Below are 72089 nucleotides of genomic sequence, written 5' to 3'. Positions count from 1 at the left end.
GGAACCCCTTGACACCTTAAATGTAAGGGGTTTCACATTCACATCTTAAAATGGCATTATTTAGGTAAAATGTAGGGCCTGTTTTAGAAATTAAAGGTAATTTAATATAAATTAATATAAAGTTTCATAGTGTATTTAATGCTGTGTTTTCTGCATGGGTTTAGTTAGCAGTGGACAAATCCAACTTTCTCATAGGGCATATCTACTTAATGTGTTAACCCCAAAGAAAATTCATGCATGCATGTATGACCTAGTCTCTATCAAGTTTTTGACTGAATTGCATTTCCATTGTTCTACCAATTCCTTCCGCTTTCCCACCACCACCACTGATTTTAGCATAATGGAAAGTCATCTTCCCTGATACCCTTAAGCACCCAAATAGCACAGCACATGTGTCCAGCACAGTTTCTGCAGTAGCCCCCCCCACCATACCACACAGACACACTCCAAGCTACCATGAGTGGCGCCAGCAGCACAGAACTGGACGGCGATGATGCGGAGTTGGCAGACATGGTGGCTGCCATCAACGTGTCCTCCAACCGCATTACACCGCCCAACGGCCACCGCGTGGCGCCAGGAAAGAAGCACCGACTCACCATGTCGGACAGGAAGCTCTCCCTCCAGGAGCGGAGCACCTACCAGGGCGGAGGGAGGATGGCACGCAGGCCCACCATCGAGTCCAAACGCGTGTCCATCTCAGATGGAGAGGTGCATGGGATACGGGGGGTGGAATGAGAGGGTAGAGAGATAATGCCTGACATTGTGCTCTAGAATGATTAAGTTGTCAGAGATATTTAACCTGACATTGTGGTTTTATATTGCTGTGGTGATTTTTAAAAACAATATATTTGTGTGTGTGTCTACAGGACTGTGTACAACTCAACCAGTACAAGTTGAAAGATGAGATTGGAAAGGTGGGTGGATTCATTTCTGTGCAAAACTACATTAGTCAGTGTTGTGACACCTGCAGTTCGGTTGTGTGACTGTGAGCTGAAATTGTTTCCCTTCTACAGGGTTCCTATGGTGTTGTTAAGCTGGCCTACAATCAAGATGATGAACAGTATTATGTAATGCAGACCTCCCTGTTAATCACCAGAAATGTTTAAACACACTCTTTCTGACCTTCATGTGCTGTTCAATCCCCCCAAAAATGTTAGAAACAGCATTGCAAGTGAGAGCAGATAATGCATAGCTTTTACACGCTTTTGGCTCTTTTGCATTTTCATAGGCAATGAAAGTGGTTTCCAAAAAGAAGTTGTTGAAGCAGTATGGATTTCCACGTGAGTTTACTTTCTGTCTCTTTCGAGTTTACATTCTGTGTTATTCCTAAAGAATTCTTTTAGGATTAATTCTAGTGGTATACTGAAAAGAAAATAATTTCTGACTTTCGTATTAGCCACATTGTGTATAAGCCGCAGGACAGTGTTTTATGCAAGTTAAAAAACAAAACCATATTAATACTATATTAATGGCCCCCATGTATTAACCTCACATGGAAATTTTGCAAAATCAATCTATAAACCACGGCTAAAGTTGGGAAATTACAGTAAACTATATTTGTATGAATACTGCTTGGTGCTTTTTGAATCCTTTACATAAAATTTTGGTTGTAAGTCACTTCGTTTCATTTGTCAGGACGTCCTCAACCACGAGGGCCGCATGAGAAGCAGTCAAAGGTTTTTGGTCCGCTCGACCGACTCTACCAGGAAATCGCCATCCTGAAGAAATTAGATCACCTGAACATCGTCAAATTAGTAGAGGTAAAGGCATTGCAAAAGAAAATAGTTAACTGAAAACAATGCAAAATGGATAGATATAATCAATACTTTATTTATCCCGAGGAAAATGTAGGCATCTAGTAGCTTATGAGACACACATAAAGACATACAGAACAAGAAACAGACAGAGTTACTGGAAAGACTGACACTTACATACACCACATACAGAATTAATGGCAATGGGCATTATGGTGGAATCATTTTTTTAATTATTTTAAATGAAGTCGAAAATGTACCTTACATGATGCATGTTCACTTATCCTACCCTATATTTATCTTATCACCACAACACTGTTTGAAACTATACCCATGTTTGTGCAGTCAGTACAATTAGTAGTTCTTCATTCAATACAGATTCTACTTACGGAGTACTTATTGGTCACATATAAAATGTCATATATGAGATGATTGTTGCCATGGTAATGTTTTGATTTATAATTTCAGGTGCTTGATGATCCGGCTGAAGACAATCTGCACATGGGTCAGTCCATTTTTTCCCCTCCGACATCTGTATCTACATCTCAGATATCTTTACGACCTTTACAATCTTCCCTTTACTTATTCTTTACTACATCTGACAAATATGTCACATCGAAATAATTCATGATAATGTCCAGCAGTGCAGCCATATGCAGGTGTATCCCGGTAGTCTTGACTTCTGATTTGAAAATAGATAGAACATTTGGGATGACAGTAGTGGTCTTCTGTGTTTCTCTTTTTGCAGCCTTTGAGTTAGTGAAGCGTGGGTAAGTGTCTTCTTTTTTTTTAATACATCATCATACATCATCAGAAATACACCCTTAACTTGCAACTTACATACTTAACTTGCACTTACAGTAACATGCACACTTAACACACACTTATACTTAACTTGCACTTAACATGCACACTTAACTGACACTTACATACTTACATGTAACTTGCATTTAACATACAGTACACACTTAACTTACACTTACATACATGCACTTAACATCAGTGTTGGGGAAGTTACTTTTAAAAAATAGTGTTTGCTCGTTACTCGTTACTTCTCAAAAAAGTAACCTGTTACTTTACTTAGTTACCCTCTATGGAAAGTAACTTTTTACGTTACTCGTTACTTTTCCATTACTTTTATGTTGCTTATGTTGAACCCAATATCTGTTCCTAAATGTGTAGGCCTACATAAAGGTCTACTATGGAGCCCATAACAGCTATTTCTTTTGTGCTCTTTATTATAAAAAATGCCACAAACAGAGCACTTGACAAGAAAACTATTGGGCTATTATAGTCTTCAACACCACCACTAAAGCCCTATGAAACAATATCAAATAACATAGCCTCGATACATCTTATGGGCATATAGGTAAACACAAAATACACAAGGGCTTATTTTATAGTCTGATATTCACATTCTGTCATGTACCGTGTGGAGCTTGTGACTATTGCACAAGCGCACAGCTGAGAAGGCAGTGACGCTGTGAAATCTGTCCCTGGGAAAAGTAATGTTGTGCCGAACTGGAAAAGGAACTACGTTTCATTACCAAATTTTCAGTAGTAGTGCGTTACACTACTTTTTATCCGAAAAAAGTAGTTACGTTAAGTTACACGTTATACACAACACTGCTTAACATACACACTTAACTTACACCTACCATGATGTTCCTCTCCTGTCTATTCCTCCTAGTACGTCCCTGAATTAACTTGAATTTGAACTGTCTTTCTATTTCTTATGCAAGGTAGTACTTATTATTACAGGGCCGTGGCCTACTGGTTAGCGCTTTGGACTTGTTACCGGAGGGTTGCCGGTTCGAACCCCGTCCAGTAGGCACGGCTGAAGTGCCCTTGAGCAAGGCACCTAACCCCTCACTACTCCCCGAGCACCGCTGTTGTTGCAGGCAGCTCACTGCGCTGGGATTAGTGTGTGCTGAGTGTGTTTCACTAATTCACGGATTGGGATAAATTATACTTATACAGTATTGTCTCCTATATACGCTGTACCTTGATTGTTCTCTATTATTTTTTAAGCTGCTTTGGACAAAAAGTAGGTGGTGTTTTGGGCCACCTCCGTCGACTTCAAGGCGCTGTCTGGAAGGCGCTAGGGTTATGCAATGGTTAGGGTTAAGGTTAGAATTAGGTGCCTTGAAGTCGATGTTGGCAGTGCTGCCTTGATATTGACGTGGGGGCCCAAAAGACCATCAAGTGTAATTTCTCTGAACTATTACATGTGTGGTTGTGTGGTTGGCCGCTAGCCCGGTGATGGAGGTTCCCACAGACACCCCTTTCACTGAGGAGCAGTGTCGTTACTACTTCAGAGACATTGTCCTCGGAATTGAATATTGTGAGTACACTTGCAGTCAGAAGAGATGGACTCTGAAATGTACAAATGCTGTGTTTGGCTGCCTCCATATTAAAATGAACTATATAAACCATGTTCTAAGATATGACAGGCTTATGTAGTAACAGGATATGTCTTTTAGAAGCAGTATTATTTATATGTTTGATTTGTTTTGGGAAAAAAATGTAAATTAGCAATATTGTACAAGTAAGTGGATGGTGGTGTTAGTAACAGGTATCACCACTGCTGTTATTTGGGCATAGGCACAGTTTTGAGTGCAGGTAATCACAGCCGTGGTGATATCTGTTACCAATGCCACAATCACGAATGCCATACAGTTCGACCACTAACTAATTGAAGACATCGAATAGTCTACTCTAAAGACATTGAATAGTCCACTTTGATGAATATTTAGTTAGTATTACTGTTTAAATCAACACCAGTTTGTGGTTAAGTAGATTTTTTATATACAATTTGTTGGAGGCATTTTTAGTCTTAATGTGCTCAATGTGCTCCTACATTCAGTGCACTACCAGAAGATCATCCACAGAGACATCAAGCCCTCAAACCTGCTCCTCGGGGATGACGGCCACGTCAAAATCGCCGACTTCGGCGTTAGCAACCAGTTTGAGGGGAACGATGCCCTCCTGTCCAGCACGGCAGGAACCCCGGCCTTTATGGCCCCAGAGACTCTCATTGACCATGAAGAGAGCTTCAGTGGCAAGGTATGTCCCCACTCTCTTGCCTTTGAGGCTTGAAGGTGTTTGTGCCAAAGCAATGTGCCCATGAGAGCACCGATACTTTAGTTAGTAATATTCAGTTTTACCTCATTTTCATTCTTTATGAGAGTTATCTATGGCACAGAACATGTAGGTAAACATGTTGGTTGTTGAGTTATGTAAATGCAATTCCAAGTGCAGTTGCCAAACACTATTTGTGTTATTTCATTACACTGACATTTTTATGTATGACAATCTTTGTTACATTTATATTTTTCAGGCTTTGGATGTGTGGGCAATGGGTGTGACGTTATACTGTTTCGCCTTTGGAAAGGTGTGTTCTACTCATATGAAATAAACTATATAAGCTTTTCCTTTAACAGAGATATTTCCTCATCACAAAATGTATCACCTCTTCAATTGTTTCTGTTGATATTTCATGACATAAAAATAGATTAGATATTGATCCGAGTTAATTTTTCATTCACCTCTGGCTGTCTGAATGTCTTTGGAGCTTGATCTCTAGAAACTTCTCCCTGTGTGTTTCCGTTCTGCGCCCTAGTGCCCTTTCATCGACGAGTACATCCTCACGCTGCACACCAAGATCAAGAGCAGCCCTGTGGAGTTTCCTGACACGTGAGTTAACGAATGGCACACATCGACCTCATTAGAGCTGGCAGGGTAGTGCTGCCCGGGCTTCCGCTGGTGATCAGCATGCCCTGACGCAGGACATGCTGGGCAAAGCAAGGCAGAACTTAATGCCTCATGTACTGGATGATTAGCATGGGTTTGTTGCCAGGTTGTGCTGTGAAGCAACATTTGGAGACTGGTTCTGGAATTGGTTTATTTCTCTGGAGAAAAGTGTCAGCTAAATGCATGAAGAATAAGACATTTTGTTATTTTGTGGAAGAGATATCCAATGCTACTTTATGCTACCGGACACCTCCAGGAGTTGGAAAGTATTTCTATTTTACATAACTGTCTTAATTACCACTCATGGCTTGCACCCTTCCCCCTGGACACTGTACCTGTGGATTGTTTTAAATTTAAAATTGTATAAAGATTGTATAAAAATTTCATACAAATAACAGACTAAAGTCAAGAAATTTCTGATTATCTGGCTCGGGGGAGAGCAAAGTTGCAAGGCTGGTTCTCCAAAGACAGGTATGTTACTGCTGGGATATTCTCCCAATTACAAGTTCATTTACCATCAAAATGACTTTGTTATAGTAAGGTAAAATAAGGTAAAAAACTTGCATAGGATGACTTTAGCTTGGTAAGAGTTGGGATGGGGTGTATTGGACGTCAGGGGTGTGTTAAGAGAATGTTTGTGAAACCTAATGAGGAATGTCATTAATTTATATAGAGTATATTGTATTGTTTAGTGAGTGATTCTGATTGATTCTCATTCTCTTGACATGTCCAGGGCTATCATCAGTGAAGGTTTGCAAGATCTTATCCTTTGCATGTTGGACAAAAATCCTGAAACAAGAATCACCATTCCAAGGGTCAAGGTGGTAATCAAATAGACAAATAGACTGTTGTAGACCAAGCCAACGATGGCCACCGCATGAGTTTCTGCTCCTGAATGTCCTGTGTGTGGCTGCAGGTGCACCCGTGGCTGACGCTCTGCGGCACGGAGCCCCTGCCTCTGGAGGAGGAGCACTGCACTGTGATAGAGGTCACTGAGGAGGAGGTGCAGAACTCCGTCAAGCTCATCCCCAGCCTCTCCACTGTGGTAAGCATCAGTGGCCGACAGCCATCTGTCTGCTCTGCTGTAGGCTTTGGCAGTTGTTGTTTTTGTTGACTATTCTTTCACGCAATTTATAAAAATGATAACGCCAGTCGATGTAAATGTCTGTGTTGATAGAATAGTGTTAGAAATGAAACTACCCTTGCATCGCATAGCAATAGTTATACTTTGTTCCCTGAAGTTGGTAGTAGGCATATAAGCAACGGCAGCGGTGGACTGATATTACCTAGGCTACTAGGCCTACTACGCATCCCGATTGAACCTGCGCTTCTCTGTTTACTTTGCGGCGCAATACTACTAACCGGAGCAAGTATAATTCCGCCACTGCTAAGAAACTAGTCCCTCAAAATGTAATGTGATCATTAAAATGCAAGGATAGAATAATGTTAGAAATAAAATTATCAACACAGACATTTACATCGATAGTCTGGCGTTATAATTTTTTTGCCTCGGGTGTACTGTGGAGTGGGTAAGACTGTTTTTAGTGGCAGGCTAACACATACTGATGACTTGCGCTAGCCTAGCACCTGCAAACTCTGCAACTAGAAGGACTGGATGAAACCTGTTTAAAACGGTCTCCACTGATAAATATCACACCTGCTAACTTGGAAATGAGGTCATATGTCCAAAATCCTGAACCACCCCTTTAAGGGCATCAAATGCAGTTTCGGGTTATAGGGCTCCACCTAGAGTCGTGGAATACAATCGCCAAAGAGTCATATCTACTGACCAGGTAATGTTCCCACAAGATGTCATTGGGATGCTGACAGGCTGGTTCTCCGCCTGCCATTGCTGCCAGCTATACTACTGTAGGTGAGCAATTCTCCCTGTTACAAGTTCATTTACCATTGAAATTACTCCGAAGCTGTTATATTAAGTTAAAAAAGGGAATATTTTACTTTAAGAGAAAACACTAGGCTCGCTCAGCAGAAGTGAGTTCCTGTTGATTTTGAGCCAGCGGTGTTTTCTCGTTGGCAGGATGGAGATCTTGATTCAAAGGTCTTCCGTAGAGACCTTTGACATTCACTAAAGAATGGAAGTAGCCCACGAAAAAATACTTAAGTGTCTTTTTGTCTCTCATTTAAAAAACTGACCCGCCCGCAAATGACCCAAATAGGCTTATCATTTAAAAAATTGTTTTCTGACTCCGTGGACACCTTCATTTAGATCAACCTGCGCACCACTGATTCCCATGTGAACTCGACTGAGCTGAAAGCAAACTCTTTATTGTTGCTTCAACTTCCATGGTCTGTATTGCTGCAATGTTTTCTGTGCGCAGATTCTGGTGAAGTCTATGCTGAGGAAGCGTTCCTTTAGCAACCCCTTCGACCCCTTTCCTGGCAGGAGACAAAGCCGATCTATGTCCGCTCCAGGACATCTGCTGTCGTAAGTGTTTAGGAATGCAACAGACATTATGTTATATGCGTTGGAAGACTTATCTGGTTGCATTTGTCAAATTAATTCATTCTTACATAGTTGTGGTTTGTATGTTTATGGTTATTGTTTTTATTCTGTTAAATTGAATTTAGTCTATTTTTTTTATTGTTTCTGTATTATTAGCATTATATTTTTTTATTTAGGCACATTTGAGCACAAAAGAACATAAATAGAATCAGAATGGTATTCCCTAAAAGGATTTAGCTTCTTCTATGTACGGTCACAGTTATTTTTGTGCGTTCTTTGTACAATCAAAGAACTCAAACTTTGTTAGGTGAAGTGCATCCGCAACACATTTGTATGTTTTTTTAATTCTCTCTTTGTTTGGTTATTTGTTTGTTTTCTGCAGGGAGATGTTCAAGGCAGGCATAAGGACTCCATTGGCAAGGCAAGTGAACCATTTGATGCGTGTGTGTGCTTACAATTAATATCCTCAGTTGAGCCTGAATGTATTTATCAGGGCCAATTTTATCAGTATCTACTGTATACTGGGGTGTGTTTCCCAAAAGCATAGTTGCTAACCTGCTAGCAACTTAGTTGGTTGGCTATGGGAAATTGCATTGCAACCAACAAAGCTGCTAACTTAGTTAGCAACTATACTTTTGGGAAACGCACCCCTGATCAGTATATTGCTCTTATCATGTTTGGTGTTATGATGTGTTATAATAGCCATTAAACAATATCACTCTCCAAAAGTGCCGCATAACAATGAACAGGAAATACTCTGCCAGATCTGAATCACAACTACAATCTTGTCTGCTGCTGGCAACAGGTACAGCAGCACAGGAAGCCGGGAGGGGGAGCTGGAGGATGTGACCGAGGATGATGCGTTCTTCTGATCATGACGACAGGCGAGACCGCTGTGGAAGCTCTTGATACAGACACCTCTTACTGATGTGGAAGTTCTTGATAGAGGGATGGTCATTTCAATTTGTTACGGTGGTCATAGCACAACAGAGCTTTTGGAAGGGGATAAAAACAACTGAGAAATGTTCATGAATACACAGCTGTACAAAACAGAGCCTTTTTTTGCCCCGCATCATTCTCTTGGTTCTGTTATAGATATACTTAAATGTTACTGTGAGCATTTCCCTCAGCCCTGTCACTTATGCTACTTAGCTACCTGAGCCAGGTACTTGAGAAATGAATGCGATATTTATGGACTATTATTTTTTGCACTCAGTCATCCCATTTCCACTGGTATTCGGACATGTAGTTGACTCCGTTCATCGGAATTAGTTTGTTACAGAGTAAGTCATTGGGGTGTAGTCCTGGATCTTGTGTTTCTGAGGGATAGACAAGTGATGTGATATGTTGCAGTCATGAAGAAATATCTGATCAAGACAGTTTGAGGTTACTAAGAAGTTTTGTTTTCTGAAGAATTTGGATGATGAACATTCCCTACACAATACATATTGTGATGTTACTATATGTTAATTACAGAGACAGACAGCAAGGTTTCCATAACAAAGAGGATAGGTTGTGTTAAACAACTGTTTTTTATGTGCCATAAAGAATGTAGCACTCACTTTTTGGAAGTGTGTGGTGTACTAGTTAGCCATTTTTACAATAATTATACATATTGTTTGAATTATTCAACCTTTATAATTGATTTCACTGCTGACTTTTGTCCGCATAGTACATTATACAGTAATGAATTGGGATGGACAGCATGTGACACCGGGGCTTATTTCTCTCTCTTTTGCAAATTGTTTATTATATTGTCTTTAAAACTAAATCTATTTCAACTTCAGTTATGACTTCCAACTATTATGGAAAGATTATTTTTCAGCATTCCGTTTTGCAATGATCCTCTCCTTTTGTCTTGCTTTACAGTGGTAACTGTTGTATAAATAATAGTTTTTCTACATTCATTGTTTTACCTGGAGCTAAATTATATTTAACAGTCAATTAAATCCACTGTTAAAAAATATATTTTTTGAATGTTTAAAACATGGATGGTGTTTCGAAAATCATTGACTGAATGTATTCCTTGTATAAAAAGAAATATTCCTTGCTGTTGAAGGATCTTTTGTCTTGAATGATAGCCGAGTCGTTCTGATGGTATAGCACCTTAACTTCTAGCACTTTCTGTTCATGTCTTTCTGAAGGAGAGGTTATTTCTCAATCAATAATGAGGCTGGCATTATACCCCAAATGTGTACGTTCTCCCATTTGTCCTCAGTAGGCTATCTTCAGTTTTCTGCTTTAAGCATACGTGGTTTAAATCTGTGTAATTGAAATACTCTTGCTTAGTTTAATCACATTTGATCTGTTTGGGGGTGAGGTTGTTGAGAAACAGTTTGATAAGATAAAGACTGCTGTACACTAAGCAGCAACATTTTCAGCTAGTCCAGGGTCCTATATGTGGAGCCAGGAACAATGGTAAACATGTAGTGCTGTGTAGGACAGAGAAGAACAGTGCAATTCACTTCTGCTTGTAATGAAGATGTGGTGGTATGTCTGCCAAACTGAGATAAACATGCATGCATCACTGTGGAATAAAAATAATTAAGGTGTGACAGTACTTTCACTGTTTTTGTTTTGCAACCATAAAGAGACTGATGAAGTTGTTAAGAACATCTCTTTTGAAAACCTAATACAGGACTTTGGCTCCCCCACATGGTTGTGAGGACTGACCTTTATTGCAAAATATTTTTTATTTATTTTTAAATGTACTTGTGTGTGTAGGTTAATGTATTTTTGTGATAAGAATTGTAAAGATTTAGCCCCCAAGCTCAGCCTTGAGATACCCCTCCTCCTCCCTCCACCTTTCCTTCTCTCTCCTTTCCTCCTCTTGACTTTCCTTATCCTCTCTCCTTTCCTTCTCCTCTCTTCTTTCATCCTCTCGCCTTTCCTTCTCTCGCCTTTCCTTCTCCTCTCTCCTTCCCTCCTCTCCTTTCCTTCTCTCTTTTCGCTTATCAGCTATATTTTTGGCCAAATGCGAATTCCTTCTCAAGGGGGGTTCATATTGTATGCGCAAGCGGCAGCGCTGTGCTATGACACCCATTATTGTCAATGGCTTGCACGCGCAGCAACCGGCAAAGCGTAGCGCAAGCAGCATTTTGCCACTCTTGCGCATGCTGTATTCAAAGTTGAACCATGTTGAACTTTGACCGCGGCGTGCTGTAAATCATAGGTCTTTTGCGCTAAGCCTGGCGGCAACCACAACATTAATCTTTGGGACATTACCTCAACTAAGAGCAACCTAGCAGCGAGCGCAGTGCATGCAATGCAATGTTGTGAAACCCCCGTCACTAATTTCCTTGCTACCAACTCTTCCTTCTCTATTTTACTTGTTTCCAACTTTTCTTATTTATTGCAAATATATTTGTTGTTATTTGTGTAACTCATGATTCCCTTATCTCCTCCTCTTTCCCTCTTCACCCATCTCTTCATTCATTCTCTTTTTGTCTGCTTTCTCTTAATTTTTTACATCAGCTATTTCTCCTGTTCTTCCTTATGTGGTCCGTGAGTTTCTTTTTTATTGGTTAAGTGGTCCTTGTTCTGAAAAAGTTTAAGAAACACTGCTCTAACTGGACGGGCAAGACTGACAAGTGGGCCTAATCTTACACGTCAAAAATATAGGCTACCTCTGGTTACACGGTCAATATTTGCGCCTGGTAAGTAGCCTACACGTTAAAATATTACATCTGTACAGATAAAAAAAATACATCTGCATTTATCAAGACGTTCATGATCTGCATCTTAAACACGTTCATGACTTGTGTGTTTTTACACCTGTATGCATTTCGTTATTAGGTGGTTTGAACACCGCCGTCTCGCTATCCGGAGAAATATTCTTTGGTCACCGCTATTTACCGATTTCTGGCTCCCATTGACTTCCATTCAACACATGTAAACAAAATGTCAATTATGACTTATGCCAGCAACCATTTCACTTTGATAATAAACTACATGTTGGTACAGCATATAGAGCAGGAATAACAGAATTTGGCTTAAGCAGCGAGGAGAAATGTTTTGCACTTTTATGCAAAGTGTCAGCCCCTAAGACTGTATGTACCCTTTTCCTAAATTTGTGGTCGTTTAATGTCGAATGTCAGAGTAATTACATTCCAAAACGTACCTTAATGATACTCCACAATTTATAAAGGAACGAAGTTTAAAAAGAAAAACACAATATATCAGATGGATTACATGAATAATTGACAAGGAAGTACAAGATTATTCGACGGTCGCTTCTTTTCTAATAAATATAATGGGCTACATTACATATTTCAGGCCACTAGACGGGCCTTTTTTTTTTAATGTAAAAGCAAGCAGTGAAATGGCGTCATCTGATGGCCGTGCAGCGCAATAGCGCCATGAAATATTTAATTTAAAGCAACACCACGTTTTTCAACCTTCATTATTATATTTCCAAGACCCTTATGGTACATCGACTTACAATAGGTTGAATAACACGTATGCCAAAACCTGATGGGGTCTGTATTCCTTTTACTGGCACTACAGAACTTCAGGGTGCGGGTAGTAACCCGAGCACAAAAAGAACTTAAAAATTCTAAAAAACTAGCCTAATCACTGCAGGCTGATAGTCATGTTTGTTTATTTATTTTTCTGGTGAACGTGTCTTGCCTCAGGCTATAATGCAAATCGATTTTTCAACTTTGTCAAGCCAATAGACAAACACACAGTGTATTACAGCAAGGGACTTCACCACCTTGGGACCACCCTGCCACCACTTGGGCTCACAGCTCCTGTCCAGCAGGAAAGAGGAAGAGAAAAGGGGGATTAATCCCTACTGCGTGGCTTACAGTACAGATACACTGGTGCTAAGTCTTCCTTATCAGAAAAGGACATATCCTAAATAGGGTGGCCGACAATCCCTTCCCGCAGAGGTGGGCACCCCGGGTGAAGAAATGTGTTCAGGCGCAACTGAGAATTTGGTTCAGATAATGGAGTTTAATGTTTTAGCAATTGTAAAAAACTGTATTGGCGCCTCAGCTGAAAGGAGGGTTACACTTTACTTGAAGGTAGCTACATAAGAGTGACATGACACTGTCATGAACGTGTCATAAAAATTATAAACAAGTCATAAACGTTTGACATAACGATTCTGTCACTAACTTCTGTCAAGTGTCATTCGGTCAAGTTAGGGTTAGTGTTAGGGTAATAAGTCATGTCATGTCACTCTTATGTAGAAACCTAAAGTAAGTGTTACCGAAAGAAGAGAGTTATTCCAACTACTCTAGTGTGTATAGATGAGGTTAAAGTGTGAGTCATATGCAAAATTCAGATAAAGCACACGGCCTGGTCCTTATTTCAAACTGTCTTTTGTTAACCACAGGAGAAGATCATTCAGGTGACTCCAGGTCGCCTTGTGTGATAAGGGACGGAGTATGACATTAACCTTCTTCACAGATCCACAATGCATGGTAGTAAGATTTTACCTGTATCATATAACATTCGTCAATGTTTGTTTAAAACTTGTCGTTGATTTTTTTTCCATTGGTATGATGGTAATTTAAAAATATGATTATTTTAATTAGTACATTCCACACAAAGTAGTTTTGTTATGGCTAAATGTAAAAAAAAAAAAAAAAAACTTTGATGTGTAACATGAGTAAGTTTTACTGAACACAACTAAGTTGATATACACTACCGTCACATTATACTACCGTCACATTATCAGTCAGGACATTTATCTGGAGGTGCCTCTGCTCTCTCGACCATACAGCGCTGTCTGTCCTCCCTTCGTACACAGAACCTCAGTCGTGGTGTGAGGCATCCGGCCCATGCATAACCAGCTCGGGAAGTGCCAGAAGGCTAATGCATTCCAGTACTGGTTGTCCACTAAATATTGCCTGTGTCTGTCCCTAGTGCTCTGGACACGGTGACCGTTGAGCCGGGCCTGGAGTTCGTGCATGTGTAGCAGGCCCAGTGGCACGGCTGCTGATGTGGCTGTGAGCAGACCCAGCAGCCTGAAGTTCTGCGGTTTGTGCGTCAGCTTGGTTATCATGTGTGTGCCACCTGGCGAGTGTACTAATGTTGTGGGCATGCACACATCTGCAGACTGCAATACAAGTGGTACCTATACACCTCCAGTTTGAGCCAAGTCTGGACACGTCGACCTGTTTGCGACACAGGACACCACTCATTGTGAGATGTGGCTCTCGATTCACAACGACAACCAACCGCTGGGGACAGATACATTTGCATACTTACACTCATGATCACAAACCCTCCTTCATGCTTTTTCCCCATCTGCACACATCCTGGCTATGTTTGACTGAGTGTGCATGGATGACCACTTTGTCATGGTTGTCCTTTAAAAAGGAGCTTTTGTAACTTTTTCCTTGAGATGGCTCTATTACAGTTTTTCCCAATTGCTTAAACACATTTTTCAAAACCTTCAACCCTTTTCTCAAAACTGTAAACACAAACCCCAAATCTCAAACTATACACAAAACCTCAGACAACCTCTGCAAAACTGAACAATAGCCTCAAAACAGGTATACCTGTGCTCAAAACACTGTCTTAAGATCATCTCACAAAGCAGTCAACATGAAAACACTACTGAGCAGTCATTAGACACTAAAAATTGAAAACACAGTGTTCAGGGCAGCTCATATAGCTCCAGGAGAAATGTTAATGGTTTATAATACAGTAAATGCATTTTGCATCTAAAAAAACAAAACAATGAAAAAAGATTTCATAACTCAGCGGATTCAACATTTACTGTAAATCCAAAGTATTGAGAATGGGGGTTCGTGTTAACAGTTTTGAGAAAATGGTGGAAGGTTTAAAAAAATGTGTTCTAGCAATTGTGAAAAACTATACTATAAAGACAGGAATTTCTTTACTGTTAATGAGATGTACATTGCAACCCACAGCCTACAATGTACTCTGAATGCCTCCCTGATTGTTTCTGTCCATTGTTGATGAACCTGCACTGTTCAGCAACCTGTTTACATTCTGAACTAGCTTATACAGTATTGGTTGTATCACATCATTTGAAACAAGTGTGATCAATTTTGAGTAGTTGTGTTTAATGTATGGCATCTGTGCTTTCTTTGTGTTTACCTTTTGCCACTTGTGGTTACCATCACAAGTGCATCATAATGCAAAATGTGTTTTATTGCATGAGAATAAACACATTGCATGTGTTTAGAGTTTTGCAAAAAGAGTCTATGAGATCTGCAATTTGTGCTTTATGAAAACTGTTTAAGGTTTTTTAAAGGTCAGAGAATGGAGTTTAGTGTTTTAGCAATTGTGAAAAACTGTTGTTATAGCACTATAATTATGAAATTAAAAAAATAATTGACTGTCTGCGTGCCTCATCATTAGAACACTGGTATGCGAGAAATGCACAGCCACATTTCAACTTAGGTCAGTACAATTTTTACAATTTGTCAAGCACTATTATAATTTAGGCATAATCATTCTATTGTGGCTCTGTGAGGCAAGTTAACTCAAGTTAGGGTTAACTTGGGCTAACACAAACCCAAGTTAGGGTTAGTGTTAGGGTAATAAGTCATGTCATGTCACTCTTATGTAGAAACCTAAAGTAAGTGTTACCGAAAGAAGAAAGTTATTCCAACTACTCTAGTGTGTATAGATGAGGTTAAAGTGTGAGTCATATGCAAAATTCAGATAAAGCACACGGCCTGGTCCTTATTTCAAACTGTCTTTTGTTAACCACAGGAGAAGATCATTCAGGGTGACTCCAGGTCGCCTTATTGTGATAAGGGGGAGGTATGACATTAACCTTCTTCACAGATCCACAATGCATGGTAGTAAGATTTTACCTGTATCATATAACATTCGTCAATGTTTGTTTAAAACTTGTCGTTGATTTTTTTCCATTGGTATGATGGTAATTTAAAAATATGATTATTTTAATTAGTACATTCCACACAAAGTAGTTTTGTTATGGCTAAATGTAAAAAAAAAAAAAAAAAAAAAACTTTGATGTGTAACATGAGTAAGTTTTACTGAACACAACTAAGTTGATATACACTACCGTCACATTATACTACCGTCACATTATCAGTCAGGACATTTATCTGGAGGTGCCTCTGCTCTCTTGACCATACAAGCTGTCTGTCCTCCCTTCATTACACAGAACCTCAGTGGTGGTGTGAGGCATCCGGCCCATGCATAACCAGCTCGGGGAAGTGCCAGAAGGCTAATGCATTCCAGTACTGGTTGTCCACTAAATATTGCCTGTGTCTGTCCCTAGTGCTCTGGACACGGTGACCGTTGAGCCGGGCCTGGAGTTCGTGCATGTGTAGCAGGCCCAGTGGCACGGCTGCTGATGTGGCTGTGAGCAGACCCAGCAGCCTGAAGTTCTGCGGTTTGTGCGTCAGCTTGGTTATCATGCGTGTGCCACCTGGCGAGTGTACTAATGTTGTGGGCATGCACACATCTGCAGACTGCAATACAAGTGGTACCTATACACCTCCAGTTTGAGCCAAGTCTGGACACGCGTCGACCTGTTTGCGACACAGGACACCACTCATTGTGAGATGTGGCTCTCGATTCTAACGACAACCAACCGCTGGGGACAGATACATTTGCATACTTACACTCATGATCACAAACCCTCCTTTATGCTTTTTCCCCATCTGCACACATCCTGGCTATGTTTGACTGAGTGTGCATGGATGACCACTTTGTCATGGTTGTCCTTTAAAAATGAGCTTTTGTAACTTTTTCCTTGAGATGGCTCTATTACAGTTTTTCCCAATTGCTTAAACACATTTTTCAAAACCTTCAACCCTTTTCTCAAAACTGTAAACACAAACCCCAAATCTCAAACTATACACAAAACCTCAGACAACCTCTGCAAAACTGAACAATAGCCTCAAAACAGTTATACCTGTGCTCAAAACACTGTCTTAAGATCATCTCACAAAGCAGTCAACATGAAAACACTACTGAGCAGTCATTAGACACTAAAAATTGAAAACACAGTGTTCAGGGCAGCTCATATAGCTCCAGGAGAAATGTTAATTGTTTATAATACAGTAAATGCATTTTGCATCTAAAAAAACAAAACAAGGAAAAAAGATTTCATAACTCAGCGGATTCAACATTTACTGTAAATCCAAAGTATTGAGAATGGGGGTTCGTGTTAACAGTTTTGAGAAAATGGTGGAAGGTTTAAAAAAATGTGTTCTAGCAATTGTGAAAAACTATACTATAAAGACGGGAATTTCTTTACTGTTAATGAGATGTACATTGCAACCCACAGCCTACAATGTACTCTGAATGCCTCCCTGATTGTTTCTGTCCATTGTTGATGAACCTGCACTGTTCAGCAACCTGTTTACATTCTGAACTAGCTTATACAGTATTGGTTGTATCACATCATTTGAAACAAGTGTGATCAATTTTGAGTAGTTGTGTTTAATCTATGGCATCTGTGCCTTCTTTGTGTTTACCTTTTGCCACTTGTGGTTACCATCACAAGTGCATCATAATGCAAAATGTGTTTTATTGCATGAGAATAAACACATTGCATGTGTTTAGAGTTTTGCAAAAAGAGTCTATGAGATCTGCAATTTGTGCTTTATGAAAACTGTTTAAGGTTTTTTTTTAAGGTTGATCGATTCAAGAAATGTGTTCAGGCAACTGAGAATTTGGTTCAGAGAATGGAGTTTAGTGTTTTATAGCAATTGTGAAAAACTATTGTTATAGCACTATAATTATGAAATTAAAAAAATAATTGACTGTCTGCGTGCCTCATCATTAGAACACTGGTATGCGAGAAATGCACAGCCACATTTCAACTTAGGTCAGTACAATTTTTACAATTTGTCAAGCACTATTATAATTTAGGCATAATCATTCTATTGTGGCTCTGTGAGGCAAGTTAACTTTAGGTGTTTTATCCTAACGTTCTTTGCAAATGAGTCCCATACCCTACCAGGTATGTGCCCTGTAGATATACATATATTATCTGTCCTTTGTTTCTCTTGTGCCAGACCAAGCCCTGGGCGTCTCAGAGTCCTGTCCATTGTGAGCTTTGCATAAGGGAACACAAATCAGGAGAAGGGAGGATACCGGTCTGTATAAATGTAGGAGAAGATCACAGCCATATTCACTTCACAGCATCCTGAAGAGATCAAGGATCGAGAGCACTTACACAAGGACTCACAACAACCACATCCAGCAGCTATCAGGAACCATGGTGAGCCTCCCTTCCTGTCGCCTTCTCTCTCTCTCTCTCTCTCTCTTTGCTCTTTTATTCTCTTGTTCTTTCTGTCTCTCCTCAGGGCCCAGTTCCCCAAAAGCATCTTAAGCCTAAGAGCGTCGTAAAGTCCCTCTTACGAACGTCTTAAGATTTGCCGACTGTTTCCCGAAACCGTCGTAGCTTAAGAGCGTCGTGAAAACACTCATAGATACGAGTGCTCCAGAGTTCTCGTTACCGGCTAAGAGCGTCTTAACAGTAAAGGTGTTTAAGTCGTGATTCACTCGGATCTTTCACCCGTGTCTTTAAATTAACCCATGAGTCGCGAGTCTCTAGTATCATTAACTTCGGATCAGTTGAGTCCTACTACAATTCAATCTAAAATGATAAACAGCCCACACACAAACCTCTTGCAACATTAGCTAGCCTCCTAGCCCTAGCCATCGTAGCTGCCAAAAATGTAACAATTTCGTCGGCAACCACAACTCCACAAATCAACTCAAGCGACTGAGTGAGCAGGCAGTCCGAACTGCACGCTCATGGAGCTGCTATCTACCGTTTTTTCCATCTAAATAACCCGGTCAGTCGAATCAGCTGGGCGGGGCCGGTTACGCTTGTTATGAGTGCGAATCAGCCAGCGAATCAGCCGCCGCTACGTTGTCATGAGTGGATCTTTAGAGCAGCGGTAACTCCTCGTCAAGGTGAAAACAAATCCACAACAAAAGCCATGCTTTCACTTCTGAAATAACATATATTCTGCACGCATAGCCTACTTTAAAATGCAATTGGGTCGCTAAGACAGTCCCCAAACATTGCAAGCTCTGTATGGAGTTGCTTGAGTAGGCTAGCCTACCTGGGTCATTTGGATCAGCCGGGCGGACCGGTTACGTTATGTTGTTATGAGTCGAAGTCAGTCGAATCAGCCGGCTACATGAGTGGATCTGTAGACCGGCGAGTAGCCTAGTTTCTACTAGTGTCAAGGTGATAATAATAATAGGCCTAATGAGAATAGTAGTAGTAGTAGTAGTAATAATAATAATAATAATAACAATAATAATAATTTATTCACTGCAGGGCATTTCTACGTTCCTGTTTCTATGTCTACATTGAAAGTCAATTGCTTAGGCTAGGTTAAGACAATAAATAAACAGTCTGGCTCAAACTGCTTTCTTTCCCATGAGTGGGTGGAGGTTTTGATGCTATTATATTAGGCTACTTTATATTATATTATATTATATTATATTATATTATATTATATTATATTATATGCTATTATATTAGGCTACCTAACAGTATAGCTATGATTAATAGTATTATTAGTTGCCTAGTATTAGCAGCCTATAATACTTATTAGAATAAATTCCTAGTAGCCTACTATTAGTAGTAGTGGTAATAAACATTGTAGCAGAGTAGCATTAGACCTAGGCAAACTTTTCTATTGTTAACAAAACAACAACAAATAATTAATTATTATAATATAGGCTACCCTCTCTGTCAATAAGATCAACGTTTCTGAACATGAGCACCAAAAAGATGAACAATGTGTGGATGCACTTTGACCAGGAGAGCAAAACTCTAAAGGCTAAATGCAAGTGCTGCAAAAACCTGGTTTCAAATCATGGAGGATCCACATCCAACATGAGAAGGCATTTAACGAAATGAAGCACCCCACGGCACTGCTTGAACGTGGGACTGAAATTCTTTTATGATTTAGCAATACTGACTCAAGTGACTCAAGTGACTCGTTCAACCCGGATCAGTTTAGTGAGTGACTCAGAATAACCCGGATCCTTAAAAGGAATCGAGTTTGACAGGCCTACTTAACAGTACTTCTCACTGAGGTCACCAACAGGACATACAGAGGAATTACAACTTAGAATACATAATCCAACTTACGTTCCCATTCTTTATTGTGTTTACCTGATGAATCAGATTTTAGCGTGCAAAATAGTATAGCCTACATTTAATGGTCATAACAATGTGATGAACAGCGGACAAAAATGCAATCCACTTATGAAACGAGACGTTGCCAGAATAGTTTGCCATTATCTTTGCTAAGTGAAGGCTATATGATTAGGCCTGTGAAGTAAAAGCAGAGAAAGGAACATGTGGTTTAGTCTGTACTGCATCAAAATCTAAGCCTACACATTTCCATAGGGACTGTTCGTTATTTATTTAAGGGGCCACCGGAGGAGTTTTGGGAGCGTTAGTCAAAAAAGACGTGGCCCTCCCTCGCCAGCAAGACATTTTTTTATGACCCTCCAAAGTGATTGAGAAAAAACGCATGACCCTCCCCAACAAATTATTGATGCCTTGCCTATGGGTCAATTTGGGAGCTGCATGCTACCACTCCTTCCTTGAAATGCCTTGAAAAGGCTGTCGTTTGCACAATTTCACAAATAATCACCGCGACCGAAACATACCTGTCAACTTTTTCCGGGTTTATCACGTATTTGAACTTTATTTCCCGCTGTCGGTCTGTCGGAGGAGCTGCAGGACCGTCGCAAGGGGTTACGAGTCCCTGTGCGAACTTGACAGGTGCGAGGCCCTTTTCACTTCCGTGCATGAAATCATTTGATAGCCTAGGCTACTTTACCTGTCGGTGCATTTTATCAGTAGGCTGATAGGCTACACCAGCTTTAAGAGGGGGAATTAGCCTATAACATTAGCTGAGTCACAGGATATTTGGCCATAAGCCGTTTATCATAGGCTAGGCCTACATCACGAAACCAAACTGGTGTATGCCTAACAAAGCACTTTAACAGGGGGAATTAATTGGGCTTGAATCATTAATCATTATGCTGAATGCTATTTGTCAATGAACAGAAACACACTCGACATTCAAACTATTGATAGCCTAAGATGTGCACTATGGAAACTGGTCTGTAGGCTAACATTGGACAAATAAATGACATTGACTCGCCATATCCTGACTAAAGAATAAAATACATTTTCTTGCTTACTTTGCCGCAAACTTAGCCATGAAATAGGCCAGCTTGCAGGTAACGTCTTTTATTCATAGAAGGGCGAGCCCACTAGTCTCTCCTGTGACATGGAGGTGCGCAAATAGCCTATTCAACTTCGAAAAGTTCCGTTCACCCGATGTCAACCACTGATCGCAATTTAAAAGTTCGGGAAGGTTCGTTCAAACTTTTTAAGTTAAGAGAAAGAAATTTGATGATCATTGATTGTTGTTTTGGGACGTTAAGCCTTTTCCATATGCGTCAGTGAAGGAGATTGAAGAAACACGCTGTCACGTCAGGTAGGCTAATCTAAATATCATAGGCGTGCATACATAGACACTAGGTGGTGCTAAAGCACTAGGAAGTGTGCCCTTTATCAACGAAAATACCCTTTTGAAACTTGTTTTTTTTTTAATTATTAATATTATTAAAATTTTACTGAGGTCGGTTTTGAAATGATCTTTTGAAAACCTGAGCCATTAAAAACGACTGAAACAATGCCCCGAAATGAGCCACCTCCTTGCGCACATCCAACCAGCCTATCTCTCTTCCTTTGTCACGTGAACTCGCGCGGTCGCGCGCAGGGCACGCCAGATGCGCAGCACCATTATTAGTACTCGTTACCGGCTTAGAGCGTCTTAACAGTACTTCTCACTGAGGTCACCAACAGGACATACAGAGGAATTACAACTTAGAATACATAATCCAATTTACGTTCCCATTCTTTATTGTGTTTACCTGTGATTAATCAGATTTTTGCGTGCAAAATAGCATAGCCTAGCCTACATTTAATGGTCATAATAATGTGATGACAAGCGGACAAAAATGGAATCAAACGAGACGTTGCCAAAATAGTTTGACATTATCTTTGCTAAGTGAAGGCTATATATTATTAGGCCTATGAGGTGAAAAGCGGAGAAACCAACATGTGGTTTAGTCTGTACTCAGGGGCGGACCTGCCATTAGGCATGGTCAGGCAATTGCCTGGGGCCTCGGCCACCAGGGGGCCTCGTCCTCCCCGTACCTATTTCGTTTTTGTTTTGTTTTTAAATAAACGATCACCGCATCCAAACAATATATTCTAATCCATAATAAAGATTGAACAAAATATATATTTTGCCTCATGATTGCTCATAAACTCATCATACAATCAAATGACTGCAAGTCCGCTTCCTGTCACCATAGCAGCAGTCTGAACGAGGTCTTGGTGAGGTGTGGAGTTGAGCGATTGACAGCAGCAGAAAATAAATTGCCTAAATTAACCAACTTATCCCACGGAAGAAAGTAATTTGGATAGTGATGCAACAACATCTGCAACATCTGCTGAGCTGGGTGGTGTAGCTAATGCTAGCTGCAGCAGCAGTGGCACCGATTCACCACCACCGGCAACTCAAACTTGCACTACATATTCTTCTACTGATGATGATGATTATGATGTTGATCTAAGTGAAACACTGTCGAAGTGCGCACTGGTGCTGGTGGTGCTGCTACGGACACCATTTCTGTAGCAGAAGCTTTGGGTGCAAACAAAACCAGTAACGTGAGTAGCCCTAACAGGATACCTAGCACTACAGTTATCAGTGACGACCCTGCGTTATGGCCAGAAATCGTAAGAGATGCAGAGCGAGTTGAAATCGTTAAAAAAGGCCCTGTGCAAATAAGAACTTTGAATTCCCCAAAAATGCAGATAAACCACTCAGAGGATTCACGGTTGAACGTTATTACATGTCCATGAAAAATGGGAGAAAAAATAAACAGAAAATGTTCGTCTCTAAACATTCACAGCTTCACTCTCTCTCACCCACCCACACAGACAGAATCTCATATATAGCCTACATAATTGTAATACGTTCAAAGGTTTTTACTACTGTTTTTTGACTGTCATCTATGGCAATATCATGTATAAAAACTCATGTATTTGAGTAGGCCTATGCCTCAGCGTCCCATTATTACAGAAAAACGTGTGTTTTAGTTTTAGGGTTCTGGTGTGGTGTGTGTGTGTGTGTGTGTGTGGGGGGGGGTGCTCGAAGGGGCCTCGGGATCCTTTGCCTTGGGCCTCAAAGTGTCCAGGGCCCACTTCCCCGAAAGCATCTTAAGCCTAAGAGCGTCGTAAAGTCCCTCTTACGAACGTCTTAAGATTTGCCGACTGTTTCCCGAAACCATCGTAGCTTAAGAGCATCGTGAAAACACTCGGAGATCTACGAAAGTGCTCCAGAGTACTCGTTACCGGGCTAAGAGCGCCTTAACAGTAGGCTACTTCTCACTGAGGTCACCAACAGGACATACAGAGGAATTACAACTTAGAATACATAATCCAATTTACGTTCCCATTCTTTATTGTGTTTACTTGTGATGAATCAGATTTTAGCGTGCAAAATAGCCTAAATTTAATGGTCATAATAATGTGATGAAAAGCGGACAAAAATGCAATCAAGTTATGAAACGACACGTTGCCAGAATAGTTTGACATTATCTTTGCTAAGTGAATATGCTATTTTATTAGGCCTATGAGGTAAAAAGCAGAGAAAGCAACATGTGGTTTAGTCTGTAGCCTACTGCATCAAAATCTAAGCCTACACATTTCCTCACTTTCTTACTCGACTTCTTTATTATCTTCAAACGTGTTCTTAAGTGACACCGCGAAAAATTATTGCATGGTGCAACAATCTAATCTTAAAATAATTACAATTATTTATGTCTGTGTGGTATATAACCTATACTTGGGATGCTTACATGCAGATGTCAAAGTGTTTCTATTTTCGTATTGATGTGAATTAATGTGTAGATCCGAAGTTTAAATGGTAGGCCTATAGCTGTGACATGTAGTCACCTGACATCACCGTCAAATCGCGTCAAATTAGAGGATATTTCAGAACTGTTAACGTGGACAGTTCCCCTTAAGAGCGTCTTAAGAGAAGTGCACGCGCGTTCACGCTACGAGCATGTTCGGGAAACAGTCGGAAAAAACAAACGAACGATCGTAAGATGAATCGTAGAAAACCCTCTTAAGAGCGTGTCTATCGGGAAACTGGGCCCAGGCATGGTCACTGACAGGCTGCCTCACCCGTGCCCCATCAGCCAGGTAACATACAGATCAAGCAAAATCTTACAGTTTGCCCTCTAAGCCCAACATGTAATAATTTTGTTGTGCAGTAAAATGTCTCATTCAGCACCAAACAAGCATTTTTGCCGACTGGTCACCTGATAAACTAGTTAGATGAAGCTAGATAAAGTTTTACGCTGTAGCCCAAACCAATGACAGATAACGTGACGACCACATACAAATAATTTCGGTAGATTTTGCAAATTTATGTGTTAACAAGAACGTTTTCTGTTATGTTTTGTTAGGCAACATGTATTAACACATTCATTTGTGACAGAAGAAACGGGAAGTTCCCCATTACCTGTGAAAAATGACCATCTGCATTCATGTAATGACAACAGTCAGTAGCCCACTATAACTCCTTCTCGTACTGTTTGGTCTCTTTATTGTCTTACAGATCAAGTAAAATCGTACAGTTTGCCCTCTAAGCCCAACGTGTAGCCTAATCATTGTGCAGTAAATGTCTCATACAGCATCAAACAACTAAGCATTTTTAGCCGACTGGTCACCTGATAAAGTTTTACGCTGTAGCCCAAGTCAATGACAGATAACGTGAGGACGACCACATAGGCTACAAATAATTTCGGTAGAGTTTGCAATTGCAAATCTATGCGTTAAGACGAACGTTTTCTGTTGTATAGGTTTTGTTAGGCAACATAAATTAACACATTTTGGTCTCTTTATTGTCTTAATTGTATATTGATTTACTAATTGCCGCACAAGTCAAATTTCATGTGCGTGTAATTTTTTTTTATAATTAAGTGTTCCACGTGCGCTAAAAAGTGCCCCCCTCCTGAGCACCTGCCCCTCAAAATGTCTGTGCACGCCACTGCTAAATATTATTAGTGATTATGAGGAACAATATGAGAGAAATGGTGATCACTGATCGTTGTTTTGTGGATATTAAGCCACGTTAAGCTTTTGCTTAGGCTACAATAGGCGTTAAGAATAAACGCTTAATGTCACCTTGGCCAGGTGCGAAGCTCATCAGATGCGAGGCCGACGGCCCAAATGTTGCTGTTTTCATGAATACAAAAGTTGGGTGACCCTCTCTCCTAGATTAAAAAAAATGGGTGACCCTCCCCTCAACAAAGAATAAAAAAGACATGACCCTCCCCTATTTTCCTCCGGTGGTCCATCCCATAAATACCGAACGGTCCCACTAGCTTTTCCTGTTATTATCAATCTGCCATTGGAGTCATTTTGCTCGGACCCAGTTAATCACCGCTTGTGGTTATATTTATTATTGGGGGCCTAGCAGCGAAGCCGACCGGGGGGGCGCCAAAGCGATGGTAAAAAAAAAAAAAAACTAAAAAAAACCCCATTAAATTTCCTTAATGATAAATAACATTTTAGAGGAATAACAGGCTAGAGTAGGCGCCCTATCACATAAGATTCCATCATAGAATTTTGACATAGAAAAGGGAGTGGAGGCGCCGTGAGCGCTGAGTGAGCAGGTACGAGTAGTGAGTTTTCGTCTATGGAAAAAGATGGATACAGCAAAAAAAAAGCTGTCGGAGGCCAGTCTAAAAGCAGCATTGCCATCACCGTTGGGGCAGCCGTGGCCTACTGGTTAGCGTTTCGGACTTGTTACGGGAGGGTTGCCGGTTCGAACCCCGACCAGTAGGCACGGCTGAAGTGCCCTTGAGCACGGCACCTAACCCCTCGCTGCTCCCCGAGCGCCGCTGTTGTTGCAGGCAGAGCCGGGATTAGTGTGTGCTTCACTTCAGTGTGTCCGGAGTGTGTTTCACTAATTCCCAGATTGGGATAAATGCAGAGACCAAATTTCCCTCACGGGATCAAAAGAGTATATATACTTATACTTATACCCATTGGCATTGGCAGTAGGATGATTGGATGAAGATTGGGCCTATGTATTTGTCATACATATGAATGGTGTTTCTGCCTATGCAAATTAGGACATATTCAATGTGTGGAGCCATGTGCATATTTAAATTAATTTCAAAAGAAACTTGTGATACAAAAACAGATACTTTTCATATATACTTTTACTATGTAAATTGTTATTGTGGCAAGAGTAAAGGAAAAATTAAGCCTATTTGGGTGTATTTTGGGCATATTCGATTAGTGTATAGCTCATTTGCATATTAAAATATATTTTCAAAGAAACTTATACATCAAAAAATTTTACTTTTCATGGGTATTTTCATTGTGTAAAGTTTAATTTTGATAGGAGTAAAGGAAAAAAATAGCCCCATTAGGGGTGTATTGTTGCCTGGCCTTCCATATTTCCTCAACTAGGATTTCTTAGGACTTTTAGTATGTTGTTCTGGACCTCATAAAAATGATCTAAACTGCAAAAAATAATTTTACAATTAGTCTGTCGTAAAACGCTATTTTGCCTGGACTACAAGGGGAGGTGTAAAATGAGCGTATTTCCCCAAATGGTGGCATATCCCTTTAAGTTTCACTTGTGCAGGGACACACACACATTGCATGAGCGCTCATACTAGGCTATGCCTCTATAGTTGATAACACCAAATTAATAAGCATTTCCTGATTTGGGAAACTTTTAGTTTATTTTTCTTTCAGTTCGCGGTTCCATAATACCATTTAATCTTGCTGCAAATGATCAGACGTGACAGAAGCACTGGCATAATTTAAATTTGCGGTAGAATCGCGTTTCGGCAAAAGTGGGGATATTATAACACCCATAACCCTCACGCTTGCAACGCCCCTGGATGGTGGTCCGACAGTGGGCCAAAATGGTGGTCCGATATTTGGAAATCACCCCTCCCCACCCACCCCCCTTTGAAAATATCTCCTGCATCCCTGCCCTCATTAGCAATTCTTTTACCTGTGCAGGTGTGTCCAGGTGTACTGAGCCAACTGCTCCTGCTCTCTCTCCTCTCCCCTGGGATAAGAGGTTTGGACCAAGTGGATGTCAACGCACTCAGAAGAATTATCAGTCATATTGAAAACACGTAAGAAACTACCATGGCATTTTTTCATAAAAACTGCAACATAGAAACATAATTCACTATCATTATTTGTAACTGTCTGTTCTCCCACAGTTACCAACCTACTCTTGTCAACGATAAAGTCCTTCAGTATGCTGTTGCCGTCAGAGTCCCCCGAAAATTCTGTGACACTAACGAAAAGCAGCCGATTACAGACCTACCAGAAGGCAAAGCAGTGAAACAAAAGCTTGACAATGAAGACAAGAAAGACCGAGTGTTTGTGGGTGACAACGTGGTTGCTGCTCGGCCTGAAGGTAGCGGGAACAGTGCTAAGCATTCCGAGCGTATTCTACTGAACATAGAAAGAGTAGACCTGAAACAAACCCCCATGAAACACCTGATAGAGAAACACCCTGATGAATGTGTGGTGTTCTACACCTACAACTCCCCCTGCATTGACCACTGTCTAAATACAGAGAAAGATAAACAAATGCTTGATTTGTTTGAGGCACAAAAACAAAAAGAGAAAGATGTTAAACCTCCTTTGCTCAAGTCTATAATAACACCTTTTAAAGAGTTGTTGAAGGATCATGCTGGTCCAGTGGCTTTTGTATTCAATAAAGTTTATGACGAAGGGAAGGACGAACGTCTGAAAGCCCTGCTGCCCCTGGCAGAGGTGGTGAATTTGTACCGCTGCCAAAATTTTGATTCTTGTGTTTATTGTGGAAACACACATGAAAGCCTGCAAAAAAGTAACTGTTAGTTCTAACAGAGAGAGAGGACATCATGCAATCAGAAGGTCAGCTCAGCACAGCACTACTGTTTAAATTTACTTAATTTCAGTCACTTTCATGTCATTGTCTCTGCACAGTACTCCTAACTATCTAGATCTATCTATTTATATGATAAATATTGAATTAAATGAAATGTATGGTTGTTTTGCAGCCTGTGGAGCACATGTAGGCTACATTTAACTTGTCTATGCGGAATGATGAATTTGTCCTGCTTCACATTCTTTGCTACTACACATGTGAAAGCAAATAAAGAAACAGTTAATTATGCAACAGACTTCCTTATGTTATAACAAAGAGGATAGGTTGTGATTTACAGCTGTTTTATTATGTGCCAAATGCACTGTACCAATAGCTTTTGGTTAACAAAGTGGGAGGTGTATTAGTAGGCTAAGCCATACAAGTTTAACGTGGGCTACACATGGCCTGTGTGGGATCATAAAATAGGCTACTGGTTGGCAGACAAAAGGTTGTAAACTAAAGTATCAGCATTATTTAACTGAGCTACTTGACATTAGGTCTTGTTCCAACATCAGGCCTAGCCTAAAGGCTCGGACACACCAACACGATTATCGGCCGTCAGACGTTGTCGGACAGTCTGGCGAGGTCGGTGATATGAGTCTGTTCCGTAGGAGTAGGAAGGAGCCATCATTTGGCCAACTTCACTTGAATCGGCCAATGGGCAGTCGGACTCAATGACCAATCTGGGGCCGTATTCACAAAGCCTTTTATCTTACCACTAAACTTGACCTTTTACCCTTATTTGAGTACTCCTAAATCTCAAAGGCAAAAAACTATTTTTGACCATTTGCTTTTAGAAACATTTATATGAGTTTTCTTTAGTGAGTTTTTGTTAAAAGTTATTCACAAAATAATGAGAAGGCCTTTTTTAAAACAGACCTCCTTTTAGATAAGGCCAAAAATGACAACTCCTAAACTAGGACAAATTAAAGGGACATCGACTTAGGGAGTCAAATATTTTGCAACCAACACTGTCTAGCTTTAGCTGAGTCTTCGACAACATCCGAACAACGCTAGGATGACGTCATTAAATGCACGAGCTTTACTGAAGTGGCCACCTTGATTGGCTGATGATTGTAACGCGGGAATGATTCCAAACACCTCCCTTACCATGATGAGTGACAGGTCTGAGAATGCGTGCGCCACACAAGTAGCCTAGTGCGAAGGACGGAAGATGATGAATAACTGCAGGCCTAGCCTAAATGAATAAAGATGTAGCGGATCTCTCCAGCTCCACCACAAAGGACGTAGACGCTCACACCAATGCGTTAACTGCTTTTTTTTTTTTAAGGGGTTTGCAGCTCCTGTCGTCAACCAACATGTACACACAAAACAGGGAGGCACGGGATAAAGTCAGATCAAGCCCTACAATAAGACAAAAAACAATGAGTTCCTGTTCCCCCATATAATGTTGGTAGATAGACAATAAGCCGTTCGCTAAGTATTTTTCACTTTTAAATTGCGTTGCGTTCTCAGCGCGCGCCGCGTCTCCAACGGCATCTCTCTCCAACGTATATAATCTATGGTTTAAACATTAGCTATCCTAAAATAAATTGTCCCGACATTACAAAACCCTATTAAGAAAGACAACAAACACTATACAATTAATTCATAACAGTAGGTCTATACAATTAATTCATAACAGCAAATTGAATAGGCCTACTCTTGACGTTACTTAGTAGCCTAGGCTATAGTTTATAATTAAGATTAACAACATTAGGCCAATATCTTACGGGACTCAATACAGTTAGAGAACAGTGTATCTACATATGTTACATGTTTTTATCCAACAATACAAAAGAAAATCATGTATATTTTGTGTATATTTATCTAGGGTGATATCAGGTAAAATGGGCCATCAGCTAATATGGGCCATTTAAGGTTTGGGGGTCCCAGCCCCTCTGGAATTTAGAGCCAATGACTGCAAAGGATTTCAGACTGTTGTCATAACCAAAGATTCTAGAACAGAGCTCTGTTCTAGAATCTTTGGTCATAACTGTGCTTGACAAGTAACAGGTGATTTGATTGGTTTATGGTTGCTATGGTGGGCGGGGCAATAGTTCAAATCAAGACTGCACCAGAAAGCTGCATGGTAAGTAGCCTGGCATATCAAATGTAACTAAACTATTATAAGGATGATAAATCTATAAAAAACAAACATGCACATAAAAAAATTGTGCATAATATCTGTCTTGATGGCATCCACCAGAAATAATGCTGTTAGTTTGGTATATGAACTTATTTTTTGTAAAAGTGATGTTTTTCTTAGCGGCCCAATTTACCCACTGAGGTAAAATGGGCCACATTGTTTCAGATAAAATGGGCCATCCTCTGTGTCACTCACAAACACACATACACATGTGTGTGAGGGTGTGTGTGTGCACATACGCATTCACCCACACACCAAGACACCAACCAACGCAACGCACACACATGCATGGACACAAACACACGCGACACACACACACTCACCATGACCCCCCCTGCCCTCCCATAATAATGGTGGTTGATATTTTATTTACAGTGAGTATGGAAAATGCGAGTGAAGTGAGAGGAGAGGAGAGAGGGAGAAGGAAAGAGAGAAGAAATGAGAGGAGGAAGGATGAGAGAGGAGACAAGCAGAGAGGAGAATAATATCAATGTTTTAATTTTTAATATATCAGTTACCAGTTTTGTATGAATTTTTGTAATTTGCGCATTTCGTTCAAAATGTGTTGTTCACACACACACACACACACACACACACACACACACACACACAGATCTGTCACTGATCTATTCACTGATCTGTGCTGTTCCAAAATGGTATTTTTTAATTGCACATTTGAATATGTGAGTTTGCACTCAAAATGTGTTTTTTTTAATGGCACATATGAATATTGTGTTTTGAAATGAAAATTGATGATAAATTACCATTCCCTTTGCATTTCGACTGGCCGAATGCTTACCTGAAACAGCTGGCCCATTTTACCTTAGATGCTGGCCCATTTTACCTGAAACTGATTATGCAAAAAATGTTGGCACAGTTGATGTTTCAAGAACTGTAGGGCCTAAATAATTATATTTTATGACATAATTTCAACACAAAATGATCAAAAACAGTCATTAGTAATCATAAAAACACTTGGAAAAGGCGTATATAGTATTATATTATTTTCCCAACTGATTTACCAAAAAGTGGCCCAATTTAGCTGATATCACCCTAGTATTTATCAATTATTATCATATTCAATATGATATTGATCGGAGCATAGTCGCTATACATACCTGCCTCACTCAGCATAAACATCAACTGAGGAGGCAGTAAACATTCTGGTTGTTATGGTAACCGGAACGGTCAATGTGTCAAATATTAATCAACACAGGTATTAATTAAATAAACAAGTAGTAACAAATACATTTACAAATAAATAAAATAAATAAAAGTTAGATTTGCTGAAACAGTTTCTCACCATTACATTCACCCCTCCTTAATTTCAGCAAACTTCAGCTTTAATTGTTGAGACAATTTCCTCATAGGGGAATACCGACTGTAGTCATTCAACTGAATAGCAAATGCTTGGTAGAAATATGCCCATGTACATATAACCATAACTCCCCAATTAAGTACTTCTCTAATCCCTGTGAAATTACTGAAATTATCTATTTGTAATGGGTAATTGTGAAAAAAATAAAATAAAATAAATAAATTCATAACTGGACTGCTGGATAAATTCATAACCATCAGGGCTGATGGGACTTTAAACAAGTCTGCTAATAAATCTAGTTGTTCTGTCTCGGATATAATTAGACTAGTGCATTGAAGCAATTTCTTTACAGGTTTTACAAGCCTTCCAGATCTAGTCTTCACTGTACCCTCACTAGATGCCTTGGCAAGGAAGTTCTCTACCCCAGGGGATATTCTCTGCCTATTTCTAAGGGTTCTATGGGCTGGCTGGGACTTGGAATAACTATCTGTCCTACCGGTTGTCTGGGATCTAGAATATCTGTCTGCTTGGTCTGAGTGACTGATACTTTCAGATGGGGCCAATAAGCTTTCTGACACACTATCACTACAAATGGATTTTTGCAGCAGCTCTTCGTCATCTCCTGTCTCAGAATGGTGCCATTCCGATTGGCTACTAGTCTCATCTCCAGGTATGTTATCCTAGTGGTCTTCTGTGTCACTCTCTTCACTTGCGGTCTCACTGTTTAGGCACTCTCTGTCTTCCAGGTGATCCTCAAGGGCTGTTCCGCCAGGCTCTATGTGTTGTCCAACACACCACTCTTCTGCCTCAGGTTTATTGACACACCGACAAGGATGTGCACTCTGGCCACACAACACCCACGCAGCAGTTCTGCAGCTTCTTGATTCTCTGTCTGTGTTGCAGGAGACCCTGTTTCTCTCGCCCACTGTTTCATGATCTTCTAACAATGTAGAGGGGACTGTGGTGTCTTCACCTGGCTCTTCCAATGGTAAAAAGTTCACTGGCAGGAGAAAGTTGCGGTGGACTACTCTGCTCTTCTTCGTTGCTGGATCTTCAACTCTGTGTATGTGTAATGATGGGTCTTTCCAAGTGATCACATGAACAGTAGAATTCCATATATCTGCCAGTTTTCCTTTAGACCTCTCTTTTCTGTTTGCGAGGAGAACATGGTCTCCTATCTCCAGAGCTGTTCCTTTGACCCTCCTGTTGTACACTTTTGCCTGTTTCCTCTGGGCCGCAGTAGTGTTGGCTTGAGCGATGCGCACAGCTTCTCTGAGGTCTCTCTGTAGGGATTCTACATAGTCATCATATGTCTGCACATCACTATCCCTAAGAGCACTAGCAAACATGACATCTATGGGTAGCCGTGGAACCCTACCAAACATTAGGTAGAATGGCGCATACCCAGTGGTCTCATGCGTGGTAGTTATAGGAGAACGTCAGTGTCTGTATCATCTGTGGCCATTTTTCTTTTGATCTGGGTGGAAGAGAGCGTATCATGCTGCCAAGCCTGCGGTTAAATCTTTCCGTTTGTCCATTGCCCATAGGATGATATAGTGTTGTATGGGATTTCTTTACGCCAGACACAACTCAGCAATCAGAGTGCTTTCAAAGTTAGTTCCTTTATCTGAGTGTATACGCTGTGGGAAGCCATATATGCAAAATAACTGGTTCCACAGTTTCTGAGCTACCACTGTTGCTGTCTGATTGGGACAAGGAAATGCATGCGCTAGCTTGGTAAAGTGATCAGTTATTACTAGAATGTCAACACTGTCTCCATTTTTCCCTTCTGCTGACCAAAAATCGATGCACACCAGCTCGAGTGGAGCAGTAGTCTTGATGGATTCTAATGGTGCTCTGGCCTCTGGCTCCTGTGTCTTTCCAACTATACAGCGTTTGGAACGTGAGACGTACTGCTTAATATCTGCATCCATGCCTGACCAAAAGAATCGCTGTCACACTAGCTGGAGCGTCCTTCCCTGACCTTGGTGACCTGCATCGTCATGAGTCCCTCTGAGAGCAGTCATTTTTAAAGCATCCGGCAACACTGTTGGATGTTCACAGGGATGTTCTGCGGGCCAGGGATGTATTTTAAATCAAAATCAAAAGGGGCTAACTTGGACACCCACCTCTGCTCACAAGCATCCAGTTTGGGTTTAGTTAGGATATATGTTAGGGGATTATTGTCAGTCAGTACTGTGAATTTAGTCCCTTTTAGCCAATGAGCAAATTTATCACAGACTGCCCACTTTAATGCGTAAAATTCAAGCCTATGGGCTGGATAGTTTGACTGAGACTTTGACAGGGTTCTACTTGCAAAAGCCACTGGCCTTTGCTGGATCTGTTGCAATACATTCTTCAGTAACAATGTGTCCTAAGAACTTGACAGTTTTCCTGAGGAAGTAACATTTCTTCTGGGCAAGTTTCAAATTGTGCTCCTTGAGTCGAGAAAACACCATTTCAAGGCGGTCTAGGGCTTCTTTTTCAGTTTTTCCAAATACAAGTAAATCATCAAGGTAGCATAGCAAGGATAGGTAGTTCTGGTCTCCAAATATAGCAGTCATCATACGAGAGAATGTTGCTGGGCTGTTACATAGCCCCTGGGCCATTCGGTTGTACTCATAGAGACCAACTGGAGGGGTACAGGCGGTGTATTTACGGTCATCTTCATGAATAGGGATGTTGTAAAAACCTGAAGTCAAATCCATTGCACTGAAGAAGCAAGTGCATCAGCCTGATGAGGCAATGGGTATGCATCTCTCTCTGTTCGTTGGTTGAGCCATCTAAAGTCTGTGCATATCCTCAACTCTCCAGATGGTTTCCACACTAAGACCAATGGTGAGGCCCACTCACTGTTGGATTTCCGGATGATGCCCCGCTCTTCCATCTCATCGAGTGTCTGTTTCAGTTTCTGGTAGTGAGCTGGTGGGACTCTTCTGTAAGGCAACCGAAATGGTCTCTCATCTTTCAGCCGTATCCTGTGGACAATATCCTTCACCTCCCCACAGTCTAATTTATCGCGGGAGAATATGCCCTCATATTGTGCAATTAAGTCAGCTAATTTTGTTTTCCAGTGATCACTTACATCACAGGAATGAATATCAATGTCATTTAGACCTAGATCCTGTAGCTTGGTGACATACTGCTTGTGTGGCCCTCTCTGCTCTCCCTCACATAGCCCTTGAGTCTGGATGACATTCTGTGCAGAGTTTCCCTGTATGTTATTACATGAGTCTGGGACTTCTAACTCTTCGAGAGCGAGGCATGGATACACCTGGGCTAATTTTTTAGCATTACAGCGCAAGGTGATTGGACGGTCCAGCATGTTGATTACTTTCATAGGGATCCACATGTCACCCCATAGAGGACAGACACTACGGGCTACCATGACATTTCTCGGTGCAGAGCGGGAAGTGGAGGGCTCAATCATAACAGTGCTCCCGACAGACAAGGGTACCTCTTTTTTTAGTTTTCCCCATACTAAGTGCTCATGTTGGGGTTCTAATGTAACACTTTGTCTCAGTACTACTGTACCTACTCTGTCAGGGATCTTTTTGCCATGCCAGCGCTCAACATTTGACAGCATATTTAGTAGGGGGTCATTGCCTCTATTCTCCACAGGTTTAGACAACTTGTCCCAATACCAATTGGTTTTCTTCACCAGCTGAGTTACATATCTTATGACATTGGAGCCTACAATCATGTCGTCTTCCTGCCCAGGCACCACAAGAAAGTTTACTGTCATTCTGCAATCGAGCATGTCAACATTTAATTCATATTCACACTTAGCCCTTGCCTGATTTCCACCACAGCCAGTGAGCATTTTCTTTGTTGGTTTACATGACAGGTCATTAATTAGGTTATTGTCCCTTAGTATTTGTTCGGCGGCTTCACTAAGAGTGCATGTTACAGAACCACTGTCCACAAGGGCTAAAAGTTCAACGTTCCCTTCAATCATCACTGGTGTATAAAAGAGGTCATCTTCATCATTGATTCTCTCATAATGTGGCACTGAAGTTGGATTTAAGGGTCTTATCCTGTATACACTTGGTTTGCTATTGCTTTCTTCACTCAGGCTATCTGTTCCTTGTTGAGAGTAATCAGTAGAGGTAACCAACACTCTGACTGAGTCATTAGGGGGGTTTTCTGCATTTCTGATGCCCACACTGCCCCCTTCTCTGTGTGGGCTGTCTAGTTTAAAGCGGGTTCTAAACCTGTTACGGTGGGCCTTGTACTCTGTCTTGCTGGCTTTCTCAAAACCTCTGTGTCCTGCCTTGTGGCACTTAAAACACAATCCCTCTTTAAAACAGTGTGCCTTTGTGGAATGATCAGGGGCTTGGCATATTCTACATGGGCCTGTGGACCCGGCAACAGGTGTGGGAGTGGGAGAAAAGGTTCTAGTTCTAACAGGAGATAAATGCTGCGCACTGAGCATCTGCTCTAGGAGGGATACTGCCTTCCCAAGCAACCCTGGGTCAAATCCATTCAACTGGTTGCTGTTTTTGGCCTGCTGTTGGGTCATGCAACACATATCAGGGGTCCATTCATCAGATTTGGCATTGCTCTGTCCATTCTGGCTGACTGTCTGTCTTTGTGGTGGCTCTCTATCAATGCCTGGACTTCTGTAGCACTCCACCCCTCTAATGGCTTACTCCTGAAGGCTGTGTACAGACCAGGCTCCGGACAATGCCTTATGAACATCATTGTCACTTCATGACTAGCGTCCTCTACTCTCCTCCCTTGTCTTTGCAAAGATTCATCTGCCAGATCAATGGCCTTGTTGAGTCTGATCCAATAATCCAAGCTTCTCTCTGATTGTTTATGTAGTGTTTCATAAAAATCTCTCATTGGTGTAGTGGATGATATTGCTTCCCCAAAATGTTGTCTGAGAATAGAGAAGATGACTTGTGGGTCTCTTTGAATGTTAATCAAGGGGTTGTTACGGATGCAAGTTCTTACTACATCTCTGGCACGATCCATTAGTTTGTCATGGATTTCTTGGCCCTGCTCTGCTGTACTGTAGCCCTTCTTATTTAGGTAAACTTGCATTGACTCTTGCCATTCTCTAGCAGTGTATCGGTCTGAGCTATCTCCTCTGAAGGTTGAAGGTTCTTTGATGTCATTTTTGACCAGTCAGGAGCTGAGCACTGTGTGTTATCTGTTCTTGGCGTATCTTGTCTTGACGAAGACAGGCTGGCTGCAATCTGGTCACCTATCTGACAACCCATTTGTCTCACTAACTCTGTCATTACTTGCCACTGGTTGACCTGTTCATATCCTAAAGCGCTGGGTTCACTTCCACTTACTGGGATGTTACTTACTGAGATGTTACTGCTTGGACCTAGTCCGTCTGTATTATCTCCTGCTGGGCCTACCCTGCGTTCACTTTCACTAATTGGGATGTTACTGCTCGGACCTAGTCCATTTGTATTATATCCTGCTGGACCTACAATGGAAGCACCATGCCCTATCATGCTATTCAACTGAGAATCCTGCCCTACTCCAGTGGTAAACCCAGGTGAACATGACAAATCACCCTCAATATTAACCACATTATCAGGGATTGCATTTACAGCTTTAGCATCAGAATGTGACATGGTGTAGCTTAGGCCTATATAGTGCTATTTAGTGTTGTATATCTAAACTAAATGTATTTATATAACTCTACTGTATGAAAGCTATGATAATTTTCCTAGGTCTGCGTTGTGTACTAATTCTAACACTTTCTATATGTCTGAGTTGCGTATGCAAATTGCGGCAGCTTCACACTGCACTGCCTACCACGCCCCCCAGAGTTCACTCCACAGGTGCTGGTAACGTTGGTGATCCGATGTAGACAGCTGCACCCCAACCGAGTTCGTTTCACAGGCACTGGTGATGATGACTCCGGTGATCTGCAGTCGCTGATCGATGTGTCCAAAGGCCACGGCACCAATTTGTAGCGGATCTCTCCAGCTCCACCACAAAGGACGTAGACGCTCACACCAATGCGTTAACTGCTTTTTTTTTATTTAAGGGGTTTGCAGCTCCTGTCGTCAACCAACATGTACACACAAAACAGGGAGGCACGGGATAAAGTCAGATCAAGCCCTACAATAAGACAAAAAACAATGAGTTCCCGTTCCCCCATATAATGTTGGTAGATAGGCAATAAGCCGTTCGCTAAGTATTTTTCACTTTTAAATTGCGTTCTCAGCGCGCGCCGCGTCTCCAACGGCATCTCTCTCCAACGTATATGGACCCTTTCAACAATAAAAACAAAAACAATGCTTGAACGTTCTATTTGGGCCCCGATCTACTTCCTCTGCATCAGAACCATATAAAGGTAGAGTTGTGACAATTAGGCCTGTCAAACTCGATTCCTTTTAAGGATCCGGGTTATTCTGAGTCACTCACTAAACTGATCCGGGTTGAACGAGTCACTTGAGTCACTTGAGTCAGTATTGCTAAATTGCAAAGAAATTCAGTCCTACGTTCAAGCAGTGCCGTGGGGTGCTTCATTTCGTTAAGTGCCTTCTCATGTTGGATGTGGATCCTCCATGATTTGAAACCAGGTTTTTGCAGCACTTGCATTTAGCCTTTAGAGTTTTGCTCTCCTGGTCAAAGTGCATCCACACATTGTTCATCTTTTTGGTACTCATGTTTAGAAACGTTGATCTTATTGACAGAGACGGTAGCCTATATTATAATAATTAATTATTTGTTGTTGTTTTGTTAACAATAGAAAAGTTTGCCTAGGTCTAATGCTACTCTGCTACAATGTTTATTACCACTACTACTAATAGTAGGCTACTAGGAATTTATTCTAATAAGTATTATAGGCTGCTAATACTAGGCAACTAATAATACTATTAATCATAGCTATACTGTTAGGTAGCCTAATATAATAGCATATAATATAATATAATATAATATAATATAATATAATATAATATAAAATAGCCTAATATAATAGCATCAAAACCTCCACCCACTCATGGGAAAGAAAGCAGTTTGAGCCAGACTGTTTATTTATTGTCTTAACCTAGCCTAAGCAATTGACTTTCAATGTAGACATAGAAACAGGAACGTAGAAATGCCCTGCAGTGAATAAATTATTATTATTGTTATTATTATTATTATTATTACTACTACTACTACTATTCTCATTAGGCCTATTATTATTATCACCTTGACACGGTAGAAACTAGGCTACTTCGCCGCGTCTACAGATCCACTCATGTAGCCGGCTGATTCGACTGACTCGCACTCATAACAACATAACGTAACCGGTCCGCCCGGCTGATCCAAATGACCCAGGTAGGCTAGCCTACTCAAGCAACTCCATACAGAGCTTGCAATGTTTCGGACTGTCTTCGCGACCTAATTGCATTTTAAAGAAGGCTATGCGTGCAGAATATATGTTATTTCAGAAGTGAACGCATGGCTTTTGTTGTGGATTTTCTTTTAACCTTGACGAGGAGTTAGTCGCTCCTCTAAAGATCCACTCATGACAACGTAGCCGGCTGATTCGGCTGACTCGCACTCATAACAACAACGTAACCGGCCCGCCTGGCTGATCCGACTGACCCAGGTAGGCTAGCCTACTCTCCATACAAAGCTTGCAATGTTTCGGACTGTCTTCGCGACCTAATTGCATTTTAAAGTAGGCTATGCGTGCAGAACATATGTTATTTCAGAAGTGAAAGCATGGCTTTTGTTGTGGATTTGTTTTTCACCTTGACGAGGAGTTATTCGCTGCTCTAAAGATCCACTCATGACAACGTAGCCGGCTGATTCGGCTGACTCGCACTCATAACAACGTAACCGGCCCGCCCAGCTGATTCGACTGACCCGGGTAGATACTCAAGCAGCTCCATGAGCGTGCAGTTCGGACTGTCTGCACGACCTAATTGCATTTTAATATGCTACATCTATACACCAAATCTAATTATGTCTAGGCTACATGCAGAACATTGAATGTTATTTCAGAAGTGGAAAAATGGCTTTTGTTGTGGAATTGCTTTTCCCCTCGAGGAGCTACTGCTCTTGCAGATCCACTCATGACAACGTGAGCCGGGCTGATTCGACTGACTCGTACTCAACGTAGCTTAACCGGCCGGCTGATCCGACTAACCCGGATTGCTACTCAGCCACTCCAATCTGAGTCCCATGGTCTGTGAGTCTGCAATGTTTCCGGCTCTGCGGGAAGTTAACCAGTTATCTCGACTGCCTGCTCACTCAGTCGCTTGAGTTGATTTGTGGAGTTGTGGTTGCCTCACGGAATTGTTACATTTTTTTTTGCAGCTCGATGGCTAGGGCTAGGAGGCTAGCTAATGTTGCAAGAGGTTTGTGTGTGGCGCTGTTTATCGTTTTAGATTGAATTGTAGTAGGACTCAACTGATCCGAGTTAATGATACTAGAGACTCGCGACTCATGGGTCAAATTAAAGACACGGGTGAAAGATCCGAGTGAATCACGACTTAAACACCTTTAGCGACAATGGGTGTTCAAAATTCCGTTGGTCACGTGGTTTGTGTAAACCTCAACTAGTTCCCGGAAGTGATTGACAATGGATTAGAATGCATTAAATAGGCTACTGTTCAATGATAGACAGAGCCACGATTTGGGGTAATTGACAGTCAATAAATGCATTGATATACAATATAACACAGTGTAATTATTGTGTAAACTATGTAGTTATCCTACCATTACACCAATATTAAATTAAATTCCAGACGTTATATCTTAGCCTGCTATATAAGGTGACCTTTTTTCCGCCCTTTTACGTGTCACTTAATATTAATTTCTGTACAAAATCAAGACGGGAGATTCTTTAGAAAACAATTGCACCCACCCCATAAGTGTATCTAAATTATCGCTATATAAAATAAATGACCTCGTACAGTGACTCAAAAAGCTGTAAACAGTGTTTTGAGACTGGGCGTGTAGCCTACAAAAGCGCATGGAGCTCCTGTGAATTTTGATTTTGCAACGAGAAACTGTAACACAGCTAGTCTAACATTACTTGTTTGAGTTTTCTACCCCGCGTTTCCTCTGGTAGTCACTGATCTGAGCTAATGAGCGAATTACCTAGCCAAGCCTAGCCTATCGTCGCGGGAGAATAAAAAAAAGTTTAAAAGTTTTTTAACATCTCCAGTGTAATGGTGGGCATGCTAAGTTAACCGTAGCATTAGGCCTATCTATTTAGTAACCCCATGGTAATGCGAGTGATCATAATAAAATATAAAACGTGACATGTAAGTCCTTCGATAAATTACCAGGCTGTGAACTCATAAACATGAACAGCATTTTGTCATCGTTTGTCATTCACCGTGCTGTGAACAGCATTAAGAGCTTGAGATTCAGACAGGTGAGCACCTGGGAATGGTGTGCATCGTGTCAGAAAATAGCAATTTGATCAGTGATCATGCATCATCAGCGCAAGCTTGGTTTGAAACTTTCTGGGGATGGGGATTTTACACGATCCTTCATCACTGGGCTAGCCATCACTGGGCTAGTGTGCCCTGCTGTGTTAATATGACCGTGCTGATGCTAACAGCTGCATCTCCCTCAAATCTAGGTTCTCTCATGCATATTAGGCTAGCTTTTGCCAATGAAAATGAATGCAAAATAAAAAAAACAGTCCTGCTCCTAACTAAAGAAACGTTTACGTTACCAACAATGTTAACAACAAACTCAGTTTCACTGCTGCAAGTACAAAGTTGGCTGTAAATATGCTTCGCCATATTTAACGAACCAGCTAGCTTTGTGATAACAAAATCTTACCTTTTATGTGTTTAGTCCACTGAAAGTTATCCACATAACGATTAAATCCACAGTTATGGAGGAATTGTTTTGGGGAAGCAGTTGCACTTTATCCCACTTTTGCTGCCCTTTTTAAAATTAAACCACTTAAATCCATAGCCTAGATGAGCATTGTGCATAACGTTAAAACTATGTTGACATGATGGTAGCCGCTAAAGCTAAATTCCCAAGACACGTCACGTCATACAAGTTGTAGGCTACAAACTGCAAAAACTTAATGACAGCTCGTTCGTGGTGTTGCCTAGTGCTGCCTAATTGAAATGGTATAGGCAAGGTTTATCTTATATTAGGTTATTATGTGTGGCACATTTATTGGGCTTTAGCCTCTTTTAATTTATTTGATAAGGAACTGATAAAAACTGAGCAGCAGAAAAGCTGTCAAAGTCGATACATAAATAGTTTATTATTATAATAAGGTTATTAATACTATTACTTTACTACTATTACTATTGTTACTGTTAATATTATTATTATTCGATGAGCCAATAATGTAAATCTGAGTCTGAAATGTTGGCTACAAACAGTCTGTAACTGCACTGCTGCTATTATAAATTGTTAACTTTCGGGAACTATTTGAGGCTTCCATTAGCCGCCATTGTTGAAAAAAATGGAACATTAGCGTCAATGGAGTTGTCGCAACTCTACCTTTATATGGCTCTGCTCTGCATTAAGATAACATATGGAAAGTTAAAAAGGAAGTCTTGTGGGGCCAACTATGATGCTGATAATGGAACTCTATGATGCTGGTAATGGAACATATTGAAAGGGTCCATAATCTATGGTTTAAACAATTATCCTAAGATAAATTGTCCCAACATTACAAAACCCCATTAAGAAAGACAACAAACACTATACAATTAATTCATAACAGTAGGTCTATACAATTAATTCATAACAGCAAATTGAATACTCTTGACGTTACTTAGTAGCCTAGGCTATAGGCCTAGTTTATAATTAAGATTAACAAACGTTAGGCCAATATCTTCCGGGACTCAATACAGTTAGAGAACAGTGTATCTACATATGTTACATGTTTTTATCCAACAATACAAAAGAAAATCATGTATATTTTGTGTATATTTATCTAGTATTTATCAATTATTATCATATTCAATATGATATTGGTCGGAGTGTAGTCGCTATACATACCTGCCTCACTCAGCATAAACCAAAGATTCTAGAACAGAGCTCTGTTCTAGAATCTTTGGCATAAACATCAACTGAGGAGGCAGTAAACATTCTGGTTGTTATGGTAACCGGAACGGTCAATGTGTCAAATATTAATCAACACAGGTATTAATTAAATAAACAAGTAGTAACAAATACATTTACAAATAAATAAAAGTTAGATTTGCTGAAACAGTATCTTTGCAACATTATTAAATTAATCTGTCACCATATGCCTACGTTTGCAAAGAGGAGAACATTTTAATTTGATTCACAATGAAACATTAGGCCTACATTTAATTTACATGTTGACAATGGGTAGTTTTGGTTGTTGTTGGTTGCGTTATTGCATCCCTTTTATGCTTATACAATGCGAAATTGTTCCCTCACGATTGGAAGCTCCTGTAGCCGTAGCCTATACGCATTTCAAAACATCGCAACGTGAAATGCTACAAAAAGGTGTTTGTGAATAGGTCTTAGTGAGTTAGGAGTCCTCTTGACTTCTTTTAAGCTGTCCCAGACTTAGGTGCTACTTTTAGGTCTTAAATGCTTCGTGCAGTACTTTTAGTGAAAAAAATGAGGAGTCCTAAAGTTAGGAGTGACACGCCCATTATTTTTAGGAGTTGCTCCTAAATTCGCCACTTAGGAGCTACTTTTAGCCTTAAAATTCTTTGTGAATACGGCCCCAGAACCATTTTAAGAATGTATGTAGCCATACATCTGTAACATTAAATTGATATTGGTGATATCTTACAAATTGTAGCTGCGTTAAATTTTAGCCTTTGGCTCCAAATCCGTTTCCCATTCAATATTTGAACACGGAAGCGGAGCGCATGCTGCTCGCACGTATAGACAGTAGGCCCAAAGGAGGGAAAAGCTTGCTCAGGTGTAGCCAATACTGTAAAAATAGGGTTACAAGGAGGGGAAGAACAAAACAAATGCAAAGAGCAAAGCAAAGTAGTAATTTCTGATACATTTTGAGCTATAGAACATGTTTTCGTTCATCAATAGACAATGACGGAAAATATTAGCCCTACATTTGTTTTGAGATTAAAAATGTATCTCCCTGAGGACTATGTTTTGAACAATGTGTTGTTCTTCTTTTCTTCTCCTCCCTCCTCATCCTCTCTACTTTCCTGCTCCTCTCTTCTTTTCTTCTCCTCTCTTCGCTTTGAGCTATATTTTTGGCCAACTGCAACTCTGCACATCGTACATCCAAGCGGCAGCGTTGCGCTATGAAACCCATTATTGTCAATGGCTTGCGCACGCAAGAACCAGCCTGCCGCTGAGCTGAACAACGTGCAGTGCAAGCAGCATTTTGCCACCTAACCGCTCTAGCGCATGCTGCGTTCAAAGTTGAACCATGTTGAACTTTGACCACGGCGTGCTGTAAATCATAGGTCTTTTGCGCTGAGCCTGGTGGCAACCACAACATAAATCTCAACATTACCTCAAGAGCAAGCGCAGCGCATGCCATGTACCATGTGACCCCCCTTCTCTATTTTCCTTGTTTCCAACTCTTCTTATTTATTGCAGATGTATTTGTTGTTATTTGTATAACTCATGATTCCCTTTTCTCCACCTCGTTTCCTTTATTTCCATCCTCTCTCGTTCTTCACCCATCTCTTCATTCATTCTCTGTCTTTGTCTGCTTTCTCTTAATTTTTTTACATCAGCTATTTCTCCTGTTCTTCATTTCTCTCCATCCAGGAAACTCTTCCTCATTTACTCCATCTTTTTTTTATATATACTTTTATTTTTCACAAGTTTTCTAAACAATTGTACATAGCGCCACAGTGCAGCCATGTACATAAATATACAAATATACAGCACAATATACATACACAAATATCCTCTACCCACCCCCCACCCTCCCCAGTCCTCATGCATCCTCATAACCTATCCGTTCAAGTTTATATTTGGAGTAAAGTGAACCTACATCTTTGCGCCCTCAATCAAAAAGAAAAAATAGGGTATACCCCACATACATACAAAAAAAGAATGTACATAAAAAGAGACATAAATAAAAAGTAACACAAATAATAATAATTAAATACAGGTAAGTCATTTAGTCATCCTCAAGGTAGCCCTACTCCTCTTCCCAGTCTACTACAGAAACCTCATCAAAATAATCCATGAAAGAGCCTCAGGTGGAATAGAATTCTCCCACATTTACTCCATCTTGATCATGCGCCAGACCACACCTTATGTCGTTAATTGCCACACCCCTAGGTGCAAGATTTAATAAAAGTGGAGCATGGCGAAAAAATCCTTACTTTATTTAGTGTAAGATAAGAATAAGCCTTGCGCCACCTTGCGCTGGGTGCATGATAGGGCCCTTAATACGTCTGGGCAGGAGGCAAGCCTTTATGACATTGACTGCCAAACTCGGGGGCCTGTATCTTTATCTTGACTTCAAACGGATTTTGCTCAATTTAGATTGCTACCTTATTTATTAATTAGCCATTACTTGAAATTTAGTAGGCCTAAATCAGTCATACTACTACTAAAAAAAGGTGAAAATGCTTGTCCCTTACTTTTGCAGACCCCAAACCATTCACTTTGACCCAATAATCACATAATTATATATTCTATAATATAGACTGTCCTTCAGATAATAAGAGTTTATATATTAATCGAAATTAATCATGTTATTTAGGCTACATATCACAGAGCTAAATGACTAGCCTCCTGTCCCTTCCAGATCATTCTTCTGTCTTGTGGTTGGAATAACAGGCAAGAGACGGTGTAGGCCAGTACAACCACCAATATTGTTTTAGGCCACAGGTTCTCAGGTTCTCAAACTTTTATATCCCCCCCCCCAACCATTCTACAGTGCCTACTACCACTACTATTACAGGGATTGGTGATGCACTGACACCTCAGTTTCCCACAATTCTGCAATCTCAATTACACATGAAACAATGTTAAATATTTTCAAAGCTGTAAAGTTCTCGCTCAGTTTTGTACAAACACACAACCTCAGCTTTTTGGTGGCCTCCTGAGTGGGAGCCGAGGTCCCGTTTCCCGCAGGTAGGCCAGCAAGACCGATTTCCTGCAGTAGATAGTCGCGTGAGGCCCACACCAAACGAGCCCACACACTTCCCGACCCTTCACACATCAGCCTCACTGACCTCCGCTGCAGCCATGGCCCAATCAAGGCGTCACGCGAACTCCCTGAAGTCCTGCTGCCTCTGTCCCCACACATGGCCCACTGATGGGCCCAGCACCTGGAGGATGCCACCTGAAAGACCTGAGGGGCTACGCAGGCCCGAGGCCGACCAGGAGAGATCTCCCGCTGGAACCACTGCCTCCTGTAGACACGACGCCCAAAGAGCCCAGCAGACCCAAGCGCCCTAAAACCGGCAAAGCACGTCGCAAGTCCACTCACAGAGTGGTCCTTGGGTGAGCGCCGAGGCGCTGTGTGTCTGTGGGGACTTGGACTCAGACAGGTAAGGGTTCAAAAGCCCGGCAAGCTCCAAATATTGTTCATTCATTCGTACTTTCAAATTAATCCTAAGCACCACAAACACACTAATAATGCTTCATCCTGTTCTTCTAGTCAGTCAGAGTGTCCATTTGTCAACTCCCAGTCCCCAATTCACTCACCATCAGTTGGACAAACTGGTACACATAATTCTACTAATACCTGCACAACAATTAGAAGGGTCCAAGCATAACAGAGGAGAGGGCATTTCATTGTCCATCCTATGAAGAAGCCACAAACACCATCGATGCTACAAGGCATAAATATGTGCATACTAGGAACATACTGTTCCTCTAGGTTTGGCCAGAGGATGATAGAAATGGATTAGAATGGTGTGTCGGCGGGGATTTGGATGTAGATAGGTAAGGCTACTCAACAAACACCCATATCAGTACAAATCAATGCTCAGTGTCAGAAACATAGTACATTGCTTTTAGTAATCTGCTTCTTTTTCACAGTCAAAGGGGTCCGTCTCTATACTTCCAGTTCCCATCTACTCAACATCAGCTGGACACACCAACAAACTTGTCGCTACTTAGAACAGCGCAATGACTTAAAGACTTGACATTTTAGGTGTTGCATCTGCATCACAAGCCACATCATCTATGCTCTTGATCATTTATTCCTGCACAATAAGAGAACACACTACCCCTAAAGGATGACAGGGAAGGAAATGTGTGACAGTGGGGACTTGGGTTTAAACAGGTACGTAGTTAACTGAGTAAGTGTCCATTTAACATGCCTTACTGCCATAAACACACAGTATAATTAAGTAATAAGCCCGTAGATTATAATGATTTTAGAACAGCTAAGGAACGTTGTTAGGCACAACTTTGAGACGCAGCTATACTCTAACTTTTGTACCGAGTTGTGGTAGCGCAGTAGAACGAAATGTGGTCAAGGTGTATGTTTGTGCTGGGTTTTACAACGTCATCAAACGTGATTCAGCCAATCATAATTAAGGTCCGAAACTATCCGTTTTAGAATATGTTGATGTTTTCTACTTCTCTTTTACAGCCGAGGGGGGGTATTTGTCTACTTCCAGTCCCCATTTACTCAACACTGACTGGACAGACAGGCAAACTTGTCTCTACTTAGACCAATGCAATAATGATATGAAGAAGAACCCTGGTTAACAGGAAAAAAAGATAGCACATTTTGCCAAGCCACATCACGCCACCTATGTGCACACTAAAGAGCACACTCCTCTAGGATAACAACAGAAGGAAATGTGTGTCAGTGGGGACTTGAATTTAGAAAGGTAAGTGTCCATTTAACATGCATTGCTGCCACAACACAGTATAATGATTTATACTCTCTGCTTACATTTTATAGTTGTGGAATTCATCTGTTTACTTCCAGTCCCCATGTAGCCTACTCACTCCAACTGTAATTTGAGGTCAGTCTGGACTTGTTCCATTGAGAATCAACTATGCCCGAGCTAGAGCGATCGAACCGGCCAGAAAACAGCATTAAGGGATTTGTGGAGAATAATTAGGCTATTTTGTTTGCTTTTATTGGTTAGGTCTATCCAATTTAGTGCAGAGGCATTTCCACCCCTGTATCAGTTAAAACACTTCCCATAATCACATCCCAATAGACCTATGATGTTTCTCTCTGCTGATCTCATGTGCTGCTGATGCACAAATTCTCTACATTACAGAAGTCTTTATCTTTGTGTTTGATTTGATCTTTGGGGCATTATTATCAGTTGTATGTGAGGTAATAGATTTTGTGCACCTAAGATCCGGGGTTAAATCAAGGTTTTGAGTTAGACCACTCGCAATGGTTTATGTTGCAGCAGGCATTGAGCCACGTCAAAATAAATGTTATTTTCAAATCACTGACAAGGCTCAAAATAGCCTTACACTTCGGTGGTGGTGTGGATAGGGTCAAACCCAGGTATTGTAATCTTGCCTTCCTTCATGTTCCAGTAAACACGCATCATGTTCAGATGCAACACAATAAGTAAAAAATGTACTGAGCCATGTTACCTTCACATTTGTTCATAGTTGTTGATATTTGGACAGAATGCAGCATCTTGATGCAGGAACTAGACCAGTTGATCAATCTAATCCCCTGCTGACATCACTTCCTAAGGAAACCCTCTACACAGATGTGATGTGAGAAATAAAAAGGAGGGAGGGAGACAGAAAGAGAGACTGACACAGACATTTTTTAAGGGATTTTTGTGTGATCTCTGAGAAAGTGACATTTGTACATCTAGAATTTAGAGTGTTCACCCCCATACACATAAGATTGTCAGGCAGAAAGAGAGGAGAAAATAACTCGTCTAAATGGCAGCAGGTACTGAAGTCTGCCTTTTGCTCCTGCTGCTCCTTGATTCTGCTTTACTGGAAGAGCCTATACACCTGTTTCTGGTGCAGGGACAAAAGTCTGGCATACATTCGATGTGCAGTGGAGAAGGTTCCTATGCTTTGTTCTATCGATCATCACTGGAGGGAGACCAGCTTATCTTCAACGCATCTGGTCTTCTGGCTACAGCAAGGCATGCCTTCACTAATGTCACACAGGCTGACAGTGGTGATTATTATGTAGACTGCTGGAATCAGGGCAATATCACTGGTAAGGAAAAGTACAATGTGGTTGTCTGTGCAGAGGAGGTGTCCACTGAAGAAATGAAATTGCCATATGGACAAACTGTAGACTTTGAGTTGAAAGACTTTTATGTGACACGAGGAGATGTACTCCACATTTACAGTGTCAGGAGGGCTTTCTCCCACTGGGGTGACCACTACTTTGGGTTTTTGTTTCTTAATACAAGTAATCATTTAGAGACTCTGGATGATGGCCTGAGATTCAGAGTGCAGATTCTAGCAAACAGTACTGTCCGCATCTCAGCTGAGCAAGGAGCCTATGTCAGTACATTTTTCTACCATATCTGGAGTGGAAATGTTTGTAGAATGAGACAAACTGTCAGTGTATCTTTGGGATTAAAAACCCTCTTTTTAAAACATGGACAGAGCGCCACACTTCCTTGTTTGGTTCGAGCTTCAGAGGACCAGTCTATCGACTGGTCAGCACATGGTCAATATGTTTTGTCATCTTTCAAGAATTATCCCCCACAAGTTTACAAAGCCTCAGATGAGATGTATATAGTGAATGGGAGTCACACTGGAAATTATTCTTTGGTTATTCCATTTGTTAGAGCAAATCTCTCTGGAGAATACATGTGTGTAGACGCAAAAGAGATGTTTCCAAATTTCTATCCTTTTGAGGAAATAACCATATTTGTATGTGCAGACCTAGACCCCATAAACAAGACATTTTATCGAGGCAGCAGAGTTATTTTTGTGTGTGACCTGACAGATTTTAACCACACCAGTAGCATCCATGTGCAATGGTACCGTCAAAGAGGACTGGATGAAGAGGAGCTGATTCTGGAACATGATTCTGACCTGAACACACTGGCATATATACCTCCATACGGGCTCCAGGGCAAGGTGAACTCAACCAGCCCTCAGACCTACCTGGCCATGTTTGATCTCTCACCTGAGGACAGTGGGGTGTACCGATGCAAAGTCTGGGGTAGATTCACTCACCAAGGCAGAAAAGACACGGGACCACTGCAATTTTGTTCGGAGAGAAGAATCAACCTGGAGTACAAGGACACTTTTGCCATTGACTCAGTCTTCTACCGTATTTACACTTCCATGATGGGCTGTGGACTCCTGGCGATGATCTGTGCTCTGGTATATGTGGCTGATCTGTGCTCTGGTATATGTGGCTGTGAAGAACAGACAAAGGACTCCTGGCGATGATCTGTGCTCTGGTATATGTGGCTGTGAAGAACAGACAAAGTGACCAAGCTTCCAAGAAAATACACTTGACTCCAGCTGAAGCAAAGGAAAATCTCACCTGAGAGGGAGACCCATGGGGAGATGAAGAAATAGGCACCGCAAGTGACTGCTGAATGTTGTGGCTTTTTTTTAATAGGTGCTTTTCATGTTTTATATGCAAGCCATTGTCCATCCTCCATCTCAGGCAAGCATCCCAAATCTGCAACAATGCAAACAATTCCATTACAATGTGTATTGCTGTGTGTTAAGCACTGTAATTTGAAAGGAAGAAAAGAAAAAAATAGAAAATTATACTACTGTTAAAAGAAGTCAATAGTTATATAATTTAGTACTACAACTTTTACTTTGCATTTTAAATTCTTTGTACAGTTTTTATCTAAATGTATGTTTAATAAAAAACAGTTTCCATTAATTACAGTCAGGTGGGAGACCTGTGGTTGTAATAAAAGTCAGTATATTACTATTACTTGTTTGTATTTTACATACAATTCTTTGTACAGTTTCTATCAAAATGTATGAATTTCATTTCAAGACTTTTGGAAACGGTCAGACCTCTTCTCTTGATAAATAATTTGCTACAAACTCTATAATCCTCTTCTCATTATGTCATTATGGGATAGGATAAAACAATGTAATATTGCAATAAACATTTTTCAAGCCTTCACTGAATGTTTACGTTACATAGAAATATTCCACTTCCCCTCTTTTAAGCATTTCATGCAGCACTTGAAAGAAAAAGCGAGTACAGGGGTCTTAAGTCAAGTTCGGGAAAAGCAAATGACAAACAACGCATTTGCTTAAACATAATTACACACTTATTAACAGATGAGAAAGGGTGTTTCTGCCTCAGTAAAGATCTTCACAGAAATTCCACAACATGCCATTTGAACTGAAATGGACAGCAACTAATATGTTTCTAAAACAACAGCAAAAATATAATGTTACTGATTAGAGTGTAATGGTGTCATATGTTTATTTACAGTCAGTAAGGCCATTGCTATGTTAAACACAACATTAGTGCAAGTGGAGTTCAGCTGAGATGATTATCAGAATTGAAAAGTGCATGTAAATGAAATGCACAGCAACTAATACCTTTCTAAAACAACAGCAACAACATAATGTTACTGATTAATACATTAGTGCAAGTGGAGTTCAGCTGAAATGATTATTAAATTTGCTGAGCTGAAAAGTGCATCTAAATGCTTTTGGAGGAGTGCAGGATGTGAATATCACAGGTATGGCGTACACAAAAGAACTCAGTGTCTCCATGAATACACGGCAATTTGGTTTGGCTTTAGAAACCACTACTCTACAGAAACAGCCATCCTACACCTAACAGAGCATATCAGATTACACCTCGACAAAGGTGGAGTTGTTGGAGCTGTATTGCGTAAAGCCTTTGACACCACTAATCACAACGTACTTATATCTAAACTCGCCAACCTCAATCTTTCGTCTAAAACACTTGCCTGGATATCGTCATAGCTATCCAACAGGGTACAGTGTGTGAAAATCAAAGATGTGTGCTCTAGCAATTTGAAGTGCACAACGGATGTACCTCAAGGATCTGTGTTAGGCCCACTACTTTTTAGTCTTTACATCAATGACCTTCCACAGTACTGTCATGGAACAGAGGTACAACTATATGCCGACGGCACTGTTCTATATACACATGCTAAATCAGCCCAGCTAGCAGCTGAGAAACTAGCCAGTGCCCTGGATGGAGTGGTTGAGTGGCTAGACCAATCTTGCCTTACTTTAAATGTAAGCAAAACAAAAGCCATGGGTTTTTTTTTTCTAAAACTAAGCTGCACACCCCAGAAGTAAACACCTGCATTAAGGGTGAACAAATTGAGACTGTCACTGAATTCAAATATCTTGGTGTTGTATTAGACTCAAACCTCAACTTTAAAAAACACATTAAGAAAATTACTAAAACTATTAAATACAACACAGAAAATTTTAGACAGATTAGATCCTCTCTGTCCACTGAGGCTGCAAAGATATTTCTCCATGCCCTCATTTTCTCACACATCTCATACTGTATTACCTGTTGGGGGCAGGCCAGTCCAACAACAATTAGGCCATTAGAATCTTTGTACAAACAGGCTCTGAAAGTATTTGACAAAAAGCCATTAAGGTATCATCATTGTGAAATACTATTCAAACACAATCTACTCACCTTTGAACATTTTAGTATTTTCAAATCTGTGCATAGCTTACAAAATTTTAAAAGGCTTGGCCCCTACCTGTCTGTGCCAATTTGTCTCCTACCGTGCTGCTGACTCTGTAAGGTCAACTAGAATGGACCCTTTCAAGAGAGTTCCATTATCAGCATCATAGTTGGCCCCACAAGACTTCCTTTTTAACATTCCATTAGTTATCTTAATGCAGAGGAAGTAGATTGGGGCCCAAATAGAATGTTTAAGCATTGTTTTTGTTTTTATTGTTGAAAGGGTCTATAGCTTCCATACACAATTGCACTGTACCCTTTTGTTCTTCAGCCTTTGGACAGGCAGCTTTCTCTCTCAATGCCATTACCCAATGGAATACCATCACAGACACTATAAAATGCTGTGGCGTGTAAAGTTTCATAAAGACATAAAACTGTTTACAGAAAAATAATACATATAAAAAATAATGATGAGAATCACTCAGGAACTCCACACTGCCAACAACACCACAAAATACTCTTGGCAAAATACTAGTATGACCCACCACACACTGTATTGGGTATATTGGACATCATACATTTTAAAAACATTCACAGATTTTAAAAACACTACATATTTAATATGCTGCTTACTTTGACTTACTTTGTTGATCAATATGTTAATGAAGATACATATGCAATTTCAGTTTTATTTTGAAATTCACTTTCATGGTATATGGTTATGGGGCAGCTGTGGCTTACTGGTTAGGGGTTCGGACTTTCCCCAACCCAGTAGGAAAAATGTGGGTGGGGGAAGTGGTTGAGCAGTGCTCTCCCATGCCCACATCCACGGCTGAAGTGCCCTTAAGCAAGGCACCTAACCCCTCACTGCTCCCTGAGTGCGGTGTAGCAGGCAGCTCACTGCTCCGGGTTGGTGTGTGCTTCACCTCACTGTGTGTTCACTGTGTGCTCTGTGTGTTCACTCATTCACGGATGGGATAAATTTGATAAATGAGACCAAATTTGACCAAATGAGAATAAATGAGACCAAATTCCTTGTATACACAATTATACTTAGCCTATAAACCTGATTTACATTTTACATTTACATTATGTGAAAGACAAACAACCTTCTTCCCCATCACCCAGACTATATGCACTAGTTCTGTGGTCTGTGGACAGGTGTCATATCAACTTTGTGACCAATGTGTTTTGTTACATTTCAAGAGGGGAATATCATTGGGCTGCTGAAACAAAACAAATTATGCAGTTTAGAATAAAGTCTTCCACAGATAAGTAAATCATTATACTGTAAGCCCATTAGTAATTGCTGATTATGTGTGCATATTTAACAACACAAAGCCTTGCATTATACTCAGAATGGTCATTGCATTTGATTGATGTTAAATATAAGGTATTGGTGGCCGTCTGAGCCCATTTTATTAATGTTCTTATGGCAATCAGGTTTTATGGAGTGGTGTGTATGTGTACGTGAATTTGTGTTTAGAGAAGAGATATTGTGAAATAGCTGACTTTTGTCTTATGCACATTAGAGTTTATCTGTCTTCCTTTAAGATAAGTGATTGTATGACTGTATGTGTGTTGTGCAATACTGTTCTTGGTGTCGTCACTAAACTGTCAAGAGAACCATTATCTTCACTACTGACACAGATTATTGATGCGCCCTGCATCACATCTTCAGATGACTGAAGATAGCTGTGCTGCTATGCACGCATTTCCTTCTCCAACATTCTGATGGTATCATTTTTTCATCCTGAGAAAAAAAAAACAGGTAACAGCCAGTTCTGAAGTTCTGATCCGATGCTGAAATCCTTGTATATGTGTTTGTGTTTGTGTGTTGACCTGAGGCAGAATGGCTGTATTTGGACCTGTGATCAGCCTATTAATGTATTATTGACTATGCTCAGTTAACCCAGAAGCCTGAGTCACTCTCAGGGTATCAGAACTGTGTGGTTTGGGTTAATGTTTAAATGACACAAAGAAGTGTCATTTAAACATTAATGAAAAAAGTTAACGCTACCACATCAGCTATTCTGTACAAGTCAAGTCAAGTCAAGTCGGCTTTATTGTCAATTTCTTTACATGCACTGGTCATACAAATAATTGAAATTTCGTTTCTTACTTTCCCATGCAGACATAGACATTAAATACAGACATAGACATACTTTAAACATAGACATAGCCATAGACAATAAAAAATAAAAATATACAGACATACCACATGCAGACATTAAAGTGCGAGACTGAAATATAGAACATATATCAAAATATAGAAATATAGAACATATATAAAAAAAAAAAATAGAGGTAGTTGTGTTATATATTTACATAGTCCTAGCGTAACCTTCTGACAGAGTAGTAGTAGCAGCAGCATTGTGGCAGAGTGATAAATAACATTGATAACATTTACATTAAGTTTAAACTTGTGCTTGTGTGTACTGTATATGAAGGTTTCAGATGCAAAAGCCTCTAAATGCCACCTATGTCAAAAATGAGATAAAGATGGTGAGGGGATGCTCTCCACACATAGTATACGCTAATCAAATAATTTAACTTCTAAACCCACTAAATACCACTCTCTTCCTGGTCTGAAATATCGATTTATAGGCAAAAACCTATAGGAGCCTGAATTTAAATGTTCATTTAAAAGAAAAGTGGTCAGACGGATTTAGAGGGTTTTGCATCTGAACTCTTCATATTTACATTGATATGCAGTCATTTCAAGTATATCAGGCTTAATATGAAGCAGCAACACGTTAGGCTGCGCAGTCACAGTGCAGTTCCACCGGGCGGTTTTGGGGGTTAGACAGGATCCTAGGTTCCTAGGTTCCTAGGTTCCTAGTGCAGGGTGGGTTGTGTCCTTGACAATCATTAGTGCTTTGCGGGTGAGGCAGGTGGTGTAAATCCTCCAAAGATCCAAAATGGATACTTGCTTGTATGGAAAATGGATACTTGCTGGTATGAAATGGATACTTCCTTGTATGGAACAGCATTCGGAATCAGAGTTGTCAATGAGAGTTATATGACCCTTTGGAGGCTTCTGTTGAATGTCTCTCTGGCAGACATTAACAGAGATTGACTTAAGGCTGGACTGTATGGAGGCGGCAAACTTCAGTAAAAGTCAGGGTGACAGGGAAACTGGAGGTCTACAGGACAGAGATTCACTCTTTATTTGAAAATTTTGGCAAAACCACTTTAATCCTGAACACATAACCCTGTGCTTCGACATCATTCCTGGGGACTTGGGGCAAGGTGGACTTTGTCAGCAACTCCACTATCTGCATGCAGGGACGTCGGACTGGGGTGAAACCACTACTGATTATAGGGGCCCAAGGGGAGAGAAGGCCCTTGAAAAGTTGGAATTTATCTTACCTGGGTTGAGGAACATGGGGGCCCATCAGGACTGCCTGTGCAGGGGCCCAGGATCTTGTGCTACGCCCCTGTCTGCATGTCCACAATCCAAACTGAGTTAAGCTATGATTCATCAACTAACAACCAGATAGGCATACTGCGCCGTTTCCTCCTCTATTAATGAGCACACACATCCTGGGTTCAAAAGAGACTATAATACTACCTTGCATTTCACAAGTAAATGTGGAGGATTTGGTTCCCTGGAGCACACCTCTCAACCTCTTGAAATCTTGCTCTCTCTGTCAGAAAGCACCCCGTCAGGAGGAAGAGGACATGTACATACAGACAAGGAATTACTCTCTGATTATCTGTTCAGTATGAACCAATCAGTCTGGATATTATGACTGCACACTAGACACCACACTTTACAATGTCTTTGTCTGCTCTCACCTGGAAGCAGCATACAGTACGTGCTGTGCCCACTAGGGGGCCCTGCCGCTCTGCTCTGTGGTAAAGAACTTAATGTGAGTGAAGTGATGTGTGCGTTCTATCTATCACCATGTTAGCCAGGAGGTGGAGCATCTGTCTCTGAAGCCTGTACAGATGAAGGGCATAAAGAAGAAATTGATAAGTGGAGGGACAATGTCCAGCAATTAACTCTCCCTGACCATATCCAATCTCACTCTAGATGACAATGTACTGTATCTGTGCTGAATATGGGGATATGATGATGACATGACACGTGTTGACAGGAAATATACCTGCTCTGCAAGCATTCATTTGGGATCAACTCTACTTTCTACTGACTGTACTCTGATGATCTGTGCTGTGCTCTCTGTCCATCTGATGGTCAGGGGAAGAGGCAGGCCTCCCAGGAGAAACAGAGGAGAACAGCTAAGCCACCTGGATGTCCAACCAGAGAGAGGGAGCAGAGTGTAGGGGAACTCGATTATGATGATGTATGTTGTTGAAGACTTTACTTTTTTATTTATTTATCTTTTATTATTATTAATTTCACATTTTCTAACATTCTTTAAAATTGATTTACCGGTAATTACTGAAGACTCTGTCATTAGCCCATCAGAAGCTTTAATCAATTTCACATTTGTTAAAATCCTTTACAATTTGATGATAGTGACAGCCATTGTATATTGCTTTTTTTAACTGTACAATTATTTTGGGTGGGAATCTGCTTTGTTCTTTCCTTTTGTTTTTGTTATTGATTTGTGATTTGTTAGTGATTTTGGTTTTGACGATAAACAGGCTTAATTGTAGATTGGCCACAGTGTGAAATTCCCTACCTATAGCATGAGGAATTGTAAATAAGGCAAGACAATAATAGGCTATGCTATTAAGAAGAAAAACAGTATTCTGAGATCTTAAGGTGAACTTAAACCAAAGTCCTTTTAGGCAAGTCCCTCCACTCGGCGGCCATATCGCAGCGCTTTTTGGGCACTCATCGGGCATCCTATTCGGCAGAAATGCGCGTGCGCAAGGCTTCACAACACCAATCTTGCTCCAGCAGCGAGTTCACAACACATGATTGGCACAACGTCTTCACAACACACCATATAATTGGCTCAATGTATTCACATCACACCACATGATTGGCTCAATGTATGTATTCACATGTCAACGTTTTACCGAGGAAGGGGTGGGATATGTGTAGACAACCATATTACAAACTAGCCCCATGCATTTCTATGGAGGATGTTTTGAGTGCTGTGTCTCCTCATTAGAAAGTCTCTGCTTAAACTGGACTTGGCTGCAACAAGAGCAGGGCTATTTTACAGTTGAGAAACAAAAATCCACTTGTAATAGTACTTCACATATATTTAAAGATTGATTGAACAATGTACATATCTAACTCATAATAATTACACTCACTTTTAAAAAATGAAGCATTATAAATCTGAATTGCCATTGCAGGTTAACTCAATTCAATGCAGTATCAAACATTAACAGGTATTCTTTAAAATAGTTTCACATTCAGGACAGGAATTTTACCAGGAAGTTTACCTTGCAAATAGCAGTAGCAATAAATAGCAACAAAAGTCATCTTTACTTTTGATGGTGTAGTTAGGAAACACCTTAGCTTTCTCTGCAGCCAGCTGGCATCTCCATTTCCTGTTTTTTATTGGGGTTTGGATCTTTGAGCTCGTCAGTCAGTGATATGTTACACATAGATGTAGTTCTGGTCTGATGGTTACTGGTCCTCCTAGGGCAGCTCATTCAGCCCACCCAGCTCAGATGGACTCCTTTATCCCTCAGTGATGCTACACAGTGGTCATGTGGGTGCAGGACACAGTGGAGAGTCACATTACTTGCTGCATGCATCACTTTGTGGGAAGCAGAAACTGCAGGGGAAAATTACATCATCAGTAGGCTATTCAAGACCTTTAGACAGAAATCGGCTGAATCCCAATCTCTCCCCTAAGCCCTAAGCTCTGAACCCTTACACACTTAACTGACATCAGTCGTAAGTGATCAAGCTTGCGAGGGTGTAAGGGTTCAAAACGCTAATAACAAGAATGGGACAGCACCTGCAACCTATCATTAAATGGACAACACAAAAAATGTGTTGCAAACACATTTGTTTCCATTAAATGGCAGTTGTTTACTGATGTTTTTTCAAGCTTCCAGCCTACCTTTGGGAAACCCTGTGTTTCACGCCACAACGTGTACACATATGCCAACTTGGGGATGGGGAAAGGGTTCAGAAAGGGTGCGAGCAATCCCTCAAGCACTTGACAGTTTCGTAGTGGGACAGCCCTAAGCCCTCATAAAGTTTGCGCGAACACGCATCAAAGTGCATGAGTGGGTAAGTTGAGAGATTGGGATTTAGCCAGTAAGTATCTATCATATTATTGAACATTAAAGGGGTTCTATGCAGCGTTGGCCATTTCTTCGCTGTTGTCTCGCTTTTTGCTCACAGTTTTCTCTAGAGCTCCCCCTACAGTTTCAGAGTAGATATTTTACAACACTCCTCGTTAGGTCAGTCTATCGTTTCTTCTCTGTTCCTCTGACAATGGTTTTCTGGCTTTCTGCTTCTTTTTCGCTGGCTCTGCCATGACGAATGTCTGAGAAACTCCATCGCTAGTAATAGCTAGCTGGTGCCTGGCTGGTGTAGTGCCATAAAGCAATTAATTATCTCACGAGACCTGAGACCCACGAGACCTTCTGACTCTGAGGCCGGTGGCTCGCCAGACCAAGTTCCAAAGCAGGTTTTTCCGCTCACAGACACTAGGGGGAAGTGAGACAGCCACCATTCAACCCGGAAAAGTCATACAACCGTCCTAAAGACTCCAAAGCGGTTAAGTTAAGGTAGATTAAGCAAAAAAAAAAAAGCATAGTTCCCCTTTAATGGAGTACAATCACCATGATATCACTTTTAAAATTACAAATTAGATTTTTTTTTAGTAATTCAGTGCCACTATCCACTGATTGCTGGAACAAAGGAAAGCATAGGCCTACCATAGGCCTCAGCTGTAGCGTCCAGCATCATAGTTATGTGCAGAGAATAGCCAGTGCAGACCAAGTCTACACTTGATCTGACTTGGGGCAGTCAGTACGTTCACTGATCATGGGTTGGATCTTCCCTAGAATAACCAACAGTAGGTCCTTGTTCACCAGTGTATATCCATGTAGTGGAGCAGTGTGTGTGGAGCAGTGTGTGTGCGTGCGTGTGTGTGTTTGCGCGTGTGCATTCAGTTATAAAAGCAATAGAAAAAACATGACGCAACCCCCCACACACACACACACACACACACACACACACACCAAGCGTCGGCCTACAGTTGTCAAGACGTTTTTGGTGATGTATTCTGCTGTTACACCAAAACCCCGCTAGTCTGAGCAGCCTCTAGCTCAGGCCTGCCCCTTTCGTTTCGCCTACTAGTGATGGTAGAAACTACAACAAGAGTTGACACAGAGGAAGTGAAAAATTACGTAGCCTAGTTGCGTTAGCTACGTGCCCAGCATATTCAGTGATTTCTCACGTTTATGTCGCGTCTAAATCTGTAAACACAGAATGACCAGAAGCCTATTGCAACATGACTGAAGTCGAGAAAAGTTTGACAGACAAGAGCTCCGGATGATGAACGCATTTTAGCCTACATATCTTTCAAAATGATGCATTTCAGATTATTTCATTTTCCCATCGTTTTGCCAGTTGCAAATGCTTGACGTTATAGGCTACTCATTATGTTATACGCGTTTAAAAACGCGTGCGCGTGAAAGTGAGTCATGTTCATACGAATCGAACACTGTAGTCGTGGACCTGGCTTAGCCTATAACCCTTTTAAGTTTTATAATTTTAGACGTCTTAAATAGTTAGTGTTGGTAATGACCTACTAATCCTGTGGCGTTTGTAACGTTAGTGTAACTTCACGTGTGCTTAGATGTCTTCACTATTTTATTGTCTTCTAACTGGAAGCTATGACTCCACAAGTGATAATCCTGTTGACTGGACTTTGTTGGACATGTTGCCAGTCGGCACTAGCCTGGCAATTGTGTGACAATGGCAAGGTAGTATTCTCCATTTTACCAAGGCGCGTATTAGCCTAACCTAATGTTTTGTATGGGCTATATTTTTGTTAGTGAAACGTTGTTACAAAATGTTGCTAATGGGCTTTGTGTGATACAGTTTCAGCTGGAGCGAGATTTGCCGCGTTCACTGTTATATTGCTCTGAGCCGTATTTTGAAGATTCTAATCAGGTAATTGCCCTTTTGCAAATGGGCTATCCTAAAGGTAACATGTGCTGTTAGTTGTCTTTGGTCGTTCAAAAATGTGTTAAGAGGGTTATGTTTTTTTCCACTCTTTGCAGAAACAGCATGTTGTTCAGAAGTCTCCACCACCTTTACAGGTAGGCTACTTTTCAAGTTAGCATGCGGTAGGCTACAACTTGATGAGTTTGCAGAATTTAGTTCATAACCTTTGACACATCAATATAATCCAACACAACTACTAACATAGGTTCACCCTCACTCAGCAAAAACACGTCACTATGGTTGTGCAGGTTTGACCAAATTGTGTAGCCTGGCCTAACCTATTTAGGCTCTGCATAACTGGGTTATATTTACCACCTGTCCTTTTCCCCTCTCCAGCCCGCTAAGCATGTGTGCATGGACACAGCCATCATATATAATGCTACTATTCCAAACAGGTGAGAGCCATTGCTTAACTCAAATGACCTGAAATACATTTACCAGCTGTAGATGCTCTAGTCTAGTTTGTCTCTTCATTCAGCATTTCGAACAAATATTTTAACAAGTAGGCTATTTACTTACTTTAAAGGAAACTGAATATGTAATATGTTATCAACTATAACATAGGTTATAGTTGCTATATCTTTAGTCTGTTTTTGTTGTTTGTAGGGGAGACCACAGGCCTGTGGGAGCGCAGCCTGGTGTTTACCTGTACTGCCCACCTCAGCGCTGGCTGAACAACCTCCAGGTGGGTCAAAACAACAGACCATAGACAAACTGAGCTCAAGTTTATATTTATATTATACCCAGTACACAACACCTGTACAGTATATGTTGTATGAAGACTTATTTGTTCACTTCTCTCTTTCTCTGTGTGTGTGTGCATGTGCGTAGCATGGCTCAATTGTAGCCCTGCATCATCCTTGCGCTCCTGAGCGGCAGCGAGCTCGTGTGACTGCGCTGGTGCAGTCTTGCCTGCCTGGTTACATCGTGACAACCCACCCCTGGCTCAGCACCCACAGGGTAGGACATGTAAAATCCCACGTACCACTTTGTTTGTGAGTGAGAAGTTATTTTATTGTTTGTATTGTTCAAAACACTGGTGATGGGGGACTCTGATGACATAGGGGACTGCAGTTGACTAGTGTAATAAGCCTACTGGCTATTACAAGTTGATCCAGAATATATCTACGGTATATATATTTAGATGGGGTCGTGAGTAGAAATAAGCACGAGGAACCGGACCGCTTCTTGAACACGTCTCAAGTTTAAGAATCACCTCCGCCAAGCCAAAACACACTCTCCTCTACTCCAATAACCACATCACCTATCTATAACCTTCTGCCCCATAGTGACAGGTCATATAATTCCACCTAGCTTTTTAACATGGAACAAACAATAACCACGGATATGAATTAAACAATAAATCTCCTCTTACACTAGCAACGAAGACCGTGGAATGTGAATGTAATTCAGAGAGCACAGGTGAAATAGCCACTGGCGACGTGAAACGCTGTGCGACAAAGTTAAAATAATTTGAACTGTTGGGGTCTTTAATGTAACATCTATGAAGATGTACACAAGTGCCTTCTTTCCCACGATCACCAGTCACACAAACAAGTTGGACAGGAAGGAAGTTCAGATATCTTCAGTTTTAAGGAAGTTGTTGCCACAATAAATTTGACAGCTTCCAGGATACTGACTCAGATGTAATGGGAGAGCACAATAAAAACGCCTGGAGACTAGCAATCTTTTATTGCATTGTCACTCACTCTATGGGTTATTTTATCTCCTCTTTCCCACAGCCTGTGGCATTGGTCTCTTGGGGTCGAACACTGGAGATGTCCCACGTGGCTGCCCCTGAGGTCTGTGACTGGCTAGTCTCGGTATCTTCCAACCGCCCGCAGCAGCACAGTGACCCAGAGCGGAGTCGGAGAGTGCGCTACAGCCTACTGTTGACACACGCGGCCCCTCTGCACAGGGCAAAGGATACTGCACAGGACACGCATGAAACCACATCCCAAATAGATTGGTTAAAGGTAAAGAGCTGATAAGTGACAAGTCAACAGGAGAAGGGTCAAATATCTACATTTGGGGCAGTCCTAAAATGCTTTGTCGGTCATGTCTCAATAGTGCCTGTTCAGAAACATGGTGTGGATATAAAGTGAGATTTGCTGCATAGTTAATCTGAGCTCAGAGCCATATATTTCTATGTTTGCACGCAAGATGTTTATGTTAACATAATAACGTTTCTTCTGACCTCTATGACAACTTTTTTTAATGCTTTTGTTTTGGCATGACATGCTATCTCAGCATCATCCTACAAAGTGGGACATATCCTGAACAGTGGGTATTAGTTCTCCCCAAGGAAATGGATTGTTTAAATAGACAATCCATTACTTGTACACAACCTGACACTCAAAATGGGCTTAAAAGTGTAGTGTGTCATTTCTGCTTTTCATACTTTTTGTAGTTATTATAAAGGCATGAATTGAAGACAGTTACAATATGAGCCGTGTGTATATTGTTTTTGCATCACAATGCACTGATGTTGAATGACTGAAACAATGAAACACATTTCCTTTCATGTAGATTTTGACGGAAAAGCTACAGACTACTCTTTATGTGGCTACACTTTTTTTCACACTTTGATCTGGCCTGGCTAAGACCTATAAGTTTATTGATTTGAGGTGTATTTCTAGAGCATAGACTATCAGGATACGGGCTTATCAGCATCTTATCTGGAAGAAAACAGGAAGGATACATTTTTAAGCAAAACATAATCAGACATGTAGAATTGACATAGAATAACATTGTAGAGAATACAAAACCATTATTCTTTTTTCCCTCATCACAATGAACAAAACAATGTCACCATTTGGAATGAAATTCTGCCAGATATTTATAAGCCAAACTTGTTTGGTATGTGTGTGTGTGTGTGTGTGTGTGTGTGTGTGTGTGTGTGTGTGTGTGTGTGTGTGTGTGTGTGTGTGTACAGTGTGTGTGTGTGTGTGGTTTTTTAATGTTTTTATTTCTGCCCATTTTGCAGAATCTTAAGAGTTGTTGTGAACAGACCCTCTCCCATCACAAGGATGGAGTGATCCGGAGGGAAGATAAAGATGGAAGGATTCAAAAAGAGAAAGGAGAGCTGCACTTCCAGCGCGAGAGGAGTACCATCCAGAAGAGTCCCACGCACAGCTCAACAATGAGACTGACCTCCACGGCACTCTGCCCAGCAAACTGAATGATACGTTCACACACGCTACAGTGGAAACCAAACGCACTGCAGCAGCCGTGCCAGTGCAGAGCACTGCAAGACCCCGAACGGCAGCGGCTAACGCCAGCCCACCTGCGGAGAGAAAGGAGCAGGTGGGCGCAGGAGAACCGAAGAAGGCAGAGGCGCCTGGGACTCAGGAGCAGGAAGGACTTTCCCAGACTGGAGGAGAAGGAGGAGGCGGAGGATGGGAGCAGGGGAAAGTGACGAGTGCTGAAAAGACGAGAAGCCGCACACACTACTCACACACACTCTCGCACGGGCAGACCCACAGGAAGGCAGGCGCAGGGAGGGGTTCGAGCGGGGACTCCAGCCCCAGGCAGCGGGTAAGAGAGGACACTGAGGAGCAGCAGCGACTGAAGGAGAGGGAGACGGAGGCCCCTGCTGTAGGGGTTGGGGTGGCGGGCAGGGGGTCGGTGGCAGGTGACCGGCGGCCCATGGCGCGCACAGACGATGCGGTATGGGCGGCGGCGGCGCTGGGCTTCCTGCTTGTGCTGCTCACGCTGTCGGTGCTGCACACACGCCTCTACCGCCACTGGCGCACCATGCCCAGCCTCTACTGGCATGACAGGACACAGGACTACGACAGTGTGGCAGGTACAGGCACATATTAACCACACACACACACACACACACACACACACACACACACACACACACACACACACACACTCTGGTAAACATGATGTGCATCGCCACAGACATTTAAACCAAAGTCCTTTAAGACAAGTCCCTCCACTCGGCGGCCATATTGCAATGCTTTTTGGCAGAAATGTGCGTGCACAAGGCTTCACCACACCAACCTTGCTCCAGCTGCAAGATCACAACACATGATTGGCCCAGTGCTTTCACAACACACCACGTGATTGGCACAATGTATTCACATGTCGACTTTTTTGCCGCGGAAGGGGCGGGATATGTGTAGACAACTGCCATATTGCCGTTACAAACTAACCCCATGCATTTCTATGGAGGATTTTTCTGAGTGCTGTGTCTCCTCATTAGAAAGTCTGTTTAAACTCCTTCCCTTGGGGTGGAGATTCCACAGCTATTTCACTTCAGGAGCAGTACACATCCTGAGGTTACTACACTTTCCATGCTTGAGCACTTTGAAGATAAGGCACATTGGTGCATGTAGCTAGCAACAGACATGTAACAAATGTTACATTTTACAAACAAATGTACCAATAAGCATTTTATGTCTGATTGTATTTTATGTCTGATTGATGTTTCTGTTTTTATCTGTTGTAAGAGCAACATGAAGCTAAATTCCTTTCCACTATGTTTACATGACCGTAGAAACTCCAAACATCTTTTGGATAACAGTTGAATACAAAATGTAGAGTACCATGCTTCAAAACCATTTGTAAGTTTGGAGCAAGTTTGTAAATGTTTGGGGATTTTCAGATTTGTAGACTTCGGGACTCTTCAAAGTCAGACGTGGCTCACGTTTGATACTTGTGTTGCAGATGTGGTCCGACGGAGGCTGAAACTGGCAGGCCGGAGGAAGAGAAGGGTTGGAGCTGGCCGCAGACAGGAAGCTCCTCTCATAACCATCTCAAGCACAGAAGAGGACTCCGACTAACTAGCCTTCCTCTTCCTCCTCTCCCTCCTCTCTTCATTGACAGGGACTCCTCTGGGCCGAGTGATGAATGATGACTTCTGAAACCAAGCCCAGAGACAGACCCTTCTCTTTCATAGACTTGAACCCAGAACTGTTGAAGCAGAGCGCACTATAATTTTGTATCCTGCGTGCGGCAACACTTAAGTGATGATAGTACCTCAGTATTTCAGTCTGGAAGATGTTTGGAGGATGTTTGTATAAACAGTATCCAGGCAGACATGACTTGTCTTATTATTATACAGCAGTGGTATACAGGGCGTTGGTGCCCGGTTCTCTTCTCTCTTTCCCGCTAGCCACCATACCCTCAGTAACATACAATATAGTAGCCTATAATTCTTGTTCAAGTTCACTAACAATGAACTGGTTGGGTTTAGTAAACCCTGAGCACCAAAGGTTCTGTTCTCTGCCAAAGGTACAAATGTTTTATTGCTTATTTGTTATAAGCACATGTAACCCTTTGTTTTAGTATATTTAATGGGTTTTGTTGTGACTTTTTTTTTTTTGTTGTAATTTGTCTATATTAAATAGTTTGTGTTAAAAGAACATGGCATGTTTAGTTTGTTCCCACTACAAAAACAGTGTAGTTGTTTGTCAGACCCACAGGCTTTTTGAGTAAATTCAGATGACCTAGCCCCAGACTGTTTAGTAAGCAGGCAGTTGCAATGTTTAAGGCAACAGTATGCATCAATTTCCCACTTTTTATGGTATGTTTTTATAGGCAGTTGGCTTTGGAATCATACTCAAATCCATTTTGATGGTGTATGATAATGTGAAGGACCAATAAACACATGTCGCTTTTCACAAACCACCAAAGCTGCTGACTATGTAGCTTTGTGGTCTGGCACAGACCCCTTAAAAATGTTAGAAAAGCTTTTGCTTTATTGCCAAAAGACAAACGTTAACATCCAAGCAAGCTTTGATCAATGCCAGCCACGTTGCTGTTGGTGCTTCTATAGTTTCAAGGAGTTTCTTGGAAGTTGGAAGTCTTTATTACTGATGTGTATTTTCCCTTGTTCATATATTTGTTTAAACACAAACAGTATGACATTTCAAAGAAATAGATTTCAGACAAAACACTTTCCATAACCCTTGGTGTCAAGAACTTCACAGTTGAAGGGGCTGGACTCATTACTCATGTCTCTGGTTTGGACAGCGTGCTGAAGCCACAGGTTTAGCTGAGGTTTCACAAAGCCTATTGTTATACGAGTTCACAAGCTGCCTGAAACCACCTGGGAAAGAGCCAGCTGAAATAGAGCAGTGGCAGCTGTATATTTTAAAGGTTCTCAAACACTCCTATGTGAAAGAGCTTGAAACCTTGGCTGGGCCGAGTGAGTCCGTTGAATCTGTTACATTGTAGGGGTGGCTGGCTTAGGTCAACTCAAACACACTAAATAAATGACTCCAGTGGCAGACAATTAAGAGGTTTTTTTTTTTTTTGTTTGTTTATTTATTACAAATGTACAGCTTACGAGTTTCTATTAAGATTCCGTTGTTTTTGCTTCATCTTGAGTTGTTTCTATGTTTTGTTTTTATTTTGTACAGTTCACCTCTGCGTGAAGAGTTTCTCCCATCACCATGTCATGTTTCTCCCACTACAAGAGCTGTGAGATAGATGCACACACAGGAAACAGTGAAGGCGTGAAGTGCAGTGCACCTGTCTCCACGGGGGGGATGTATGTGAGTGTGTGTGTGGGGAGTTGATGAGACAGGGCCAGCTGGGGTGTGTGGAACGGGGCTGTTTTCCACAGCTGAGATGTCTTGCCCTGTGTCACATCAGACTGACCGACGTACTGTCTAACCGACCATTTTTGTCAGCTCCTTGAGCCCACAGACACAGACTAATTTCAAGGCCTCTTACCGCCTATCTAAGATAATCCCATTAGCTCAGTCACTGGACATGAACTATCCACCAGGGGTGCGTTTCCCAAAACCATAGTTGCTAACCTGTTAGCAACTTAGTTGGTTGGCAATGAGAAATTGGATTGCAACCAACAAAAGTTGCTAACTTAGTTAGCAACTATGGCTTTGGGAAACGCACCCCAGAGTAGGTTGGGGAATAAGAAGGTGGGGTAGGGGGCAACCACTGTCCCATGGCGGTGAGATGATTAGTGCTTCACCTGTGGTGGACCTCGATCCAGACCCCTAACTCTAGCCCCGAGGTCCACCAAGGCAAACAAAGAAAGAGGTAAAAGATCTCCCCAAAACAAGAAAACATATTTTAAACATTTAGCTTGATTAAAAAATATTGTGAAAATATAAGTCTCATATATTTATATATGTCTCTATTCTATATGGTTTTGTTCATGGGAGGTAAAGAAGGAAGCAGGGGAAGACGTCCAGGCCAATCGTACATCATCATCGTAGCGGGGGTGCAGAGCCAATGAACTCCAGGCATGAGGTGGCCAAAGGTACAGCTAAACTAGCAGATGTGCAAAGGCAATAATGATCATATATTTTCTCTAAGACAATCTTTCTTTACATTTTGACACTGATTTATAAGGAAGATGAAAATCAAAAGGACACAAGTCGCATTCCCTACATGTAGAAAACAGCAAAAAAAAAAAAAAAGCTCAGAATTTGGCAGGAAAGAAGACTGTATAGGATTAATTGGCTGACGGAAGACATGAGAAGCACAGCAAGATCTTAAGGCCATTTTGAATGACTGTCTTTAGAACAAAAAAAGGAGAAAAACAAATTCTTTATCTTAATGTTGCAATACTGAACTCGTCTAGAAGTGCCTAACTGAGATACCAATAGCTGCAGTGCTAATGGGGACCACATGGGTGTGAATGAGCATGGCTGTATGACGATCATGATCCACCTTCTATCAACACACAGCTGAATTTTTCTCGAATGGGCAAACAAACTCCAATCTGTTCCCCTCAGGTGACAATGCAACCTTTTACAGATGACTCAATCAGTGTCGCAAAAACAAAAAGGGGAAACAGTCTGGCACACAGAAGTTCACAATTTAAGGAAGATTGTTTCAAAAAGGTTTCTCCAGAGGGCAGCAAACAGGCTATTTCTGCTCTGTAAGGAGGTGACCTTTGCTCCCAGCAAGGGAGCTACAGCAGGCGCCTCTCTCCATTAACATTCACTTGCGTTTTTAGCTTATTTTTTTTCCCCTATCGTCTCTTTTTTAAAAGTTCATTCAAGAAACGAATGCAAGGACTGGATTATCTCTGACGTACATTTCATTCATGTCCATGCTGATGTGGCAGACTTGTGTGTGCTTTAAGGGAGTTGAAACTCTGTTGCAGTGAAAGCCCAGTCAGAGGAGGCTTGTGGTCCTGGTGATAGGAGCGAAAATGACAGTAAAGAGTTCCCACAAAAAAACGGCCACGTTCACTTGGCTAGACACAAAGAAGGCAAAGGGTTCCAGAAGAAAAGAACAGAAAAAAAAACAACTAAAAATACAAATGTTCACTGCTCCCAATCTTGCTTGCACTACAAGGCAGATAAGACTAACCAACGTACAACTAGACAAGTAAATCTACCGGTTTAAAATGATCCCGTTATGTTATGGATTTTGAGATGAGCGTCCTATCAGTGTAGCTAGTGCTGTGGTCTCTTCTGAGTGTAACATAATGCTTCTGACATCAATTGCTAGTGTTTTGTTTTTCTTTTCCTTCTAAGACCATTCAGAAACCATTGTCCTTGTGCTCAAAAGGGGGAGACGGTGACATGAGAAATATCCGACCCATTCCCCTTTCTCCTTTGGCTATTGTTCAACCGCATGTCAAATAACAAACACGTACTGAATACATAACGAATAAAACTAAAATGAACCAACAGAACAGAAAACAAACAAACAAACAAAATAATAAATCAACAGAAACTCCACCACAATGTCTCTCTGCAGGAATGGGAGTGTTCCACTGAACTTTGAGCGTCCTCTCACAGGTTAGTGTGGCCGAGATACAGGACATAGGAAGCAGAGGCCGACTGGGAAATGTCCCCATCTTGAGACTCCGCTACCACCTCCCTGTCCAACTCTTGACTATGAAACCCAAATGAAGATTGAAGAGAAAAATAACACAAACAAACAAATCCTCAGTGATACAGTCAGTCAAAAAACAAACAAAAGAAACAATAGCATCGATAAACAGTAACAATAATACAAAACTATAGTAATAATAACAATAATAATACAATAACAATTCCAGTGTAAGTGTCTGCTTTTTTTCAAAGTCAGTACATTTCGTCCCAAGAGGTACAGGCCAACGGAACGGCATCAATAAAGAGAACAACAGAAATAAAAAGACAAAATAAAATGGTGACAAACCTCCCACCCTCAACAATGCCAGGAAACACACACACACACACACACACCCAGATGCACACACTCTGCACCAGTGGGGGCCCGTAACTGCGCTTCTCTTTAGTGTGACTGGGAGTGCTTGTCTGTCTGTGGCCCCAAAGAGATGCAGTGTCTGTGCCCTGGCCCCCAGAGTCAGGCTGTGAGCGAGCCAGCATGCTTGTGTGTGTGTGTGTGTGTGTGTGTGTGTGTGTGTGTGTGTGTGTGTTGGAAAGAGAGAGTCTTGTAAGTGTTTTTTGGGGCGCGGTGGAACGGATCCCACCTACAGAACGGATCGGGACCGAGTGGTCGAGTGAGATTCAGTGAGATGATTAAGAGCCGACCCGTTTGGGGGTTTCTGCCTCTTGTGTGCCGTGCCGTCTCCGCATCCTCGAGTGCCTGCGCTGGCAGTCCTCTGTCTCTCCCTCCCCACCCCATCTGTAGTGATAGCTGCATTTAGCGTCATGATTATGTTTTTCTTTTTTTCGCTCCTCGCATCCCTTCTTCTCTCTCTCTCTCCATTCAGGACACTCTTTCCATCTCTCCCCCCATTCCCAGTTCCTCACACAGCTACTGCCCTTTCTATCCCCCATTTTCTCTCTTCCTGCAGTTCTCTCTCTGTCTGTCAGTCACGAGTGTTTCCTCTTCTCTCCATCTCTCCTTCTGCTCACCCCTCCCCTTCCCCATCCCCCAAAACCCTTGGCTGCCCCCTGTTGGCGGGGCTGCCTCACTGCTTCTTCTCACGGGTGGTGATGGTGACCAGCTGCTTGGCGGCCTTGGCGATGTCGTAGGCACACTGAATGACCTGCTGCGTGAGGAGCTGGTAGTCCACGGTGACGGCGGAAGGGTCTGAGGGCGCGGCCTTGCGGCACTCCACCTGCAACCGTGATGCGCTGGCCAATAGGAGACGCAGCGAGCCGCGCACCGCATCCAGCGCAGGCCGCTGGGAGAGGGGAAGAAAGAGAGAAAGAGATAGACAACAAAGATAAAGTAGAGAAGGAAAAAGGCAGCAGACATTAAACAAAGAACAAGACAGATAAAAGTGAGGTTGTTGCAGGTAAGACAAGAGTGGCAAGAAACAGAAGATGACTCCAATAGGAAGTGACTGTATAATAAAAGAGAATAAATAAAGGCTCTTAATGATGCTGGTACCTACCTTAGGGAAAAGAGAGGCCATTTCTGTGACTGCTGTGTGTATCTTCTCAGAACATGGGACAAAACTGTGGACAAACAACATTACAACAAACACTCTTGTGAACTCAAACCCCGTGAGAATCACGCTTGCATTTAATGGGGAGAAGTTCTTAAATGGTTGTTTGTTCTGCACATTTTTATCATCCCTATTAACACTACTGGTGGTTTTCATTGGCCTGTTGTTTCATCAAATGACATTAAAATGGAGCCAAATCAATGATGCCCCATGAAATTTGGCTAGCAATAAAATCACTACAAAAAACACCAATGGGCACTTTCGATAGCGATTGCTACTTCTGTGGTGTTACCTGTCATGTTTGAACTCCTGGGCGGCTCTCAGCAGCTCCTGGATGTTCTTGGTCACCTGCTCCGTCTTCAGGATGACGTCCTCCGTGCAGGGCAGCGTGGGGTCCGGCTCACCCCCTTCCTCGTCCAGCTCGGTGCGGCTCTCCTCTTCACTACTGCGGCCCGCCCTGCAAACATACAAAGAACCAAACACACACATTCAAAACACACCCAACATCTCATTTAAAACACACTATAATACACTAATGTTAAAGACACTACACGCTATAATACACTAATGTTAAACACACTATAATACACTAATGTTAAACACACTACACGCTATAATACACTAATGTTAAACACACTATAATACACTAATGTTAAACACGCTATAATACACTAATGTTAAACACGCTATAATACACTAATGTTAAACATGCTATAATACACTAATATACTTTGCTAAACAAAGCAAAAAACATGATCAAATCTGATGGTGCATTGCTGAAGGGATAGTTGCCAACACACCCTAGTGAGACGTCGTATGTTTGGGTGTTGTCATAGTCACTGTCCGTGCCGCTACCGGGCTTCTCTGATTTGGGGACCTGATGACAGACGGGCAAAGGGCAATGATCTAAAAGAACTCCACTAATCACAATCAACTTTTATTGGCTGTATAAAAGGAAAAAGTGTGTTCACACATAAAAGGATTTTTTTTTTGCAGTACACTATACAGACAACGATACTATTTAGCCAACAATAAATAGACTTTGTTCATAGTATATCCATATTTGAAGACACTCCATGTATGTCTACAGAGCTTAGTGAAGGACATGCAAGCACAGATGCTGGGGTCAGCAACAGACACTCACCATGTACCTGCCCACCTCAGTGGAGGCTGAGAGATGCTGGCCTCCGTAGGGACTGGGGCCACCTGGGCCCTTCCGCACCTGAGAGGTCAGGAGGAGGATACACAGGAGTCAGTGAGGTACATGATATTAATTAAACACACAGATAGAGAGAAAGAGAAAGAGAAAGAGAGAGAGAGAGAGAGAGAGAGAGAGAGAGAGAGAGAGAGAGAGAGAGAGAGAGAGCGCGAGAGAGAGCGCAGAAGAAATGCCAAGATGAGTAAGCATTAGAGGAAGAGGAGAGAGAGCAGCCGCTTCAGTTGTGCTTAAGACACAGAAACAGAAGTAAAACCAGTCTGGTGATGCCAGCCAAGCGCTGCAGTCTCAGGGTCAAGACAAAAGATTCTAAAACAGATTTATTTAAGGGCTTATGGAATCATTATAGACCAAAGTCTAACAAATAAACTTAACTTAACTTAAATCTACAGACCCATGTCTTGGGAAGACGCATGTCTTAGGAGGTTCAGCGCTTTACTGGTTTTCCAGTAGTGAAGTATTTTTACTCCCCTTGTTAAACTCAGTAAGTAAGCTTCTAGACTACTACCAGATAAGAGAAAAGTACAC

At 41.4% G+C, this 72089-nt stretch overlaps 4 protein-coding genes across 7 annotated transcripts in view; 2 read left to right on the top strand and 2 right to left on the bottom strand.

Annotated features, from left to right (window-relative positions):
• Window positions 1-423: 423 nt before the first annotated feature.
• Window positions 424-9957, top strand: LOC125308869 (calcium/calmodulin-dependent protein kinase kinase 1-like). Its single transcript, XM_048265514.1, has 16 exons — window positions 424-708; window positions 867-914; window positions 1014-1067; window positions 1229-1280; window positions 1636-1760; window positions 2223-2259; window positions 2503-2524; window positions 4010-4098; window positions 4621-4820; window positions 5095-5148; window positions 5377-5450; window positions 6241-6328; window positions 6424-6552; window positions 7847-7953; window positions 8354-8392; window positions 8777-9957. The coding sequence occupies exons 1-16, from the start codon at window positions 457-459 to the stop codon at window positions 8841-8843; spliced, it is 1437 nt and encodes a 478-aa protein (XP_048121471.1). The 5' UTR covers window positions 424-456; the 3' UTR covers window positions 8844-9957.
• Window positions 9958-28517: 18560 nt separating this feature from the next.
• Window positions 28518-47965, bottom strand: LOC125307862. Its single transcript, XM_048263995.1, has 3 exons — window positions 47882-47965; window positions 34965-37455; window positions 28518-28559 (listed from the first exon to the last, which is right to left on the bottom strand). Exons 2-3 carry the CDS (start codon window positions 35955-35957, stop codon window positions 28518-28520), a joined length of 1035 nt encoding a protein of 344 aa, XP_048119952.1. The 5' UTR covers window positions 35958-37455; window positions 47882-47965.
• An 11161-nt stretch (window positions 47966-59126) lies between these two features.
• On the top strand, window positions 59127-65875 carry tp53i13 (tumor protein p53 inducible protein 13). Its single transcript, XM_048265592.1, is given in 10 exon segments — window positions 59127-59759; window positions 59878-59949; window positions 60060-60098; window positions 60340-60398; window positions 60610-60688; window positions 60835-60963; window positions 61746-61979; window positions 62990-63166; window positions 63169-63811; window positions 64684-65875. Coding segments are annotated over 10 exon segments (1638 nt in total). The 5' UTR covers window positions 59127-59669; the 3' UTR covers window positions 64800-65875.
• Window positions 65876-69491: 3616 nt separating this feature from the next.
• Window positions 69492-72089, bottom strand: part of git1 (G protein-coupled receptor kinase interacting ArfGAP 1) — a 27062-nt gene continuing 24464 nt past the window's right edge. For all 4 annotated transcript variants that reach the window (XM_048265586.1, XM_048265585.1, XM_048265587.1 and 1 more), the window contains 5 exons: window positions 71490-71567; window positions 71146-71222; window positions 70638-70802; window positions 70292-70355; window positions 69492-70078 (listed from right to left, as the gene is read on the bottom strand). In XM_048265586.1, coding sequence (XP_048121543.1) covers window positions 69863-70078; window positions 70292-70355; window positions 70638-70802; window positions 71146-71222; window positions 71490-71567 — 600 coding nt within the window. In that variant the 3' untranslated portion in view covers window positions 69492-69862. The remainder of the gene's footprint in view (window positions 70079-70291; window positions 70356-70637; window positions 70803-71145; window positions 71223-71489; window positions 71568-72089) is intronic.

Source organism: Alosa alosa, chromosome 15 (assembly GCF_017589495.1).
Source record: "Alosa alosa isolate M-15738 ecotype Scorff River chromosome 15, AALO_Geno_1.1, whole genome shotgun sequence".
NCBI lineage: Eukaryota > Metazoa > Chordata > Actinopteri > Clupeiformes > Clupeidae > Alosa > Alosa alosa.
The sequence above is the reverse complement of the archived record's forward strand: the minus strand, read 5'-3'. Positions and strand labels throughout refer to the sequence as shown.

What these genes read in the sequence shown, in the direction of transcription:
- LOC125308869 (XM_048265514.1), top strand. Translation starts at nt 457, where the DNA reads ATGAGTGGCGCCAGCAGCACAGAACTGGACGGCGATGATGCGGAGTTG. An exon ending in AAGATGATGAACAGTATTAT is followed by an intron (nt 1,068 to 1,228) that starts GTAATGCAGACC and finishes GCATTTTCATAG; the next exon opens with GCAATGAAAGTGGTTTCCAA. An exon ending in TTTGAGTTAGTGAAGCGTGG is followed by an intron (nt 2,525 to 4,009) that starts GTAAGTGTCTTC and finishes GTTGGCCGCTAG; the next exon opens with CCCGGTGATGGAGGTTCCCA.
- LOC125307862 (XM_048263995.1), bottom strand. Translation starts at nt 35,957, where the DNA reads ATGTGTTGCATGACCCAACAGCAGGCCAAAAACAGCAACCAGTTGAAT. An exon ending in GCAAAAAGATCCCTGACAGA is followed by an intron (nt 28,560 to 34,964) that starts GTAGGTACAGTA and finishes CCTACGGAACAG; the next exon opens with ACTCATATCACCGACCTCGC.